Raw genomic sequence first — 72,089 nt, forward strand, 5'->3', positions numbered from 1 at the left:
CTTGTTTAGGTACTTAATGATGCTGAACTACTCTGATTGGGGGCTGCAGATGTATCAACACTTGTTCTGCTACCTTCAGATGCTCCAATTACCAATCTAACCATCCATCCATCCAGTATCTATACACCGCTTAGTCCTCATTTGGGTCATGAGGGGGCTGGAGTCTATGCCAGCTGACTTAGGGTGAAGGCAGGGGACACCTGGTCAGGTCTATCACAGGGCTACATATAGAGACCCCCTACGGGCAATTTAGAATCACCAATTAACCTCAGCATGATTTTGGACTGTGGGAGGAAGCTGGAGTACCCAGAGAAAACCCACGCATGAACAGGGAGAACATGCAAACTCCATGAAGAAGGATCCCAGGCCCAGGCCAGGATGCGAACCAATAGCTATGAGGTGACTGTGCTAGCAACTGAGCCACCGTGCGGCCCCAATTAAATCATGTTAACATACTGTTAACTATGCTGACATAATTTTAAAAGTGGCACCTTATTTAAAGTGCCACATCAATGCTGTCAATGTGCAACATATCCATTACATAATTTCACTAAAACAAACAACATAGAAAGCAAATAAAAATATTCATACATTCAGCCAGGTTCCTGCATTTGCTGCCCAGACTTACATTTAAAGTCTGATGTCACATGGCCATTGCAGCTTAACAGGACTTCAGACAGAGCTCATTCTTTATAAGTATCCTGGATGTTCAATGGTATTTTTTCATCCAAATTTTAGATACAGAATTGGAGCAACTTGAATATATATGATTTGAAAATTGATTCCTGAGTTTGTGAACATTGAAAAATGAGTTGAATTCAAAAGCAAAAACAATTCAGAAATGCTTTCAGCACATTGTGGCATTTTAAAAATGAAGTTAATAGGCAAAAAAAGATTAATATTCAACAAAAAAAATGCAGAGAAGATAAATTCATAATTATAATAAAGTCCTAATATTTGAAGTAAATAATATCTAAACTTAAAATAGAAAAAGGATCTTTTTACTTTAAAAATTTGTAATACTTATAAAATGCTATAGCAAAAATGGAAATGCATGTATAGATGTTTTTAAAAGTTACAGTATTTTTTTTAAATGTAAAAAAATAATTAAAGAAAATTGCAGCAATTCAGTAAGCTGCCAGAGTGTGGGAGAAATAGTAAATCTCCCACATTCTGGGAGGATCTGACAGTGACTTTGAAGAAGAGAGCGTTACTTGGAGCATTACTTATTTCTCGCAATGTAACCATTGCGAGAAATAAGTAATTAAAAAAGTAATACATGGGAAAATATAACATTTAATAAAACCAAATAATTTTATCAGAACAGAAAATCATATTGGACTGAGACGACATGATGAAAATCAAACATTTTGGAAGTAATGTTTTATAAAACGTTATTGCTTGAAAGTTGGAATATATTGTACAACAGTTAGAAATGGAATATTTTTAGACAACGTTCCATCCATCTTTTTTTTTCTCCCACTTACCTGCTGTCAGGTTGTGGAGGCAACAGGTTAAGCAGCTCATTCCAGATCTCCCTCTCTCTAAGCGATGCTTTCCAGCTCCTCCTGGGAGGTCCTCAGGCATTCCCAGGCCAGATGAGATATATGTAGTACCTCCAGGGAGATCTGCGTCTACCCTGGATTCTCCTAACAGGAGACACAATGTGCCAGAAAAACCTGAAAAGGAAGTCACCTAGGAGTCATCTGAATCAGAAGCTTGGACCAGCTTTACAGGCACGTTTCCATGCAAAGGAGCAGCAACTCTACTTCAAGCTCCCTCCAGGTGTTCAAGGTCTTCACTGTATCTCTGATTTTCTGGTACTCATTCCATAGTTTGTGTAAAATTGCAGCATTTCTTGTTGTAATATTGAATCTTTTGCCCAGATATTTGACCCCAACAGAGGCCCTCATACTTTCCAATATCACGCATTAAATCCTCTGTTTGTATATTTAACAATTCTGACCTGATGTAACCTCAGGTCAGAAAAACTAAAGTCAAATCTGTCTGAAGCAGTTTATCCATTAAAACCGTTGGTTAAAGTCAGGGAACAAAGGCATTCAGGGCAAAAAGACATCAAATACTCTCATACGTGGTTGCTCTGTCCATCCACACAAACACACACAAACTAAAACGCTCCATAAATCTCAGAGAGAGGGAGTTTAAAGGTGGTAATAAAAGAAGCAGACAAACAGGCGCTGTCTCAGGATGTTGTTTAAACATTTATACTTGTATTGATTTTTTTTATCAACTAATATGCTTTTAAGATTGACTGACCATCAATCACAGCTGGTAGAAGTGTATCATAGCACATAATAGTTTCATTAGAATAAGGCAAGTATTGTAATAGAAAAGCTCCTTAGTATGTATTTATAAAGGACAGTCTGGACCCCCAAGCCCTAACCTAAATTCCTCAAACAGGTTTGTCCTAAAGTAAGGGCTGCTTAAAATATTGTTGCAATGCAGACGTCCGTCCATCCATCCATCCATCCATCCATCCATCCATCCATCCATCCATCCACTTTCTATATATTGCTTTATCAGAGGTAAACATCATCATCAAAGCTGACCTCTACCTCCTGGGAGCTGTCACCAAGTCACTTACATTTGAAAATCTACTGCCAGGTGACATCTCACTGTCACACTGAACAAACAAATTTAGAATGTGAGCTTTTGCTTTTGGCTTTATTAAACAGCTGTAGCATCACACAGCAGTAGGGTCAGTACTGTCTCTTAACAGAGAGAGTCTGTACAAAGTTTATGTAGCAGCAGTAACTTCTTTATTTGTTTACAGCTTCTAATATGTCACTGGGATCTTAAGCAGATTTATTAAACAAACCTTTTTATGCCAAATGCTTCACAGATACATAGTTTCTAGATGTAAACCATTTGGAACAAAGCAGTCATGCCCAGGATGAAACCTGAATCATCACAGCCATTGGTTGATTTTATTTTCAGCAAAAGAAAATTGCTCCTGAGAGTCTTTTCTGGCATATCAAGTGAGTTGGTACAGAGTTTTCAGTTCTGCACTGATCTAATCATCTATCCATCATCATCTACACACCTGAATCCTCATTATGGTTGTAGGGTGCTGGAGTGTATCCCAGCTGACTTAGGGTAAAGGCAGGGGATACTCTGTACAGGTCACCAGTCTATCACAGGGCTACACGTAGAGACAAACAACCACATTTACATTCACAGCTACGGACAGTTTAGAATCACCAGTTAACCTCAGAATGATTGTGGACTGTTGGAGGAAGCCAGAGCACCTGGAGAAAACCCACGCATGTACAGGGAGAACATGGAAAGTCCATGCAGAAAGATCATGGGAAGGCCAGGACACGAACCAGGGATCTTCTAGCTGCAAGGCAAAAGTGTTAACCAAAAAGGCACTGTGTAGCCCCCTGATCGATTTACAGTAGTAAAAATAAATAAAGCTGAAGACAGTCACCCTAATAAAGAAAAAACACGTTACTGCAGATGTTTTGGCCGACTGGATGCAAGGATAAGCAACGATGCAAGGATAGGCCTATTTTATGTATTTTTGTAACCTTTTTTCAAAAGTTTTTACCATACCATAAACGAATTGCAAATAATGATATAAATTAAAGGAATAGAACTTTAAATATGGTCTGCAACTGCAATTTATTTGAGAATAGGCCTAAATGTTTTAATAATGTCCATTGGTAGTTCATTGTGCTTTTTATCCCTTCAAGGCCATCTGCTCCTTCTAACTTAACAAATTTTTCGACTACCATCATCATGATCTGTGAGCCTCAACCTCACTGGATTAATTGCAAAGATATGAATGTTACCACAACACCAGTTACACACACATTAACTACCTTGAGTTTCAGAAACAAGATTCGGCCTTTTTTGCCGCCATGTTTTCTCTTCACCATGTTAACTCGAACAACAGAAACATCCATTACCTACCTTCTCAACTTTCCCCCCATCCTCCCTCAATTGAGGGTTATGATGGCGAGCCGCCGCAGTCCTCACAGCTGGGGAAACAACGCATCACATCTCAGGAAGTCAGAGAGGAAGAAGCTGGCTAATGCTTTCCTGTTAAACACTAAAGCACACACACGCACACGCACACGCACACGCACACACACACACACACACACACACACACACACACACACACACACACACACACACACACACACACACATGCACTCAGCCAATCCAAACCATAATTACAGGGTGCAGATGTTCAGCAGTTAAAGTTTCACTGCAGCAGAATGTCAGAGATCCAAAAGGACCGGCACTGAGGCCAGTATGAAGATGCAGACAAAGAGCAGAAGCAAGATCAATACGAGGACCAGGACTAGAATAAAATCACTAAAAACAAGACCAGATGAACGCAAATCAAAAGACTGAAGAGGGAATCAAGATAAACACCAGGATCGAGACGAAGATGGGGACAAGGCTGGACCAAGAAAATGAATAAAATTAGGATAAGGCAAGAACCAGGACCAGAATAAAGACAACACCGAAGACAGGATTATGTCAGAGACATGTTCAGTAGTGTCTTTTTATTCTATACTGGTCCTGTGCTGGTTCAAAATTCGCAACATCACAAGAACAATATCAGATCAAAGGCCAAGAGCAGGGCCAATATCAAGATTAAGACCAGAATAAAGACAAAAATCATGATAACAAATAGATCCCTTGCACTGGTCTTGGCCCTGTTTCAGAACTAAACAAGAACTAACTGAGACAAAGACAAGACATGACCAAAACCTGCACTTATTAGTGTATATTGGCCTTTTTCTGATTCAGAAAAAAGTTTAGGACCAACATTAAAATCAAAATCACAACCAGAACCAGATCAAAGACTTGGACTGGGATGAGGTCAAGGACAATGTCAGAACCAAAACTAGGAACAGGACCAATATCAAAAACCACGACCAAACCTAGATTATCTGCACTGATCTTGATCCTGGTTCTAAAATATCTAAGAACTTAACCCAAATTAAATTCTGTCTATTCTTTTCTACATAGGTTAAAGAGTATTAGTTGTTCCAACACACAACACCTGTACAACAGAATAGACATTATGAAAAAAACGTGACTATTTTTGAATGATAATGGACAGATGTAGAGTTGGGTCATAGACCACGAATACCAAGTCAGTAACAAGTGTGTCCTCCATCTGCATGTCCTAGTGCCATATCTACGATGCAAAGAGTTTACCAGGTTTCCAATGCTTGTGGAAACTTGTCCCAGCTTCCCTGCAGGGCTTGGCAAAGTTGGTGGACATTTTTGGGAAAGATTCATATTGTCAGACATGTACCATGCAGTCTAAAAGGATTTCTAAGATGACAAATGATGGAGTTGTTGGCATTCAAGTCCCAGCATCCAGCATGCCAGCAGCCAATTCATGTCTCTCTCTGTCATCTGTGACATTGTGTCATGTTAAAAAAAAAAACAGACTTTAATAGTCCCTGATCAAAGAAGTGTCTGTCTACTTACTCACATTATGTGATCATGGTCCTTCAGAGCCACGCCTGACTAGAGTGTGGATTAATTCAGTGGTCAAAATGTGTTATCAGTTAAACAGGTCAAAACTTTTTTGTATACAACTGATTACGTCTAACCCTTGTCTAACTAGAACAACTGAAATTCGGTTTTTCACTTTTCCTCTTCAGTCAAGAAAGGAGACCATGGGCATGCTGCATTTACACTTTTGTTTAGTGTAATTAAGACAAAGACAAGAAATGACCAAAAATATAACCAGGACCTGTTACTGTACAGTGATTCACAATCAAGTCTAGGACCATGAGAAGGAGCAATAATCCAGACCAAAACCAAAGAAGAACCAAGACCGCTTTATGATTCTTTTGACAAATCTCGGTTTGGGACAAAAATCAAAACCAGAACCAACATCAGGAGCAGGACTGGCTCTGAGTTTACATATATTAAATCTGACTCTGTGTCTTTATGCCTGCATCATTTCTTCAGGTGGAACTATTCTTCAGGTCTGCTACATTATGTTATATCTTTAAAAACCTTGAATTTGAAATGAGTCTTTGTTTCTTTGGACTGTGTAACATTTCGAAGCACATTAAAGTTATCTTCTCTTCGTGTTTGCGGGTGATTTTCTGTTCTTCAGTTTCACAGTTGTTCTGCTGCTTGGTTTCCCCGTTTCCCTCAAGCTGTTGTCATGGTGACGCTCAGCTATGCAGAGCCTGAATACAGTCAGCAGCTCTGAGGAAAGAGGCCTTTGTTACCCACAACCCCCATCACCTCCCCCCCCACCCTCCTCTGTCCTCCCCCTCCACACTTTCTGTTCATCTCAGCTCCATTTCCAGCAAACTAGAAACTAACTGTGTACTGGTCACAGGTCCAACAGCAGAATGGGTCCATTATGGTCCCAGTATGGTCTAAGTTTATCCAGTAGGATCCCATTTTAAATCTGTTGTGGTTCCAGTAGAACCCCAGTCTACTCCCAGTAAAATGCATATTCTAATGTACTGCCAGTTTACACTTTCCTAGGTTCTCACTGAGAACGTACAGAAATTATACTGGCATCATATTGTGGAATGAAAGTGGAAATACTTCATTAAATATATTAATATACTATATCCAGTGAGATTAAACTTCTGATCTATTATGGGGTCAATACATTTCCAACACTTTTGCAATTATATTTAATATCCCAATATTCTGCCAAATTACATATTCTTAACATATTATTTACAAACTAGGAATTAGGAATCTTTGAAAATGACACTGGCACCCCTAACCCTACGTTTTAGTCTGAGTGAGGTGTGCTTGGTGTGTTTTGCTTTTGTCATCCCCCTCTTGCCCTTTGTCTCTCTCATACTTGGTCTTTATCAGTACACCTGCCTGTCGCCTTGCAACTCTCGTGCTTTGGAGACTCCCATTTGGGTCCTGATGCAGTCTGATGATCCATTCATTGAACAAACTTAAAGGAAAAACCCCTACCTGCAGCTCGAAGCGGCAAACTTCAGCTTATAATAGATATGAAATTGTAGAGCGAAGTTCATGAGAAAATAGGAAATGCGTGTTGTAATTTTTGCACACAAATTGTCTTTTGCTGTTTGCAAGATTAGTGGAATGCTATTAGTGCTAGAATATGGAAAAAGTCTTCCCCGTATCACTTGACACAACCTGCTTGTGTCTTCCTATTTGTTATTATGATGGTGCAGTTCAGAGTAGCACCATGTTTAGAGTGATGCCTGCCAGCCATACTGCAGTGCATATGTTCACCTAGTCTCCAGGATTACCTCCTTGCCTGCTTTGCCGGTCAACCCAGTCCAAAAGTCAGCTGACGCCCTCAGGGTCTCCTCTACATCTAGTGATATTCAACTGGAATTTATATGGTGCATATAGTAATACAAATATATTGATAATAAGTCTGTAATATAATGGGGTCCTTCTAGGAGCACTGGAAATATGCAGTGGAAGATACTGAGACTTGAGTAAGTGGAAAAGTTCCCGAAAAAGAATACAACCATATATGGACACCGGAATCGAAACAAGATTTTACTATAGACGCATTCTTATACATTTTTAATATGTATCAGTTCTACCACTCAAAAACACCTTAATTATACTCAGATATTGTGAATATATTGAGACCATACTGTTGTAACTGGACATACAATGGGAACATAATGGGACCGTATTTCTGCTGGTCGAGACAGATGCCTACCCTCACTAAACCTGGCTCTGTAGCAGGGTTTTTGTCTTTCCCAGTAAAGGCGAGGTTTTTGGTTCCTTCCCAGTGCCACAAATACAGTGAATTCCTGACAATACTGTGAGTGTATTGGGCCATAATGGCAACAACATGAAATAGAAAGAAAGTACATCTGTAATATATTGAAAACAAGAAAAGCACTCAGAGAACGCAGTACTCTGCCAGGGCTGTTCATTCCCCCATACAGTATTGTCAGAATTGCAGCATTTTTTTAAATTTAGAAATATAGCATCTGTATATTAGTTATTGATGATCAGAAATCATGGCAACATAAAATGTGACCATTTAATATAGGTGTACCCACAAACAAAATGACATTGCCCTGAGCACAGATATGTGTTGTGCATGTGTACGTTATGTACGGATACCGAATCGCATGACCTAAATATGTAGTGGGCGGTGGGAATTGGTGGTACTGAAACACCCCCACAATTTAATCAACTGTTCCTTGCATCATTTCATATGGATAAGTCCCAATAAGTGTGAAGCGGTGGATTTGTAGTAAGATCGCAATCATATGTTGCCCAGTCACTATGCCGTGTCGCTATCTCACAATAATACAGAAATGTTTAACAAATCTGTGGATCCGGACTAAAAGCCGCATCTGGCTGCATGCCAAAATCTAATGAGGTGGTCCTTGTGTCATTTCTGACCTTCTCTGAAGATTTCATCCAAATCCATTAGTCTGTTTTTGAGTAATGTTGCGCATAGATGGAATAACAGACAGACGGACAAACGTACACCAATCGTCACATAACTCCACTGCATTCCTTGGTGGGGTAACAATGTAAATATACAGTAGATGTGCGTAGTGGCAATATATACTACTACTATGTACTATTATGATCCTAGTATATCCCCATATTTCCAGTATGGTAAATGGTAAATGGTCTGCACTTTTATAACATTTTCCTACCGAAATGCTGCTCTGAGTGCTTTAAAATGTTTTTCATGCACCCATTCACACATACACTCACACACCAATTGCAACAGAGCTGCCATGCATGGTTCCTGCCTGCTATAGGGAGCAACTTCAGATTCAGTGTCTTGTCCAAAGACGCTTTGGCATGCTGAGGGGCGAGGAATCAAACTGCCAACCTTCTGCTTAGCGGACAATCTGCACTAGCACCTGAACCCATACAATTAGTGCATAAAACCACTTTCGTCTTATAATCTATATATATTCCCAGTAAATTTGCTATAACATATAACTTTAAGGATAGTGTCGGAAAAATTCAGTATATCCGCAGATATGATGAAACTACTCTTAGAGTATATTCATTTGATTATTGCCAGCTATTATAATTATATTTTCAGAGTATGATTTGCCACTCCTTTCATTTTGGTCAGAATAGTATCATTAAATATCCTATATATTCTCAGTATTTCTCATTATTTTTCAATGTATTACAGGATTAGTATGCTCTCAATATATCCCCAGTATATTTATAATAATATATTGGAAACTATATTGCCAGTTAATATATGCTCTGTATTCCTAGTATATTCAGGGAATATTTTCAGTGTTCCCCCTTTGATTCTGTCTTGATGGTGCCACGGTGTGAATCGAGTTCCAGTATACTCCCAGTATGGTTCCAATATGTCTCCACATGGTCCTATTATATTTCCACACCTTTTTCCACTTTATATTGTCCTTGTTAAGCCCCTGTGTATTTACAGTATTTTCAGTGTGATGTAATCTATATGCAGTATAGTTCCAGTAAAATTCCACTTTCATTCCACTGTTTAACTACAATTTACAGCACATTCACTGTAAACTCTAAGAGTTCATCTCAAAAAGTTCTCACCATATTAACATTCTGATTTCATTTCGTGATACCAGTATACCTTTAATTTTGTTTCACTGAAATATTTCCAGTATACTCCCTGGGAATATGTCTGTATATGTCTAATGTAATCAGCATGAATCTGTTTAATGCCAGTATAATTCCAGTATGATCACAGAATATTACTACTAGTTCTCCATAAAGTGATGTTATGTTGTCAGTAAATCCCTGGAATTTTTCCAGTGTTCCCAATTTGTCAAAAAGACATTAAAAATGGTAGGATTCTAGGTTTACCTCAGAGGAGACCTCAACCTCACTGTTAACCAACAGTTCGAGTCTGACCGATTGACCTGCAGGTCTAAAACAATGGACAGGAAGTGAGGTTACAGCACAGACATCCCACAGAACTGATCCCACAATGCACCTCTCTAAACCAGTGTCAGGGTGTTTCTTGTGAAAAAAGATATAAACATCATCAGACCCCCAAGAAGTGAGGTTTTATGTCCTAAGGTGATGTAATTTCCAGTCCTGAAGCATTGATTTACAGAAGTTTTTTTTTCTCGGGAGGTTTACTTTACAGGAATCACACGTGTCTGACCACGAAACCAACTCTACTGCAAAGTCCTCTCTATGGTCACACACAGTGATAATGTTATGTTGTCAGACACCTGTCAGTAATTTATATATCAAACAGGTGTCTTCTTTTTATGTTCTTTTGGTGTAGATGTGTCTGCAAGCATATATAAATGTTCTTTAGTACGAGGCAAGAGCTGCTATCCAGAAATCATATATGTAAATACAGGCCCAGTGTGTAGGATTTAGGGGGATGTATTGGTAAAAATGGAACATAGTAACTGAGAACTTGTTAGTTAAAGATAGGCCTTTTAAATATACATAGGGAACAAGTCCTCTTCCATGGAGTCGGCCATGTTTTTAGTGCAGAACAGACAAATCAAACTCAGGTTCTACAGTGAAGTGGCAACAACCACGCAAACCAGCCCCAACATGAAAACCACTGGGCAGAGAAGAGACGAGCATATCCCAATACAATGGCACTTATCAAAGGGCAGTATATATATATTAAGCAGTAAGTGAACAGTCAGCTCTGCAGAAGGAAGAATGGGCAGTGTAACGATATGAGAGATTTGAACAAGAACCGAATTGTGATGGCTGGATGACGAAGTCAGAGCATCTTCAGAACAACAGCTGTTGTCGGCTGTTCCTAGCATGCAGAGCTTAGTATGGACCAAACATGTTCCAGGAAACTAGAGCTGAGGAACCAGAAACAGGGCCATGGGTGCCCAAGAGTCAGTGATGTGTTTGGGCAGTAAAGGCTGGTTTGTATGATCTGACTGCACAGAAGAGTTACTGTAGCACAAATGTCAGAAAACCTTAATGCTGCTATGATAGAACGGTGACAGAACACAGAACGTGCTCTGTAGCTCCAGATTGGTTAGAGTGTTTAGAACCCTTTTCTAAAGTGCTCGTACAATATGATATGAGCTTCAGAACTGGACCATGGAGCAAAGGAGGAAAGTGGCTTAGTCTTACGAATCATGTTGATGACTGGGTGTGCTTGCTTTGGTTACCTGGTGAAGGGCAGTAAGATGCATTTTTGGGAAGAAGATGAGCTGGTGGAAGTACCAAGTGTGATGTACTGGTAAATGTTCTGCTGGGAAACATTGTGTCCTGCATTCATGCAGACATGACTTTGACATGTACCTTAGCATTGCTGCAGACCACATACACCCCCTCATGGCAGCAGTATTTCCTGGTGGCAGTGGCCTCTTCCAGCAAGGTAACACTCTGACTGCAAACATTGCTGCTAAAGTCCCTGGTCCCAGAGCTAGATGCTTCAGATCTGTGGTTTCTGTCCCACCAACTGGCCTAGTCTCCATCATGTCCACTTTGGGATGCTGCTGCTGACCTTCCTCCAGCCCACTGCTTCCAGCTCCCCATTTCCACCAGTCTACTCTGCATCGCCCTCACTATACTTGATATGCTCATCTACTTACTGTTTGAATTTTACTATCAGCTATATATATGGTATATTTAATGCCAGAGCCGTACATCATAACAGTAAACTATGAATCAATCTCAATGTTAGCTTGTACTGTGTACGTATCATTTATCTTATCATACATGTATCCAACTGTGTGTTATATGTTCCTTGTTCCCCAACTGCCTCTTCTCCCATCCCTCCCCCTCTCTACCCCTCTACCTCTACCTTTACCTTTCTACCCCTCTACCCCTCTACCTCTACCTTTCTACCCCTCTACCCCTCTACCTCTACCTCTTTGCCTCTCTACCCCTCTACTTCTCTACCTCTCTACCCCTCTACCTCTACCTTTACCTTTCTACCCCTCTACCCCTCTACCTCTACCTTTCTACCCCTCTACCCCTCTACCTCTACCTCTTTGCCTCTCTACTCCTCTACTTCTCTACCTCTCTACCCCTCTACCCCTCTACCTCTTCTGTCCCTCTCAACCCGCCAGCCAGCAGGCAGATGGGTCCCCCCCACATAAAGAGCCAGGTTCTGCTCGAGGTTTCTTCCCTGTTAAAAGGGAGTTTTTCTTGCCACTGTCACCTTAGGGCTGCTCTGGGGGTTCAGGCGTATGGGTTCTGTAAAGCGTCTTGAGACAATCTGACCTGTAACTGGCGCTATATGAATAAAATTGAATTGAATTGAACTGAAAGTCCATAAATACCACAGAACACCTTCAGAAGTCTGTGGGGTTCAGGACTCAACAGATCAGAGATGTTTTTGCAGCACAAGGGAAACCTACACAGTATTATTCAGGTGGTTTTAATGTTGTGGCTTAGAAAGGGAGGATTACTCAGCTAGTTCCATCACCCTGAAATGCCACTGAATCCCACATTTAATTACATCCTATAAGTAACTCAGTTTAGATAAATGCTACATGTAAATAAATATAGCTGAATCGTAACTACATAAAATCAGTTTATATTAGCTTAATTGTATGTAAGTAAATACATTTAGCTGAAATATAAAAAAATGTAGTAAAGTCCTTTATGCAACTAAGTTTAGTTAAATTTTATGTGTCAATAAATTAAGCTGAATTGAATATGTAAGCAAGAAAAACACTGAGAGAGTGCAATACTCCGCCTAGGCTCATTGTGTGATTTCCAACAGATAAAATCTTTAAACATTTGTGGTTCACAGCCATGGATTTGTAGTAGGATCACAATCATGTGATCGTCAGCAAGCAGCTGATGTAGCGTTCACTTGTAGTCAGTTACAGTGACACTATACCGCTATCTCGCAAGGATACAGAAATCTTTAACAAATCCATGGATCCAGACTATAAGCCGCATCACTGCCAAAATCTAATATCTTGTGTCATTTCTGACCTTCCCTGAAAATTTCATCCAAATCCGTCAATTCTTTTTTGAGTAATGTTGCTAACAGACTGACAAAGAGATGGACAAACCACTGCCGATCGTCACATTACTCCTCCACGTTCCTTGACAGAGTCATAAATAGCAGATGTGACTTTATTAAGTTGAGGTGTATATGCAAATCATTTTAATTGTATCCTATATGTCTCAGTTTAGTTAGTTTTTCCCATTTTGTTTAATCATATGTGTAAATATATGGGACAGAGCTATAAATAAATGCATTTTTAAAAAGGCATAATTTCCACCCCTATGCACCTCTTTCCAATCAGTCAGTTGCGGTCTGCCCTACTCCCCCGCCTCCACCTGCCCTGTTTTAACCTGACATCCACCCTCAGAACAGAGGAGCTGAGGCCCTCCCAATGCTGACATCAGATCTAATGAAGGTCAGAGGTCACACAGCCAGTATGGATGGAGGGGGTCAGATGGTTGTTAGCCACTCAGGGAACAAAAGGAATGCAATATTTATATAAATGTATAGTTAAAAAAGTAAAAATATATCACTTTTATTAACATCTTCACTTTGTGTTTTTTTGTGCAACTCTTTTTACTGAAAGTAATGTGCAATTTATGGTAAAGGATAGTTCACATATTATTTTAATTTATTTCCAGCATGTGGGAGTTGTAGAAGTATGTTACTTTACTGTTCTTATCGGTTTTAAATTGTGGGGTTGAATCCATGTGGCTTTAACACGATTACTTCATGGTTGTTCATATTTCTGTTGTCCTAATGAACTTTCAAGCAAACTGGACTTAAAGGTTGTCAAGCTTAGTCTTGGAAGGCTTTATTATACAATTGTGGATGTGTAATAGATAGACAATAGAATACAGTTTCTTCAATAAGCCTTTAAATTATTAAATATTCTCTGCTGAAAAAAAGGTATTATATTTTCCTTTAAACGTCTTACAAAGCTATAAATCTGGCTTATAAAAGAGTGCAGAGACATTAGAATCCATTAATAATGCAACTCTCTGGGAATTGGTGGGACAAATTAATAATATTTCTCTTGGTCAATGTTAATTTTTAAAGGCACTGTTACATTAGTAGATATTTTCAGGTAAAGTTGCAACAAAATACTGACAACCATAACTGACAGTATTTTACTATATTTTTACAAATGAACTTTTAGAATTTACCTAAACAGTTGTACAGTGTCCTAAACAGTGTATAAAATTGTAACTAGACTTTCAAATGATACATTGTATTTATAGAATATTGCCACCACAGTCAGTCAGAATTGTCATTGTAGTACCAGTAAATTACAGTTTTGTTCTTTTAAAACATAACTTGTAAATTGCAGACATGTACAAAAAATAATAATGTTTCTTTAATCTTCATTAGCCAGAATTGAGATCTACCAACTCTACTGTAACATTTAAGAATTCATATAACAACAACAACAACAAAAAAAAAAACAAAATGTAAATATATATACAAGTAAGGGACAAAGAATAAGGCAAGTTACATTTTTATGGATCCAAGACATTTATGCAAAGGCAGCAATCTATGACAATTTTTAACTATTAAATACATTTTAGAAACCGAGGAAAAATGTCACTGTATGTTTAAAAAATGTAAAATAAAAAACATGGGGCACAGATGTAACATTTAGTTATCAAAATCATGGCGAGTCTGTCTAAACAATATTTTGCAAACTGTTGTGTGAAAAGCTTTTGTTCAGTTTCCACCATCAGCTGTTTACAGCAGTGTCTCTCCTGGTCTTCACTCTGTGATTTCATTCTGCTGCTGTGGGATCTGGATTTGGATCATTCCAGAACTGGAGCATATTTTGGCATCAAAATGTTTGAAAAATAAACCTTCTCTTTCACAATTTTCTGCTCCATATTCATCAGTAGTAGGTAATAAATTATAAAAGACTTGATTGGCTCATCATTTTTATTCCATGTTACAGTAACAATGTTGTTAATCCATGCTAATGTTAGCTTTTTCACAGCAGTAGAAGCTAGATATTTAGCTAGCTGTTACTGCTGGCCAAGAGGACAAACTGACTGATGGGAAAAAAAGTAAAGAAAAAAGTAAAAAGAATTTGTCTTATCCTGGTAATATGACGTAGAGTGAGACATTCAATCAAGGCTGACAATGTTATGAAAATATGAAAAATAGAAGAGAGGACATAGCTTTGCTCTACCCATTCTTTAGGAAAACTGTTGGATGATGTTAATTCCAGCGTTTCATGTGATTCGCTGTTTTGTCTTCTTCTACCAGACAAAAAGGTTATGCTAACAGGGCTGTTGTGGGACACACATCCCATGCATGATAACTACTATTTAAAATAAGTCGATTAAAAAAAATTCCCAAAATTTATTTATTTATTTATTTGATAGGAACAGTGCACATTAATGAAAGTCTATTTAGACAGCAGTAGACGTAAATATGCTGGACTATAGCAACAATGCTAATTTACATCCACAGTCCCTAGGCTGGTAAAGAAAAAAAAGCATAACAGTAAAACGCAGGACAATAGGTCCCAGAAAAAGCACATTACAAAAAGTCGACAAAGAAGTTAAGGATCACTGGTCACAAGACTGGTTGACTTCCAGCCACTGTGAGTTTTGAAGGTTTACAACTACAAGAAAAAAATAAAACCAAAAAAGGAGATTTAAATTTCATTTTAACTGTTTTATTTGAGATTCAGTTTGGTCATCAAGGGGGTGGGACAAGAGGAAAATGTTATTTTAGGGGGAACTTCAGACTTATTTGGCATTTAAAAAAACATTTTCAGACATTCTTTTCTCCTAGTTTTTTTTCAGATTTGGTCTCAAGTACAGTTACACAACAACTGCATGTTTTAGTATTTTGTACATGGATTATTTGGTAAAATGTTCTCCAGTTGTGGAATGAGCCATTTACTGCTGTTAGTGACCTTCACATGTTCCTGGGAATCTACACAAAGGAAAAACATTTGCAATGACTGTACTTGTAAAACACTACATGTTGTGTTTCTGGGGTTTCTTTTTTGTAATTATCGCTCAGTTTGATTGATGAAGTGAAGAATAAAGGAGAAGAAGCTACAATGAGGGGAGCTGGAGGAGGGCAGCATCTTCATCCCACCATCCTCCTCCTCCTCAGTGTGTGTCGGTGTGTGTGTCGGCGTGTGTGTGTATGTGTGTCCTCTCTCCTTCACTCTGCTGTCGGACTGTCTTCATCTGGACTCTGACTCAAGGTAAAAAAAAAAAAAAACTAAACACTTTTATCTCGGTGAAAAGCGCTTTAATCGTGTTCAGATCGATGCTGGGCTTCAGGGCAAACTCAGTCCGTGTTTGAGGAACTAAAATGTCAAAGTAAAGAAGCGGAGCGTCGGGAATGGTTGAGCTGTGCTGAGGAGCAGAAAGCGGAGCTGAGGATTAAAACGCTCCACAGTCACTGTACACGGTTTAAAGTGTGTTGAATGGACGGCTTATTCCTCAGGATGAACTCTGTCTATGAAAAACCAGCCAGGAGGCATTAAACGCAGTTACTAAGGCTTTAAAACCCGCGGAGACATGTGTATATGTAAGAACAAAACCCTGGATCTCTGAATCTGAGATGTTTGACCGACCAGCAGCCTTTTCCAGAAGTTTATCAAACACCTTCCCGTCTAAATGCCACAGTTTCCACTGAGGACTTCCTCAACTAAGTCCTCTTTCTGGGCTGTAAAGCTTGTTTTCAGAATGTTTGATCACCAGTGAGACTAAAAGTAAGGAATGAGCTTCTCTATAGTTCAATTAGGGAATATTTTAGAAGAAAAAAAAATCACGTTTACGTGACAAGATCATGTTTTTTGTATGTTTGTCCGATGAATGAAACAAGACAATTTTATTTCCTTGGGTTACTGACTCTCAGCAGCTTGGTGACTTTATGGAGAGTATAAATGCCAAAACAAGGACTATAATGAAATAGGTGAAATGTGGACAAATGTTTACTTTCATTCACACTACCGTTCAAAAGTTTGGGGTCACCCAGGCAATTTCATGTTTTACATGAAAACTCACACTTTTATTCATGTGCTGACATAATTGCACAAGGGTTTTCTAATCATCAATTAGCCTTTCAACACCATTAGCTAACACAATGTAGCATTAGAACACAGGAGTGATGGTTGCTGGAAATGTTCCTCTGTACCTCTATGGAGATATTCCATTGAAAATCAGCTGTTTCCAGCTAGAATAGCCATTTACCACATTAACAATGTCTAGACTGGATTTCTGATTCATTTAATGTTATCTTCATTGAAAAAACTGCTTTTCTTTCAAAAATAAGGAGATTTCTAAGTGACCCCAAACTTTTGAACAGTAGTGTATGGTCCCTCTAAAATTGTTCATTTACCATCATAACTCAATCAAATATATGTTAAAGTTAGCCAAGATTTCATAAAGTTACATAATTAACTAATGTGTTGCATTTGTTTGATTTCTGTATTTAGTCATTTTCGGTCTCCCATACAGCACTGTTAACATAGACTGAGGCTTTCAGAGTTGCTTCAGATAACATTCTTCACCTCAAGCAAACTCCAACAGTAAAGTAAAAGTATAAAAGTTAGTCATTTGAAAGACTGGTTGTCCACTAACAAGGTGACTGTGATCCTGTTTACAGTTTTTTATGAGCAGCCTTTGAACCCGCAGCAGCTTTCTGACTCAAACTAAAACTATGAGGCATTATTAACTCCTGAAGAAACTGAAGGATATTTCAGATGTTTTTATTTTATTATATTATTATTTCTTATTTCTAAACCAAAAATGACCCAACTTAAATTCAAACTTATTTAAGTTGATTGACTGCCACTATGTGTTGATTTGGGATTAAAAAGTATACATTTCACAGATTTAAGGACGCTTGGCTTTAAAGAAACATGTTTGAGGTGTTTAAAGGTTGTTTTTTTGTGATGTTTGTCCTCTAACCAGCTGATTAGAAACAGATCAGGTTCATGAGCCTTCAGCAAGTAAAGCTTTAAATGGATTTTTCTAGGTTTAAAAACTCATATCTGTATGTAAGCGATGTCTGAATGGCTTTGGTTCATGTTTTGGTTGACTAACTGTATACATTTACAGCTTAAGCACTCTGAGTTTGCAGCACAGACTGATTTAAAGTTGTTGATGAGAGACCAGTGCAGTTTGACTCTTTACAGTTGAAGTGAAGCTTTAAATGATGTTTCTGTTCATCTTCACTCCCTCACAGTGATGATTAGAGGTTTTATTTTATGTCCTGAGTGGGTTTAAAGAATACTTCAGTAGTGTGAACTCGGAGTGTTTTGAAGTTTGTTTTTAAAGATGTGTGACGACTAACAAGCTGATCTCTGAGCAGTTATTAAAAATTTTACTGCATCTCTCTGCAGGAATATGTCCCTGTCCAGCAACAGGACTTTTTCTGCACCTCTTCAGGGTTACTACCTGACATGAAGGACTGAAGTCTGAGGACACAGCGCCCCCTGCCAGACTCCCTCTGCAGCTGCAGGCCATGGCTGAGCCCAGCTACTCTGACCTGATCGCCAAGCACTACAACTACACCGGCAAGTTTCGCAAGACACAGCAGGACTCTGGTCTGAAGGCAGACTCTGTGGTCTTCATCATCGTGTGCTGCTTCATTATCCTGGAGAACATCCTGGTCCTGACCACCATCTGGAGAACCAAGAAGTTTCACAAGCCCATGTATTACTTCATTGGGAACCTGGCACTGTCTGACCTGCTGGCCGGCGTTGTCTACACTGCCAACATCCTGCTGTCGGGCGCCAACACGTACAAGCTGACACCCACACAGTGGTTCTTCAGGGAAGGTAGCATGTTTGTGGCGCTGGCAGCGTCCGTCTTCAGCCTGCTGGCCATTGCCATTGAGCGCCACCTCACCATGCTGAAGATGAAGTTGCATAACAACGGCAACACCTGCCGCGTCTTCCTGCTCATCAGTACCGTGTGGATGATCGCGGCGGTGCTCGGTGGACTGCCGGTGATGGGCTGGAACTGCATCCAGAGCATGACACACTGCTCCACCGTGCTGCCACTCTACCACAAGACCTACATCCTGTTCTGCACCACTGTCTTCAGTATCATTCTTATGGCCATCGTAGTGCTCTATGCTCGGATCTACGCGCTGGTGCGCACTCGAAGCCGCAAACTTGTCTTCCGCAAAGTGTCCAATGGTCGTGGCAATGCTGGTGCCAATAGCAAGAGCTCAGAGAAGTCGATGGCCCTGCTGAAGACAGTCATCATTGTCCTGAGCTGCTTCATTGCTTGCTGGGCTCCACTCTTCATTCTCCTGCTTCTGGATGTGGCTTGTGAGACACTGAGCTGCCCCATCCTCTACAAGGCCGAGTGGTTCCTGGCACTCGCCGTCCTCAACTCTGCAATGAACCCCCTTATCTACACATTGACCAGCAACGAGATGCGGTGCGCATTCCTCAAGACGCTGCTTTGCTGCACTGCCTGCATCCGGCCAAGGGTGAAATTTACGGGTCCGATCATGGGGGCAGAGTTCAGCCGCAGCAAATCGGATAACTCCTCCCACCCCAACAAGGAGGAGACGGAGTACTCACCAAGGGAGACGACAGTGGTGTCCTCGGGGAACATCACCTCGTCATCCTAAACATCCAAACATCCGGTCGTAACTGGGCGGAGGAGAGGATGATGTACAGAGTCAGATGGAGAGTTTGTGTTTGTACAGAAACATGTGAACAGTGCCATGTGGAGTGTTCATGAACCTTCAGCGGATCAGAACTCACAGCACTTATGGAGAATTTCCAGCTGGTTAAAGTGGGATCAGTGAACCCTGAGATAGAGGAGGTCCTGCTCTGTATGTAGCTCACAACCTTCAGTCAGAACCATCACGTCACCCGCAGGAAGATCGACTGGTTTCACTGCTGGATCTCAGGTTTATCTCAGCTCACCTGCTTAAAGGTTCTGCTTCATTCAGAACCTGGCCGGGCAAGAAAGTGGCTTTGCAGATTTCATCCAAACATCCTCATGATCCAGAACACAGCCTTAAAAAAATGCACTTGATCAGACACTTAAAACATCCTGAGGGTTTATAGAAGCTGTAGTCATGAATTATTGATGTGTCTTATTTCATTGTGATGGTTGATATTACTGAATGGCAGTGATGAGCTTCATAGAAAGTGTTATTGATCCTCATAGAAGAATCTGACTTTATACTCACCCTCTAAGAACCACTAGAACCTGTAGCGCTTTAAACACACAGCTGTCAAATATTTAAGAAATACAGATTAATTCATGGAGATTTTTTCCCTCTTCTCTTTCCTTGAAACCTTTACATAAGGAAATCCCCATGTGAAATCAGAGCTCAGCTGCTTTTCACAAACACATACACAAACAACAAAACCCAAAATCTTAATAATCAGTTCTCAACAAATTTCACATCTTGACTAAGAACCCAATTTTTCAAATAAGACACTTAATAAAGGGTTTAAATGTTGCACCTGCGCTCTATATTAAGAATTTATAACTCATCTGATTTAATTTAATTCTAATGCTGTATGATTTCATTTGCATATGGAGCTACGTTTTCAATAGTAAAATAAAAATACATCTATAAAATTGCCATATGTTGTCATATGTTTGATATATTTGTTTGAAAAATAACCTACATGAGTAAATGCTTGTCAAAGCAGCATTCAGTCAGTTTTCTGTTGTTCCTCTAATGGTTTTCAGCTCTAAAACAAACTCTTACAAATTAAAAACACTCCATAAAGTATGTCTTATCACAGAATTATAATTGTGGCATTTTATGTGTCTGAGAAGCATCTGAACTCTGAATAATGAATATATTTGATGTGATATTTTTGTAAAAAGTTAACTGTGTAAAACTTGTAGAATCGATGGGTCAGAATGTATTTTGTACTTGGTGTCTGTATTATTGTTGTTAGTAGTGATGTCAGTGTACTCACATTAATTTGTTTGAAAGCAGGAAGGAAAAACATTATTCTGCTTGTCAGAGAAATCTGATGTTTTGTTCTGTTTAATTTGTTCAGTCATGTGTCAGATCTACGGAAGCCCCTTTCCTACCAAAAATAAATCACAAATAAAATCAGTACATGCAAAGCAAGTAAAAACAAGACAACAACTTACTAGATGTAGTTACTCTTCTGGAGATTTTGAACTTATCACGGGATCTTCATCAGCATTCAAGTGCAGGAATAAACTTTAAAGCTGAATGGATTAGTCATTAATCGAAATCGAAGTCCATCAAAGGCTTAGAAAAACACATTTTACGGGGTCCTTAAAAAGATCTTCAATGTCCAAAAGCCATTTAAGTGAAGTTAGGCCTTAAAAAAATCTTAAAATAATTTTGACAGCACTTAAAAAAAATTAGAAAATAATAGTTACATTAAATCTTTTTAAATATGTTTTGGAATAGATTTTTTTATTGATGACGCAGCAGCAAAAGTGCAAAACAAGAGCCAACATGGAACATAGTGTACCATTAAAGCAACGAAGTAAACTGTCAAATGAGGAAGTCCAGCTATAAAAGTGAGCTGAATGGGAAGTCAGAAATACATAAAGTCCCATAGAAGACCCAATATTGTTCGGTATTCACATCATGAACAGCACTAGAGTGCAGCCTCAACGCCACCATGTCTGCACTAACAGCATTAACCCCTCAACTCTGGTGAGCATCTTCCAGACAACATTTGGATCTACACCAATATTAAAAGCAGAGGTGCTCTGGACATTACACATGCTAGCCCTGAAATATATACACATTTTGCAGACAGAATGTTTTGTTTTTGGACATTACAGAAAGCAGAAGAGCCGAGTTGTTTTTTGTTGGGTTTTTTTTTGCCAGTATGGACGTGAAATAGCTCTTAAACTGCCTTCTCAATGGTCTTAGAATTGTCAAATTGAACTTATTAAAATTATGTTCAAACATCTACAATTTTCTTTCCTTGGGTTAACTCGATCTGCTTAAGTAGATCATGTGATCTGATCAAAATTAAAAATAAGCTATATGTGTAACAAACTTTTGGGTTTTATTTAGAAGTTTCACCTCAGAATCTCCTCAAGAAAATCTCAAGTTTTGTCTTTATCATCATCTTAGTTAATTGTTAATAGGAATGGGCTTCCATACCGATCAGACTCTGTTGACATGTTGACAACCCCCTTTCAATTTCCTCTAATCCTCTATCAGGAGCTGATCGATTAATCAATTAATTCCTTTTTGTTTGTTATCAAACTGTTTGTTACAGTCCAGCCTGAGCTCTGTCTGCACTGTTTAACTCCTGAATGTTAGGTTGTTTGTTTGTTTGTTAGGCTTAATAAAGACAGAAATAGAAACACAGTTTGTGTTTGAACAAATCACATCTGAAAAGTTGCAAAAAATTCTCATGCTCAACTCATACTACCAATAATGGAAATGACAAGTAAAAAAGTTTTCAAATTGAAGAATAACTAGAAAATGCTATATCTGTGAAGATTCTCAGTCATCCAGGTCATGGTAATCATAGAAGCTTCAGTAAAAGTCAACTGGACTTTTCTTGTAAGTTGTTGAAGATGTTTTACCTTCATCCAGGAGGCTCCTTCAGTTCTGATTGTTCCATCCACAACTATCTCTAAACAGAGGAGGGGGTTTATGACACCACTTATCAAACACCTACAACTCAGTAATAAGGTCTCTCCCCAGAAAGCTTCATCATCGTAAACATCTTGAGTCACTCCTGACTTGGCAGATTCACACTTTTTTTTGTGTAAACTGGCAGCTCCATCACCAGATTGCTGTCATTGTTGGTGGACCGCCTGGTTTCACAACATTCGCACCCGGAGACAGGTGAGTCCTGGTCATTAGTGGACCATCAGTCATGTGACTTGGAGTGACTATATATTCTGGTACTCCCTATTACTCAGAACTGAAGAAGCCTCTTGGATGAAGGTGAAACGTCTTCAAGAACCTACAAGAGAAGTCTAGCTGATTTTTACTGAAGCTCCTACAGTGAGAAAATGCTAGATTTTCCTTATTTAAAAGAAAATGTATGAGTATGTATGGAGCCCCCTATAGGGCAGAATCTTCTGAGGCCTAAGGGCGCCAAGTCCAAATAAGATTTTTTTTTAAAAAAAAAAATACAATTTTGAGAATATAAAAGCAAAGCTTGTGCTAAGATGCAAAAAAGTAAGATAAACATCTATATAAAAGCTGAAAAGTTTATATTAAAAGATAAAATTGTCATGGAATTTCAGTAAATAAAATAGAAATAAATGTGTATATAAAGCTGTAGATCTGGAAAACAAAAGGCTTTTTTAGCCAGTATTCCACTACATTTGGCTTATTTATTTATTGACTACATCAAACTACTTTTTAACAATTTATACACTTTTTTAGCACTTACTCTTATTTTACCAACTACTACTGTTTACTGCCATCGTCTTACTATGTGAAATGTCCTGAGACGATGTAGATTAAATAGAAAATTGAAACTGATACCGTTGGACAGCTATAGTTTACTTTTAGCTCACAAGTCTGACCATTTATGCATCGCTTATTGTACTTTAAAATATCTCATCCCTTTTAGCATTTCCACCTTCAACTTAATACATGTTTTAACCATTTCTCCAGGACTCTTGGTTGCATATTAATCTATTACTTTTAGAGAACAGTAAAGGCTTTCTCCGCTTATACTCTTAATAACAAAATGTTCGTGTCCACGCAATATGTGGACATTTTTTCTCTATTTGTAAAGTGTATTTTTGCGGACAGGTTGATCTAATCTTTCTGCATACCCCTGGGCTATTGTATTGTATCTATTGTAGAAGTGCCCCCTGTGGTTCCTGGTTCATAGGGAGCAGCCTGAGCACAATTTATTATATAACTGCTCAGACCTAATGTGCCGTCTGGGTCTCAGCTTGTGTTTCACCTTTGAGTGGCATCGTTAATGAGATTCACTGATGGTCCCAGCTGCTGGCCTCTGACCTCTGGGGGGGCGGTGTCTCTGTCTGTGAGCCTACAAGGAGACATAAATATAAATTAAACCTTTGCTTCTGATTGGAGGTCCAGTTCAAGGTCAGCCGATGACCTCAGACTGTGAACCAGATGATCTTAGATCTCTGACATCATTTCATCTGCTTGCTTTGTATGAGTTCACATTTCACGCATCAAACCAAACGTCATGCAAATGCAAACACTGGGAACTGATTAGACAATGATTTAAGGTTAAAAGGAGGTTTGACAAAAGATTATGGCCCAAATGCAGTACCATGATATTTGAAAAACATAGCATATAATAATAATAAAAATAATAATAATCACAAAGTGGTTGGCAAAGACACTTAAGAAAAGTGGTAAACTTTTAAACCAATTTTTTTATTATCATTATTTAATGGAACTTTTTGTCTTTATTACTATTGAACGTTTTCTAAAAATTTTATTTCAAGGTAAAACTGCTATCTGATATTTTCTTTACGTTTGCTTGTTTTGCGCCAAAGCACAGAGTACAAAGTTTAAAACAAAAGAGTATGTAATTCAAAAATAATGTTGCTTTTAAGAGAGAGTTCACCTGAACTATCAAAATACGACCGATCTGTGCTGAAGTTAATAGACTAACTGCAGATAAATTTGATTGTGGAACACGATGCTGCACTTACAAGTTTATTCACTGATGTAAACCCTCCTTAAGCCATAAATTTACCCAGAAGTATTTTTTAATGGTATGTTTCTTAACGGGCTGCACAGTGGTATAGTGGTTAGCACTTTCGCCTTGCAGCGAGAAGATCCCTGGTTCGCGTCCCGGCTTTCCCGGGATCTTTCTGCATGGAGTTTGCATGTTCTCCCTGTGCATGCGTGGGTTTTCTCCGGGTACTCCGGCTTCCTCCCACAGTCCAAAAATATGCTGAGGTTAATTGATTATTCTAAATTGCCCGTAGGTGTGAATGTGAGAGTGATTGTTTGTCTCTGTATGTAGCCCTGTGACAGACTGGCGACCTGTCTAGGGTGTCCCCTGCCTTCACCTGAGTCAGCTGGGATAGACTCCAGCCCCCCCAATGACCCTAGTGAGGATTAAGCGGTGTATAGATAATGGATGGATGGATGGATGTTTCTTAACATTTTTTTTGAAAACAACACAAACATACCAAAAATAACAACAAAAAACAGCTCATGTGTGACAAGACAGTTACAAACTATACATCAGACTGGAGTTTACAGGCAGGCTAGGCCAGTGCAGGAAATCCTAGTAATATAGGAGAAGACAGTGTAGGTCCAATGTATTATAAGTTTGGTTCCCAGACTTTATGGAAAGCGTCCTCTGTTGAGTGAACCATACAGGTAATATATTCATTGGGGATGCAGTCTATTACAAGATTGTGCCACGATTTCTTTGTTGGGGTGGCATCCTTGCTCCAAAAGAGCAGAATGTTCTTCCTTGCAGCAAAGGTCAGTAATTTGAACAGTCATTTATGCTTGCTACTAATAATATGCACATGAGAGACCAAGGAGTTAGAATCCAGTTTGTTTTTGAGAATAGGTGTAATATGAACGCGATGCACAATCCTAAACTGAATAGATTTGATTCAGTTGCAAACAGATATATCCATAGCATGTGCCCATAATTCCCACCAGGCTGCAGGAAGAAGTATTTAAACAGTGAGTTAGGAGATGTGTGTGAGGAAAAGAGCTACCCTCCACGTCCTGATCCTACACCACGTTGGCCTGTTCAGTCCAGGAATCATCCATCAAAGTCAGTGTCACAGCAGAAGTCTGAGGCCCCAAGGGTCTGTCGGAGCCCTGAAACCTGGACAATGAACAACACTCATGTACAAAGACAGGAGAGCGAAGGAGAGCATGAGGAGATAAAAGAGGACAGGAGGGAGGGTCGAGTAGTGTGAATGCGCTGCCTTCTTGTGGAAGATACAAGTCATGACAGCTTCATTACAAACAGTCAGACAGCAGCCCACTGGGACCACAGAGGCAGGCCACAGCGTCTGGACAGGCATGGTCAGACTGACAGGGTTACTCGCACTGGGGTGGCATCATGTGTACTTCATTTTGTATTCCTCTTTTGGAAACCTACGCTAATCATTTGCTTTGCAGGCAAGACTACCATGTAGAAGTGTGTAAATGAGTTCTCATATACTTCTATACTAAAAATCTGAAACAGTAGCTAAAGTTCAGGTTTTTTTAACAGTAGATAAAGCTCATAAATACAATTCAAATTACATAAAAATAAATACAAACAAGAATCTTTGGGCAAAAGTGTCCTTGTGGCTGTGCTTACTTATCCTTGATTTACCCCAAATAGGTGAGGCAAATGGCTGTCTTGCCTCAGCCTGGTTCTGCCAGAGCTTTCCCGTTTCTGTCAGATCAGTGGGGTGGCTGTAGCTCAAGTGGTTGTCACTGATATAAAGGTTGGTGGTTTCAATCGGGGCTGCACAGTGGCGTGGTGGTTAGCACTTTTGCCTTGTAGCTAGAAGATCCCCTGGAGCCTTGCCAGGATCTTTCTGTATGGAGTTTGCATGTTCTCCCTGTGCATGCGTGGGTTTTCTCCAGGTACTCCGGCTTCCTCCCACAATCCAAAAATATGCTGAGGTTAATTGATTGTTCTAAATTGTCCGTAGCTGTGAATGCGAGTGTGATTGTTTGTCTGTATATCTATCTGCGACAGACTGGCGACCTGTCCTGCCTTCGCCTCAAGTCAGCTGGGATAATGAGGACTGAGTGGTGTATAGATAATGGATGGATGGATGGTTTCACTCAATAAGGCACTGTGGTATCCCCACTTTTCTGAAGAACTCAGTGAGGTGTCTCAACACACTGCCTGGCTTGCATCGCATGTGGACTAAGTTGGCTGAGAAGCCTGATTCGTGCCAGAGACAGGCCCAGTGTCACTTCTGGTGACTGTGGACAGACGTGGTGGTAGTACTGCAGAGTTTTTCAGTTTGATGAATAATTGTGACAGACAGCTGAGGTATTCCAGTAGACTTACATTAGTGGTGCAGAGTTGTACCTCCTATGCTGTTTGGATTTCTTAGTGAGTAAACTCAATCTTACTGAACTCTCCCCCATGAAGATATTTTGCTGTATTTAAGGTAATATTGTTGTATTTTCCATCCAGGGTGTCCCCTGCCTTCACCCTCAGTCAGATGGGATAGACTCCAGCCTCACGCGACCCTAATGAGGATTAAACGTTGAATGGATGGTTTTTATCTCTGCTGTTCCAGTTTTTGCAGCCTTGGGGTGAACTTCTGGAGGTGGTGCACAAATAGCCAATCGGTCAGAGTGTGGGAGGAGCCGAGTAAACAAAAAATGAGCAAACAGCTTTGAGGTCAATCAGGATCTGATCAGTCACTCGGAAATCAGTCAAACTTTAAGATGAATCTGATTCTGCTCTTCGGTCTGTCTCACTGCTGTGAGTTCATGCTTTAAAATATCTCAATGTTCCTCCACACAGTGCTGGAACTGCATTCATGTTTCATCAGGAGGCAGATAATGTCATTTCAGCAGGACAACTGAGTTTTTGAGATGAAACAACTTTTCCAGTGCAGCATCAACATCATGTCCTGTGCTGACCTCCTGTTTGTCTCTGGTTGATTGACAGGCTGGATGGCTGCTGCCAGGTATACATGGACCGGTGAGTCCAGGCTTCACTTCTGGAGTTTGTTCAAATTAATTTATCTGACATGTTGGGGATCTTTTTTTGGATTTTAAATAATTTTTGTTATTTGCCAAAATAGACATTTTATTTTATTATAAAGCACTTTGTATCTTTGTTTTCAAAAGGCACTATATGAATAAATGTGTAATTATTGTTATAATAATGACTGTTATTATTCTGATTATTATTATTACATTTCCATGTAGAAACTCTTCGATGCTCTGTAAAAGTCTACTCTGCTGCCAAGTGTCAATCCACTGAAAATTATGCCAGTATATACATATATATATATATATATATATATATATATATATATATATATATATATATATATATATATATATATATATATATATATATATATATATATATATATATTCATCTAATCTAAAAAATTCATCTAATCTAATTACAGGCTTTGTTAATTAGTCGCAATTAGTCACAATTAGTCGGACCTCCAGGAGGCCGGTGGACGAAACAGAGATGTTTTTTTTTGGTTTGTTCCTGCAGGTGAAGTTAGATATTTAATACTTGCATGCGTACATCCAGTCATGTGTCGGTGCTGTCGAGGATATGTAGGATGGATGTTTTTGCGGGGGTTGTCATATCTTTATGCAGTAGATTTTCTTTTTCTGGAGGTAAAAGCCAAATTGTCCCAAGGCTTTAGGAAGTTTTATGGATGACCCCGCAATGTAGAAGGTTTGAGTTGCTTCCGGAGGCGCTTGAGGACAGCAGGAGGGAGATGAGAGTTCACTGCAGCCCGTGGACCTCTGTCAGTCATCCGGCATGAGGAAGGAATAGTGCTGAGAGGGATAACAGCTGAAAACACACTCTCCCTGCAGAGAGTCATGACCCCATGTCCTACCACACACACACACACACACACACACACACACACACACACACACACACACACACACATATGTATTTTGTACACATAAAATAATTTTGGTAAAATTCCTTGAGTGAAATTACACTTTAAAAAAAGCATGTGCATCTGTGAGGTATTGCACAGTGTGACTGTTCAGATGATAGTTTTCATGAGTCCATTTAATGCTGCTATGGCTCTGGGATGAAAACTTATTCAGTGAATGAGAGGTTGTAGCTTTTATTTGCCAGTAGTGCCTGCCTGAGGGCAGCAGTTCTAAAAGTTAGTGAGCAGGATGGGACGAGTCCCAGATGATGTTTGTTGCCTGTGAAGCAGTGTTCACATTGTCAAAATAGACTATGAAGAATGTAAGTTTAGATCAGACAACTAAAACACTTGATTGACTGTCAGAGAAGATTGAGCTTTTTGAAAATGTTCCAGATTTTACAGGAACCTAAACTTAAATCTACTGTGTATCTTTGTGAAGAGTTGCAAGGCTGCTTCGGTCTGTGATGCTAAAAACCAGCAGAATAAGCTCGCTGTGTTGTCTGTCCACAAGGAGAAGACTGTGTGTGTTTTGCATGTTATCTCTGTGCAGATAAGCCCTGGATCATTGTGGGTGAGCATGAAATCAAGGAGGGAGAGACACTGAAGGTCAGCTGCACGCTTCCAATCGACTACACTGGAGGAAACTGTCGCCTTTTCAGAGGAAACTCTGCCATCCCCTTCAGGCTAAAGACAGCTTTGGATTTTGTCTGCGTCTTTCACCTGTCATCAAAAGTGCTGCTAGGAAATCATCCGGTGGGTAGCAAGATCTCCCTCAGGTGTGACTACCAGATCCAGGAATTCACCTCAAGGTCCAGTGACAACGCAGCGGTGATCGTCTGGGGTGAGAGGAGCAGTTTACAGACTTTAAAGGAGAATGGTGAAGTCAGTTGATACCAAGTTCCAGGATAGGATAGATCCAGGATGTGAATGTGATTAGTTTAGCATAAAGACGTATCGGGGCAAAGTGATTGCCCAATTTTGTACAAAGAGAAAGGTTGGACCTTCGAGACAACTATAGCTTTCCTCACATTAAAACTAACAGAAAAGTCACATTTACATCATGTTCTAACCTTTCTGTTTGATCTTTTGGGCTTTGACTGGAGCTCTCTGAATGAAACCATTTTCCTTGTGTCCTCTTCTGCAGTGGTTTAATGGCATTCAGTAGAATGAGCTTCACCAAGCAGTTGAGGCTACAATTCACATTTTCTTTTGGTGATTTCCTCGAAACCTCGAATAAATCTGTGCACATCTGGATAGAAACTCGAAGAATGTTATGAAAGGTTCAAACTACATTAAGAGCTGTGAGGAGCTCTTCCTAATCCAGCAGTTACAGCTCAAGCTTTCCACTGATGCTTGTAGAATTTTTTAGACAATCATATAATCAATGACCACAGGATCATTCTGGTTGCTGATAAATGAAATTACTGTAAACCTGAATATTTAAATTTGTTCGTACTGCTCTGAATAAGGGGCTGCAGTGGCTTGGTGGTTAGCACTGTTGCCTCACAGCTAGAAGATATGTGGTTCATGTCACGGGCTAGAATCTTTCTGCATGGAATTTGCATGTTCTCCCTGTGCATGCGTGGGTTTTCACCGGGACCCTAAGTTGGCTGCGATATATTATAGCCCCCCTGCAACCCTAATGAGGATTAAGCAGTGTAGAGATAATGGATGGATGCTCTAAATAACTGAATTAACAAAAATATGTTCTCTCTCCTTGCTGTCAGGCATATTATCAAAAAGGCCCAAACGCAGAAGAAAAAAAATTTAATCAGTCTGTCATGCTGCTAATCTTTCAGTTATACCAAATATTTCCCATAATAATGTGTTTATGAAGAAGTAACAGTCCTGACTGGATGCAACAGCACTATATTTCATTATTTCACAGAAGATGTCACAAGTGAACAGTGTGTTAAATTTGGCTTTAAAGAATCTTTTGGCAAACAATTGGATATAACAGCTTCAGGGAAGCATTGTTTCTCCATCACTACTGTGCAGTGAGTGAAACTGGAAGCTGCCTCACGATACCCCGACAGAGAATTTTTTTGTCTTCTGTCACCTCATTTGACATTTTCCACTCTGTGTTTGTGACACTGACCAGCAGAAGCACAGAGACTGTAAACATAGCCCATATTGTTGTCTTGCTGTGTCCGTGGATGTATTAAACAGAATTGATTTACAAAATGATGCTTCATTAATGCGCATTAAAGATACTCAGTTGTTATTACTGTTGTACCTCTTTATTGCAACTGAGAAACTTAAATAGATCTGTAGAACTACTGAAGTGAAGGCACAAACCTAAGCTTAGTTTACACATGTTGCCAACCCACAACAAGCGACCGGACTACTCTTGTACTGACCCTGTGTGTTGTGGTCCTTCTGTAGGCAGCTGTCCCAGTCCCAGTCTGTCAGTCAGCCACCACTTTGTCTCACCTGACGACAGCATTGAGGTCACCTGTTTACCTCCTCTTGGTTACGCCCCCAGCTGTAGCTTCTACAGAGGCCAGTACACAATTGCAGAGGGGTCCTGCAGCAGGAACATGACAGGTCAGGAGCTGGCCATTTGGGAGGAACCAACCTTCCTGCTTCCTGTCAACCTGACCTGCACTTACGAGCCAAACCTGGACCACTACATCCGCTCAGACAACAGCAACCAGCATCTGCTGCTCGTAGTCGGTGAGGAAGCAGATGCATCACAGCTAGTGGAATTGATGACTGCATACAGGATAAAATATTCCCACCCCTCACCTTTCTGGATGGGATTTTAAACCTTTTGGATGTTGTAGTCTATGATATACAGAAACATTCAGCAGGATAAATCTAACCACAAAGCATATAAACATGAAAAAAGTTCACAAGGAAACCAGAGACATAAAACCCTGCAGAAATTCCCTGAGAATTTAAATGTATACAAGAGTGAAGCAGAGTAAATCTTTACTATCCCACAGAGCAGTTTGGTATGCAAGCAGTAGCTGACAGTCTTCACACATCCTCACATCCTGACACATGATTTATAAGTATGAAACAATAAAAGAATAACACCACAGCAGTAAAATGGAATGATTCCACATAGATACAGAGGCTGATGTAATGGTAAAGTTGTTTAAAACACCAATAGCTGATCACATGCCCATAACTACACACGAATGTATGCACATGAAGACACATGTTGAGTGGATGTTTTGACTCCCATTCACACACACAGTAATCCTATGAGAATTATCTATGCATCCATGAATACATTACAAACAGGAGTTGCCAATAACTAATTCAGCTGCTTTAAACGGCACCAACCTACACATCTGGAAACAAATATTGGCTTCGATTCTGTACCTTCTGCACTTGGTCTTGACCTAGGGATGCACAGACTTGGACCTAAATAGTCCTGACTACAACCCTATCATCAAGTAGATTAGTAAGATTTTAATAATATTTCAAATAAGTGGAAAAAATCATTCCTTTCCCTTTCCGTTTTTAATGTGTTTGACCTTACAGCAGCAACATTTATGTGGAGAACAAAAAACCTGATACAACATATGGTGGCTATGGCATAGCTGGTACCAAAATCACAACAAAAAAGAATTCTTAACAGAAACACACTTACTTTTCAACAAACTGTGAAGTTGTCATTAGTTGCAGTAGTGTCTTTTTATAGCTCAGTAAATAGACTTATTGTCTCTGGAGGGCCATTTTAGGATAAGGGCTGTTTATATCAAACTTTAACAAGACTGTCTTGTTATTTTGTGCTACTCCCTCAATTGATGCATTTGTTGCATTTCACGTGACTGAGACAGATCAGATCACTAAGTAGTGCTGCGGCACTTATCTGTGGTCTCTAAAGCAACAAACTCGACAGGGAGAACACTAATTTGTTGTTGATACAAATTCAATATATCTTCCACAAATTAACTATAATGTCAATTAATAGTCTGCTGACTACAATATCATCATCTTTGGCTTTTTAGATGTTAGGATTTTTATTCACAGATTTTTAAGATTCCTGCTGTCATTGTTGGAGAATATTTTATTGGAACAGTTCAACCTCTGCTACTGCAACTTGTCTCTATCACAGATCCTTATCATTTTAGATATATTGTTATTTGCAATGTAATGTTGTGAACAGGTAGTATTTATCAGGCTGAAACAAGTGATTTATGCCAGATCTGTCCCTTTCAGAGTCAGGTGATTGATGATTCAAGTCAGGGCCTCATTGCTGACTGACTTGACCTATGAATGTTGCTTCAATAGCGTTTATTTTCATATTCACTGTATTTCATTAATACCTAATATTGGAGTGTTTGATGTTTTCAGATGTGAACAGAGTCACCACATCAGTCAACTGTAAAGTCTCAGTAAGTGATGATCAACTGGAGGTGTTCAAAGACAGTAGCTGGACGTCTGCTGGGGCAAATGGATCCAGTGTCACCATCCAGGTGACAAACAGCAGTCTGATGCTCAGTGACACCTGTGACTACTTAAAGAGTCTGAACTGACGGAAGTGAACACATATAGAATCAGATATACTGACGTAAATACATACAGATTCATACACCCTGATTTAAACACATGCAGAGTCAGACTTGAAATAAAGGAGAGACATCTGAGTTCAAGAGAAAGAAAAATGAGTTTATTTTAGCTTATTTTTTCTATACAGTGTGTCTACAATGGTAGCAGAGGCTAAGGTTGTGGCTGAATGCATTTTTACTGTCTCTTGTGTACACAACCTCTCTGGTTGTAAATGAAAGTCAATGGAGGGTGGGGAGGATATGGTCTTGGTCTGAGATATTGGCCCTCTAGTGACATCCAGTGGTTTTAACTGTTGTACATCGCATAGCTACTGAATTAAACAATACATTTCAAATCAATTCAACCGACAATGATTTATTGCCAGACTTCAATTAATGAGTTGTTCTAACTTGAGGAACTTTACCGAAGTGAAATCACAGGTTTAATAAATGAACTGCTGACCCACACATTAAAAAACAAACACAATTTTTTTTTTAAAAAACAAGACATGGAATGGATGTAAAATATCTTTTTTCAGATTACTGAACAAGGAGGTGTGCCAATAATTGTTCTATGAACTGGTAGCGGGTCAATCTGTCCCTGTGTTTGTGACAGTCCATTTAATATATTAAATTCCAATGTACATTATATGAAAGTTTGTTAAGTCTTTATTCAATGTTAAATGAATACACACACACACACACACACACACACACACACACACACACACACACACACACACACACACACACACACACTCAAAGGTTTGGACACACTTTCTCATTTAATGGTTTTTCTTTATTTCCATGACTGTTTACATTGTAGATTCTCACTGAAGGCATCAAAACTATGAATGAACACATATGGAATTATGTACTAAACAACAAAGCATGTTTTATATTTTTGATTCTTCAAAACAGCCACCCATTGCTTTGATTACTGCTTTGCACACTCTTGTCATTCGCTCAATGAATGAACCTGAAATGGTTTTCAACAGTCTTGAAGGAGCTCCCAGAGATCTAGTATTTTATTTTTTCAGTGGTTTGTTTCATTTTTTGGTTATGTTATTTTTCCAGTTGTTTATTTTTTTCCTGGTTATTTATTTTATATTTCCAATTATTTGTTTTCCTTGCTGGTTGTTTGTTTCATATTCTAATTGTTTATTTTGGCAGTTGTTTATTTTATTTTCCAATTGTTTATGTCATTTCTTCAATTGATTATTTTATTTTCCGGTTGTTTTATTTTTTCCAGTTTATTTTGTTTTGGTGATTGTTTATTTTATTTTTCCAGTTGTTTATTTTATTTTTCCAGTTGTTTATTTTATTTTCTGGTTGTTTGTTTTCCCCAGGTGTTTATTTTCCGGTTGTTTATTTTATTTTCCGGTTGTTTATTTTATTTTTCCAGTTGTTATAAGAAAATGTTCCACCCAACAAGCTTAATGTCGTCTCCTCTTCCTTCACTGTTCACCAAACTTTCTTGTGCGCTGTCATTACTCAATACATCCTGTGTATCTTCTTCGCGGCTGGAAAAGACCCTGATGTGTTTCTATTAACGTCTCCGTGCTTTTATATTGATAGTCTGGCATCCTACAAAGTATTATGGTAACTTCCTCTGACTACCTACGTTTTTTTTCCTTCTTAAAATCTGGCAAACCCCTCCTGTCCAAAGATCCATGTCAAGATGCCAGGGGATGGCAGACATTATCTGAAATGCAAAAAAAAAAAAAAAAAAAAAAGCATTTTGAATCCAGGATATTTCACAAACCCTGGTAATTTCCTTCTTCGTCTGTTTTTTTTTTTTTTTTTTTTTTAGCATACTTTAACGAGCCTTGGAAGCTCCCTGTCACTACCGGGAGTTTTTTTTTTTGTTTGTTTGTTTTTGGTCATGAAAAGAAAAGAACTAAGAAAAAATAATAATAATGGTCAAGGTTAAAGTAGAGCCTCTTACTAAGCTTCGTTACTAGGTATAGGCTCTTATTTTGAGGGTGAACCCAAACAAACAGATGGTTTGTACATCAATACATGATCGTTCAGAGTCTGATCTTGTTGGAAAAACTTTTTTTAAAGATAAGTTTGTGCCCTCTATATTTTTAATACTGGTGCATATAGGTGGAAAATATCATTTAGAAACAAATAATCTGACGGTATAAATCATACATTTAACATCATATCAACGTCTGTCACGCACATGCGCGTGCGTGCGTCATCTTAACGCCATGGAAACAACGATGACGCGCAGCCGAACTCCTATAAAAGACCTGCTGACCTGAAAACTGAACTGTGGAGATTTGAAACGCTGGAAAGCATCTGAAGAATGGACCTTGCTGAAGAACAAACTCAGTGGATTAGTGACAGAAGAAGAAGAAAACCGATCCGTAGTGATGGCTGATCGAGGCTTTGTTGAAGCTTCGACACTTCATTCAAAACATGGTTCATTACTCGAGGCCTCAATGACACACAGTGCTCGAGTAGGACATCTAGTGGTCAATAATATGAAGTGCAATCAAGACGTGGTCGTTGGTTCATGGATTGTTTTGGATTTGATTCGCCATGCACACATTCCTGTTTGACTACACTAGATGATTGTATGGGTTGTAGTGGACACAAAAATAATATTACTAGTAATAATAATGACAATAACTATTGAAGAGCACGTTTCTTATTTCCCATGTTTGTCTGTATCCCTATATACTCTTTGCTTATATTCTGTCTTATGAAACATTTAAACGGTGCTGCTACATTCATGAGATGCTCTACAAATACAGACGGATGTCATTTTCACATGGGGCTGGTGCAAATAAAGATTTTATGGATTATTATGGATTTTGGCAAAGTATGTCTTGGGGTTTATTGGTAAAGAGGTCAGTAAAGAGAGTGTTCTTATGTAACTGGTTATGAGGTTTTATTGAGAAATAATTTATCAACAGTTTTGGGACCACTGTTCCCTCTAAGCTGCGCGCGATACTTTTTTTTTTTTTTTTTTGCGCATTTATCATCTTTTTTTTTTTTTTTTGCCATTTTCGAGTTTTTTTTAACTTGAGTCTCGACTCGATCGTTTTTCTCAGGAGGTTGGACTTTAGCCTTTGTGCTGGAGGGTTGAACCCTCAGTTCCAAGACTTTCAAAGCCTCCACACCTCCCGAGTCCTCAGGACCTGAGCTTTCACACAGTCTGAGGGCTGAAATTTTCTAAGTCCCACAGTAGTTCTCTGTTAGATTGAACTTCCAGACAGTCCAAGGACTGATATCTTCTAAGTTCCTGAGTACTTCTCTGTTAGTTTGAACCTTCACACAGTCTGACGACTGAAATCTTAAAAGTTCTTGAGTAGTTCTCTGTTAGTTTGAACCTTCACACAGTCTGTTAATGTTTCGATTAAATCTTTGTTTTTCTTTTTAAATGTTTTACCACCTTTTAATGTTTAATTTTCTTTTTAAATCCTTAATTGTATTTTCAGTGTAATTCCTATTTGAACTTTTATTGTCTTTAAGATATAATTTTCTTATTAAACATTTAATTTTATAATTAAATGTTTTGTCTTTTTTGGCCTTTTATTGGATAGGTGTAGTGAGAGACAGACAGGAAACGGGGGAGAAGAGTCGGGAAAAGACTTACAGCAAAATGCCACTAGCGAGACTCGAACCCGGGACGCTGCATCAGGAACCAGCCTCTGTACATGGGTCACCTGCTTAACCCGTTGAGCTATATGGGTATCTATGTTTTGTCTTTTAAAGGGTTTGATAATCTGATTAAATGTTTTGCATTTTTAAAAATGTTTAACATTCTTCTTGTTTAATTGTATTTTTTAAATGTTTAATGATGGAACATGCTTTATCTGTAATTTCTAATATTTGTATTTTAAAAATTTTGTTTAATTTCATAATGACATGTATTGTATCGTGTTGAATGATCTCATTCAATATTTTGTCTGTTTAATATAATTTAATGTAATTTAATGTTTAACTCTATTAAACAGACAAAATATTGAATGAGATCATTCAACACGATACAATACATGTCATTATGAAATTAAACAAAATTTTTAAAATACAAATATTAGAAATTACAGATAAAGCATGTTCCATCATTAAACATTTAAAAAATACAATTAAACAAGAAGAATGTTAAACATTTTTAAAAATGCAAAACATTTAATCAGATTATTAAACCCTTAAAAAGACAAAACATTTAATTAAAAAATTAAATGTTTAATTAGAAAATTACATCATAAAGACAATAAAACTTCAAATAGGAATTAAACAGAAAATACAATGAAGCATTTAAAAAGAAAACTAAACATTAAAAGGTGGTATATGTACATATAATTTAATTGTATTTAATGTTTAACTCTATTAAACAGACAAAATATTGAATTAGATAATTCAACACATACAATACATGTCATTATGAAATTAAACAAAATTTTTAAAATACAAATATTAGAAATTACAGATAAAGTATTTTCCATCATTAAACATTTAAAAAATACAATTAAACAAGAAGAATGTTAAACATTTTTAAAAATGCAAAACATTTAATCAGATTATTAAACCCTTAAAAAGACAAAACATTTAATTAAAAAATTAAATGTTTAATTAGAAAATTACATCATAAAGACAATAAAACTTCAAATAGGAATTAAACAGAAAATACAATAAAGCATTTAAAAAGAAAACTAAACATTAAAAGGTGGTATATGTACATATAATTTAATTGTATTTAATGTTTAACTCTATTAAACAGACAAAATATTGAATTAGATAATTCAACAACATACAATACATGTCATTATGAAATTAAACAAAATTTTTAAAATACAAATATTAAAAATTACAGATAAAATATTTTCCATAATTAAACATTTAAAAAATAAAATTAAACAAGAATGTTAAACATTTAAAAAAATGCAAAACATTTAATTAGATTATTAAACCTTTAAAAAGACAAAACATTTAATTAAAATATTAAATGTTTAATTAGAAAATTACATCTTAAATTTCTTAAATCTTTTTAACAATAAAACTTTTTAAAAGTTTTATTGTATTATTTTTTTGTTTGATTTAATTACTTTTTGTTATGTAGTTTATTTCTTCAATCTTCTTTTTCTGTCAAGATTTTAACCCCAACCTTAAAAATGAAATAAACCCTTAAATCACAATGAAAATACTTCTGTTGTCACAATCATGAGTTAGTCAGTTATTCAGTTTATCAATTCAACTTTATTTGTTTAGCACCTTTTACACAGATGACAAAACTAAACAAGCAAAGAGAAAAAACTATGCTAAAACTATGATTAAAACTCAAAAACATTAAAAAAAAAAAAAAAAAAACATTTAACATGGTAATAAAATATGTTGTGTCCAGGGGATGGAGGGAGTTTATTGAAGTCTTCTTGGGCTCACATGGGAAATCATTTAAAATATAAACTTGATATTCAGTCTAAGGAAACTGCAGAGCGACAGAAGAACCAACAATATCTCCTGTTTTCTCCTTTAATGAGTCGACTCTTCTTGTGCTTTCAGACCAAAGAACTACAGACTCTTCACAACCTGCTCAAACTCTTGGTACAGGACCTCACCACACGGGTCAAGAAGGTTTCCGTCTCATTTCTACTCTGAAGCTCACCTTCTCCTGCTCAAACTGCTGACAAATGTTTCTGCTGCTCTAAAGTCTGGTCTCCAGAACTTCCTAAAAACTCTCAAAGTCTCTTCTGCTGCAGGTTGCTTTGTAGAACTGTTGCAGAAAACCTCACTAAACCACATGGAGGGGCCTCAAGATAGTCGTCCAAATGAAACCGTACAAAAACCAAACTAGCACAACCCAAATGCTAAAGTCTCCTGCAGCCTACCAGAGAACCTCTGAGAACAGAGAATCAGGACAGGAACTCTTACCTTCTGGACAACCAACATTGGTTCACTAACAAGAATACAGAATGTGTCTGACCAAAAACCTCTGAAAACTCACTACAGCCAAGATAAAGACACAACTGCACCAAATCTACTAATCACTGCACACATTAGCACCATGTGCTAACTGTGGCTAAAGAACCACATTTACCAAGACAACTATCCAGTACAAAGCCCTAAAACACACCAAGAAACATATTAAAGCCTATTTTACTGCTGGAAGCTGCAAGCCAACGCCTAAAAAACAAACTAAAGCAACTGAGCCAAACCCGGTTCTGTGGTGAAGAGAATCAGAGGAAATGTTTGTCTGCAGCTAAATAAAGCAGGAAGACACTGAGCTGCTCAGGTGTTCCTGATAACACCAAGCAGCCACCTGGACAGCCAATAGGAACACAGCTTACTGGAAGTCCAGAGGGCGGGGTTAGTGAAGGAAATTTAGTTTAAAGTTGAAGCAGAAAGTTAACAAAGAAAGTTGAAAACCACCTTCTGATCCCTGAAATCTCTGAGTTTTCACACAAAGAAAACCTGAACATGTCAAACTGGTTCCATAGTAGAACCATCATTGTAAAAACGTCATAGTATGGTGTGTTGCTCAAAAAACATTAGGACCCGGCTGTCAGGGGACAAACATGTAAGAAACATGAGAACAGAGAGAACCCAACCAGTAGGTCACAGTTTATCATCCCCCAGTCATCTCCTGAAGTCCATATGGTGAGAGACATCAGTATCTGGTTGTTAATTTACCAGAGGATGCTTATAATCATGCTGATGTGGTCTGTACTCTACAGTATTTTAGTGACTCAATAAATGCCTAAGTTGTTTTTTTTAAATGCTTTTCAGTTTTTAATAAACATTTAATAGCCTATATGTAATCAATAAATGGCCTTTGTCTATCTTAAGAAAAATTCACTCAGAACTCTGATATGTTAACAGTACTAAATAAATCAATAAATACATGCATACACACAAAAATAAGTTAATACATTAACTGTGTTAAGATAAGATTTAGATTTTTTTTTAAAAAGCTGTTTATGTTTTTGCAGAATCCAGTATTGCTCACTGGTTGGTCATTACATTTTATTAGTTTGATTTCACTGTTTAAAATGATGCCACCTCTTTTCAGATAGAACCTGTGATAATAAAACAATACAAAATTTTTAGTTCCGTGTTAATAAAGCACTTAAAGCTTTAAGTATGGCTAAATGCTTTTTTCAGAATTAAATATATCACTCCTTAGGTGGTAGTGGCCCCAAGTTCAGTAAAGTTGGAAAGATATTCACAGATTCAGACTTCCAGCATCAATAACTCATTAGATATAGGTTGTCTAAACATAAACGGTGCCTCTTTCCCATTGTTGCAAGGCAGACAATGTGCTACAAGCCCAGTTTTATCAAAAGTAGCTGTCTTTCAAGCTACAGGAATAACATTGGTGTCTATGGAGTGAACAGGGTCCGTCTGCAATTTGCAAAACCACTGCAACAGTAAAGAGAGACAAATATTCAATAACTTCACTCTTATACATTGTAGTGTCACTAAAATCACTGCAGCCTTCAACTGGCTCCTGTTGACAAAGTGTTTTAACAGAAATGTAAATGCTGTAATTTGATTCTTTTAATGAACCATGTAACTTGAATGGATGTGATGCTGGTGTGACCACAGTGCACACGTCTGATGTTGCTCACAGTGGTCCAAGGGACGCTCAGGGAGTTTGTGTGTTTGCTCTGACTCATGAAAAATTACAGGGAACATTGTTTGGGACTCAAGCAGTTCCTTCTTTTACTCACTATCTCCCCAGCCTTAGAAAAAAAAAAACCTGTTCACACGGCACAGATGAGGCTGAGGTACACAGCAAATGTTTGGCTCCATTGTACAAGTTTGGGTAAACGGTTTTGTGGGTTGCCCAGTAAGCCAGTGGGTCTGCTGTTCTTTCTACAATTGCATTCGCTGTGGCGCTTTGCATTTGCCAGGCTCTACTTGCGTCTTCGTCTAATAGGCTCCACAGTTGAACTGAAAAATATTGAAGATCATCATCATCATCACCAGAAATGTCAGTCATTGCCTATTCAGAAGAGAAAAAGAATACCTGTGGAAGGTGCTGCTGGTGGTGGAGGACGAGGCTGTGGTGGTGCTTGTGACGTAGATGACTGCTGCTTGGTATTCTTTATGTTAATTGTTGTGCATTCTGTTATTAAACGTTCTTTCACACTGGCTGCCACTCTGATTGGTGAATCCAAAAGTTTTGAACTGCAGAGCCACAAGTGTAGCAACAGTCAGTGAACTGTTCTTTTCTTTGGTTTGTAGTCTGTCAGCTAAGCACCTGACAAGGTTCTGTGCCAGGTGTTGTGGCATGGGGGTGGTGAGTTGGGGATATATATATATGTATATATACATATATATATATATATATATATATATATACATATATATATATATATATATATATATATATATATATATATATATATATATATATATATATATATATATATATATATATATATATATATATATGATCTATCTATCTATCTATCTATCTATCTATCTAGTCTCTACGAAATACGAAATCTGACATACTACTAACTCTCAAAGCAAAAACAACAGCAAAAAAAACAATCTATTCTGCGAAAAACAATTCAAATGAACAACACTAAATAGGGATCTCCTATCCCGGAACACTCGATCCCGCTGAGTGATTCACATAACAAACCGAACCAATCAGGTGATTCGAAGCAGCTGAGTGCTTCAAACGTCACTGAAGTGATTCAAACGTCACGAGTCACGTGACCAAACCACGCCTCGGCACAGTGGCTCGATACGTTTGCTTCATGAGCTACAGCGCATGTGTCGAAGCCTCGGATATCAGAGGACCATCACTACCGACCCGCTGGACAAACGGATCAGACAGAAGAGCAGCTGCTGTTTGGAGGCCTGACAGACCTGGAGAGTCAGTACACAGGTAAGAAAATAAAACTGGTGTTTCTGCTGAGCATGACTCCTAAACTGACCTTCAGAAACACTTTGGACGCGATTTCAGGAGAAAATTTAGAATAAATTGTTGAATTTCAAGTTTGTGAATAACGGAATGTTTGACGACCTGTTTGAAAAACAGTTTTGGTGATACAGACGCTTTCTTGGTGTAAATTCCGTGTTTATGAATTTATTTTATATGAAAAGTTGAGGGAAATGTATGGAATGTGCTTTTAATGCTGTAGTCATTTGGGAAAACTGATATTTTGGTTTGAGGACATGGATTTTTCTAGAATTTGGTGTTGAAACTTTTGGAAACAAAATGGCGTCGAGGCCATTTTTCAAAAAATGCTCCAAGTGTTTATTTGTGGAATCCATGGAAGGTCAGCAGAAGTGTTCGGAGAGGCTTTACGACATCACGACGTCCAGGCTCAGAGATCGTAGCTGAGTTTAGCTGCTTGTTGAAAATGTTGTTGGACATCGGGTCTTTTTCAGTTCAGTGCTGATCCTGTCTGTGAACAGATGTTAAGATGTTGTTTAAAACACACAGTCAGGTTTGTGTTGTTCTGAACTCAGAGCTGAACTGAACCAGTGTCGGTCTGATGCTCCACCTGTTATTTCATCTCTCCGAGTCAAACCGAGCTGTTCTGCTGCAACCGTGTGAGTAACTGCGTGTTTCCTGCCTCCTGTACAATGTTTGATTTCCAGTTTCTAAGCTGGAGAATAAGAGACTGTCACAGTAGCTCACACTTTTGTGTGCTTATTTCGGATGAGGCCTGTTGCTGACTGCTCATAATGTCAACAAGGTTCAACGTTATTCTGAGTGGTTTTGTTCACTGCAGCTGATTGACTGTATCAGTGTTTCATAGCTGATGGCGAATGTGGCCTCATAAGCTGACCCTCTCTTCAAACTCTTGGATTCCAAGTTGATTTGTTAAACAATAATGTTCAGATTTCCTAGAATTTAATTGTGGATTTTTCAGAAACATCATTATATCTACAGATAACCTATTTACTGCCTAAAGCTGACTGTGGATGACATTCTTTCTTTTGACTATTAAATACCTGCAGCTTTATTCAGCATCAGAAACTGTAAGTGCTTCTTCAAACTGATAGTGATGATTGTATTTACACACTTTAACACTGGGCCTGATGGTAAATAATGTTCTTGTTCTGGATGAATCCTGAACTCCATCAGAGATTCCAGGACAGTTTTTATTCAGATAAAACGTCATTACACTCTAAACGACTTTTCAGTGTTTTCAATGTCTGACTGCAGCTTTGCTCAGCATCAGAAACGATAAGTGCTTCTTCAAACTGAAAATGCTTGCATTGAATGGTCTGAAAACCCATGTTTTTCCTGAGACCTTTTCTGGTGGGTTCTTTATTTAACTTTCTGTCCCTGTAGCTGCTCACAGCCATCCAGACTGAAGAATGTTGACAAAATACAAATATGAAATCACATGGCATCATTTTGGTGAATCAAAACACAGACCTTAAATTCATCAGCTTTGGCTTTGAGTCCTCCAAGCTGCTGAAGCAGAGCTATCATGTAAATATTAGATAAGGGTGGGTTTGAAACATTATGTTGGAACTTGATTTATGTTTTGGTGATCTTTTACTATTTAATGCTATGCAACCAACAATTATTAAAATGTGAAACTGTCCAGGAAGTCATTGTGTTTGACTTTTGTTTTCCACCCTCAGGTCTCCTGATGTGATTGTGGACCTTCCCACCTCTGAGACGACAGATAGGTGGCCTTTGAATGCTGTTCTGTACACATGTTTTATAAAATGCACTACTTTTTCTCCTTACTCTTTGCCTGCTCTTCTCTTTTATTGTCCTTTTTTCATCATGTTTTCCGCCTTCTTCCTCTTCTACTACTCTTCTTCTTGTCTGTTTTCTAGTCCTTCTTCCTCCCTCTCCTCCTTTTTCTCCCCCTCTCGTCATCTCATCCCTTTCTTTTCATTGTTTTGTCCTCCTCTTTTCCCCCTTCCTTCTGCTTCTACTGCCTCCAGGTTTTTTCTCCATTTTCTTCTCCTCTTCTGTCTTTTTCTCCCTTTCCTTTGCCTCCATTCTGCTTTTTTCTTCATATTCTCTTCCTTTCTCTTAACTACTTTTTCTTCTTCACCTTGTTCTCTCCCTCGTTCCACTCATTATTCTTTCGATTCCTTCTTTACCTCCATCTTCATTTCCTTCTCCTTCTGTCATCTTCATCATCTCTTCATCCCTCTACTTCTTGTTTTCCTTTATCCTTTTCTCCACCTCCTTCACTTCCTCCTTCTTTCCTCCTTTCGTTTCCTTTTTCTCCTCTTCCTATTTTCCCTCATCTTCTTAGCCTTTCCTCTTCTTCTGTCTTCTTGTCCTTCTTTCTCCTCCTGTCATTTTCCTCTTCTTTCATCTCCTCTTCCCTCCACCCTTGTTCTTCTTCTTCCTTCTCTATTACTCCTCCTTCCATCTTTCTCCTCTTCCTTCTGTCTTTGTCTCGTTCTTTCTCCTCCGCTGTTTTATTTGTTTCTTTGTCATTCTTTTCATTTTTTCTCATTCTTTTATTCTCCTCTCTTCATTGTCTCCTTACACAACTTCCTTTACTCCTTGTTCTTGCATTTTCTTCCTGTCCATCTTCAGTCTCCTTCATTCTTTTGTTCTTCTTCTCCTTCTTTATGTCACTCTTGTCTTTTCCTCATCCTTCTTTTTCCTCTACTCTTTTTTTCTTCGCCTTTTACTTCCTCTTCTACTTATTCTTTTTCATTTCTTCTTCTATTACTCCCTGTTCCCCCTCTTTCTACTCTTCCTCACTCTATTTTTTGTCTCCTCCTTCTCTTGTCTTCCTTCTCCTGTCTTGTCATTTTCTTATCCCATCTTCCTATTTTTTTTACTCCTTCCTCCTCTCCTTTTTTCTTCTTCTCTTCCCCTTTCTTCTTGAGTTGTCCTCCTCCTTTGTCTCCTAGTACTGCTTCCTTTCCAACTCTTCCCCTCTTTCCTTGTTGTTCTTTCTCCTTCTCTTCCTCATTCTTTCCTTTTGTCTTCTGTTTTTTTTCTCCTCCTTTTGGCTTCTTCTTTATTCTCCTTCTGTTTTTCCCTTTTTTCTCCTCCTACTCCTCTGTCTTCTATTTATTTCTCCTTCTGTCATCTTTTCCTGTTTCTGTCTTTTCATTTTTCCTCCCTGTGCTCCCTCATTCTTTTCTTCTTCTCCTTCTTTTGTTTCCTCCCTTTTCTGTCTTCTTTCTCCTTCTTTGTCTTGTTCTTCTTCATGTCCTTCTTTCTACCTCCTCTGTCTTTTTATCCTTTCTCCTCCTCCTTTCTCTTCTTCTCCTTTCTCATTTTCCTTCTTTGTCTGCTCTGCTCTTCCTCATTCCTCTCTCCTTCTCCTTCTGTCTACTTTTAATTAATCTTGTCTTCCTTGAGTTTTCTTTCTCCTTCTTTTTTCTTTTTCTATTCATGTTTTTCTTAGTCCTCTTGTCTTTGTCCTTCTACATTTTATTTCCTCTGGCCCTTTCTCACTCCCTCCTGCTTATCCATCTCTTCCTCACTTTACTCCTTCTGATTCTTCCTCCTCATTCTCTTCTCCTTTTCTACCTTCTTTTTTCTCCTCCCCATTCTGTCTTCTCCTTCTTCCTCCTTTTCTCCTCCTGTCCTCTCATTCTTTCTTCTCCTTTTCATTCTTGTTAATGGTCTTCCTGTCTTCTTCTCCTCCCTGTTTTTTCTCCTTCCTCCTCTCTGTTCTCCCTTTTTCTTCTTCTCCTCCCCTTTTTCTTTGTTCTCCTTCTTTCTCTCCCACTATGTTTTCATCTCTTCATCCCTTTTACTCGTTGCTTTTTCCTTATTCTTCTCTTCTTCCTCTTGTTTTAGATATCTTGTGCTTCCTCCTTCCCACTCTACTCTCCCTCATTCTTATCTCCCCTTCTCTTCATCTCCTCATTCTTTTCTTCTCCTTCTGCCTTTGTCTCATTCATTCTTCTCTGCTCTTCCTCATTCCTCTCTTCTCCTTTTCCTTCTGTCTACGTCTTATTCGTCACTTCCTCGTTCTTTTCTTCTTCTACTCCTTATTTTTCTCCTTCTTCTTCTCTTGTCCTTTTTGCTTCTCATTCACCACTTTTTCCTTCATGTTCTCCTCCCCCTCCTAATGCATCTACTACTTTTCCATCTCCTCCTCTTCTCTTCTTCTCCTTTGTCCTTCTTCTGTCTTCTTCTTCCTCCTCCTTTTCTGTCTTCCTTTTCCTCCTTTTCATTGTTTTATTGTCCTGTCTTCTACTCCTCCTATTTCCTTCCTCTTCTCTGTTCTTCTTTCTTCTCCTCTTCCTCCTTCTTCTACTCCTGTTTTCTACTTTCCTTTTCTACTAATTCTACTTCATCTCTTCCTCCCTTTACTCATTGTTCCTCTCCTTCCTTCTTCTCCTTCTCTCCCTCATTCTTTTAGTCTTGTCTTCTTCTACTCCTCTCATTCTTTTCTTGTGTCTTGTCATTCTTATCCCATCCTTCTATTTTTTCTCCCTCCTTCTCTTCTTCTGTTTTCTTCCTTTCTATCCCTTTTTTCTTCATCCTCTACTGCTGCTAGTTTTCAAACTCTTAATCCCTTTACTCCTTGTTCATCCTCCTTCTCCTTCACTTTCTGTCCTCTCTGTTCTTCTGCTCCTCCTTCTGACTTCTACTTCTTTCTCCTGTCTTCTCCTTCTGCCTACTAGTTTTTTCCTCCTTCTGCTCCTTGTTCTGTTCTCTCCCTCATTCTTTTATTCTTCTTCTGCTTCTTCTTTCTTCCCCCTTTCATTCTTTCTCATAGTTCTCCTCTATTCTACTACTCTTATATTTTTCTCCTTCCTTCTCTGTTCTCTTCTCCTCCCCCTTTATGTTCTACTCCTTTCTCTCCTACATTTCCATCTCTTTTCCCTCTGCTCCTTGTATTTCTTCCTCCTCTTCCTCATTCTTTTCTTCTCCTCCTTCTTTTCTTCATTTTTTCTTTTCCTCTTCCTTCTATCTTCCTCTTCTACTCCATCTCCCAGTTTTTCTTTCCTCTTTCTGTCTTGTACTTTCTCCTCCTCCTTTGTATTTATTCTCCTTTGTCCTCCTTCTCTGTGGCCTTTTTCCTCGTCTTTTTCATCTCTTGCTTCTCTTCCTCCTTCTTCTTATTCTTCTCATCTCCCCTTCTCTTCTTCTCCTCATTCCTGCTCCTCCTTGTCTTTTGTCTTCTTTCTCCTCTTCTTGCTTTCTCCTCTGCTTTTCCTCATTCTTTTCTTCTTCTGTCTTGTCATTTTTATCATCCTCCTTCTGTCTTCTTCTTCTACTCCTCCCCTCCTACTTTTCTTTTCCTTTTCTTTCTCCCTCCTTTTGCCTTCATGTCCATCTCTTCTTCGTTCTACTCATTCTTCTTCCTTTTCTATTCCTATTCTGTCTTTTTCTTTTCCTTCTTTTTCTCGTATTTTTTCTATCTTTGTGTCCTTACACTGCTCCCTCTTCTCATCTCTTTTTCCCTTTTCTCCTTCCATCTTAATTTTCTCCTCTTCCTTCTCCATTTTTGTTCTCCTCCTTCCTCTTCTATAACTCATTTTTCTTCATCTGTTCCTCCCTTGACTCCTTGCTTCTCTTCATCTTCTCCTGCTCTCCCTCATTCTCTCCTTATGCTTTTCATCTTGCCTTTCTCTTCTCATACTCCTTGTATTCATTCTTTCTTCTCCTCCTTTTGTTTTTTCTCTTACAGTCTCACCTTCTTGTTTTCTACCTCATTCTTTTCTATACCCTCCTCCTTTCTCCTCCCTTGTCATCTTCTCTTCTTAATCGTCTTTGTCTCCTTACAGTACTCCCTTTTCTCATCCCTTCTTCCCTTTACTCCTTTTTCTTCCGTATTGTTTTTCATTCTTTTCTTCTCCTCCCTGTCATTCTTGTCTTCCCCTCTTGCTTATTGCTTTTCTTCTCTTCCGTCTTTTTCTACTTCTCCTTTTTTCTTTGTTTGCCCCTTCCTCTTCTACTACTCATTCTTCTTCATCTGTCCTTCTCCTTTCTCCTCCTCCTTTTTGTCTACTTCTTTCTCCTTCGTTGTCTTGTCCTTTCTCCATATCCTTCCTTCTACCCTTTCTGTCTCCTTTCTCCTTCTCTGTTGCCTTCTTCCTCTTCTTTTCATCCCTTCCTCCCTGTGCTCCTTGCTCATCTGGCTTCTCTTTCTGCTCTTCCTCATCCTTCTCCTTTCCTTCAGTCTTGCCATTCTTTTCTCATCCTTTTTCTACTCGTCCCCTCCTATTTTCCTCCTTCCTCTCCTCTTTGTTCTTCTTTATTTCTCCTCTGTGCCTTTTTTCTTTTCCTCTCCTACTATTTCTATTATTTTTCCATTTCTTCCTCCTTTTACTCCTTGTTCCTCTTCTTATTACTCCTCCTCCTCTTCTCCTTTTTCCTCTTCCTCATTCTTGTCTTGTCCTTTTCTACGTCATTCTTTTCTCCTCTTCCTTTTTCATCTCCTTCTACTTTGTCCTCCTCTTTTTGCTGTTTCCTTCTCTTCCTCCTTTTGTTTTTGTCTCCTTTCTTCTCCTTCTGTTGTCTTCTTCATCTCTGCCTCTCTCTACTCCTTGCTCTTCTTCCTCCTTTTTCTAATTGTCTTTCTTGTAAGAAAAAGGAAAAGATTCTTCTCCTGTCTTCTCCTTCATTCTCCTTTGTCACCTCCTTCCTCTTTCCTTCTCCTCCTCCTCATCTGATTGCTTCTCCTTTGTCCTTTTGTCTTCTCTTCCTTCTGTCTCCTCTTTTTTCTTCATTTGATTCTCCTCCTCCTGCATCTTCTCCTTTCTCCTCCTCTATCTCAAACTCCATGTTTTTTTTTCTCCTCCTCTTTGTCTCATTTCTCCTCACCCTCCTATTTTCTTCTCCCTCCTCTTCCCTTTTCACCTGTTACTTCATCTTTTCCTTGTTCTTCTTCCTCTCTCCATCATGCTTTTCTACTCCATCTCTGTCTTTCTGTCCTTTATCTTCTTTTTCCGTCTTCTTTCTCCTCCTCCTTGTCTGTGTTGTTCTCCTTTCTCCTCCTATCTTCATTTCATTCTTTCTCTTCCTTCTGTATTTGTCTCCTTCTGTCGTTGTCTCCACTTTGCCGTTCTTCTCTTCTTCCTTTTTCTCATCTCCTTTTCTTCTCATTTACTGCTCCCTTTTCTCATCCCTTCCTCCCTTTCCTCTTTCTTCATCGAATGCATCTTCTCCTTCTTTTTTCTTAGTTTTTCCTTCTTCTACTCTTCCTGCTTCTCTTGTCCTTCTGTCTTCTGTTCCTGCTTTCTTGTCCTCCTTTCTCTTGCTACTACTACTTTTTCCTCGTGTTCTCCTCCTTCTTCTACGACTCATTCTTCTCCATTCCTTCCTCTCTCTGCTCCTTGTTCCTCTTCCTCCTTTTTCTCCTTCTACTCTTCCTCATTCTGTCCCTCATTCATTTCCTCTCTTCCCTCTTTTTCTCATTCTTTTTTTTCTCCTCCTGGTCCCTCTCTGTCTTCTTCTTCTTCTCTTTCTTTCTCCTCTTCCTTCTTTATCTTCTCTTCCTCATTCTCCTCCTGTCTCCTCCTTCTACTGCAATTCCAATTTTCTCCTCTCTCTTCTCTTCTTCTCTCCTTTGTTCCTTTCCTGTTCCTGTTTTCTTCATGTATTCCTCCTTCTCCTACTTTTCCTCCCTTTTACTTGTTCTTCTTCCTTCTCCTCTTCCTTTTCTTCCTCCTTCTTTCCTTCTCCTCTTCTCCTTTATTCTTCAGCCATTTAGTTTTTTCCTCTTTATTCTCCTCTTCTCCTCCTTCTAGTCTTCTCCTTCTTCTGTCTTCTCCCTTCTCTTCCTGTCTTTATCGCTTTCTTTCTTCCTTCACCTCTGTCTGACATCTCCTTCTTTCTTCTCCTTTGACTCTGCTTCCTCTTCCTTCTTCTCTGTCACTTTCTTGTTCTTTTTCATCTCTTTCTTCCTCTTCTTGTTTTTCTTCATTCTTTTCTTTTCCTCTTTTCTTCATTGGTTTGAAGTTGCTTCTTTCCTCTTCTATTCTTCCTTCTATATTTATTTGCCTTTTCCCACAGTCGTTGCTTCTCCTCCTGTCTTCATCTTTCTCCTCTTCCTGTCTTTTTCTCCATTCTTCTCCTCTATTCTCTGTCATGTTCTATTTTCTCATTCTCTATCTTCTGCTTCTTTCTTCTTCTCATCTTTCTCTTCTTTTTATTTGCCTTCTTCCTATCCTCATTCTTTTCTACACTTCCTCTTCCTGTTGTTTCATTCTTTCTCCTCTACCTTCTCCGTCATCTTCCTTCTGTTTTTCATTTCTTTCTTCTTCTGGTCCTTATTCTTTCCTTCTCTTCTTTGTTCTTCTCCATTGCCTCCTTTTTCCTTCATGTTCTCTTCTTCCTTCTACTACATTTCTGTCTCTTCCTCCCTTTCCTCCTTCTTGTCCTCATTCGTTCCTCTTTCTGTTCTTTCTGTCTTCTCTTTTCTTCTTCTCTGCCTTTTTTCTCTACTTCATTTTCTTCTCATCCTCATCCTTCTCCTTTTTCCCTCCTCCACTCTTTGTTTGTCCTCCCTCATTCGTTTCTCCTCCTCTATCACCTTCTTCATCTTCTTTTTGATCTCTTCTTCCTTCTGCTCCTTGTTTCTTCCTCCTATTCCTCATTCTTTTTGCCATTTCTGTCTTTTTCCTCTCCTTCCTTCTGTTGTCTCCTTTGTCCTCCTTCACTGTCTTCTTCACCTCTCCTTTTTCTTCTCCTCCTCCTTTCTTCATTGTCTCCTCCTTCTACTGCTCCCAGTTTTCATCTCATCCTCCCTTTACTACTTGTTCCTCATCCTTCTATGCTTCCTCAGTCTCTTCCTCTTTTTCTTCTGTCTTCTTGTCTTTCTTTCACCTTGTCTGACTTGGTTTTCTTCATTCTTCTTCTCTTCTGTTTTTCTCAGCACCTTGTGTTTCTTCCTCCCTCATTCCTTTCTCCTCTCCTTTATACTCTCATTCTTTCTCCTCCTTTTCATTTTTCTTCTTTTATCCTGCTCCTTCCATCATCACTCCTCCCTCTTTTTCATCATTTGCTTCTCTTTATTGTTCTTCCCTTCTTCTCCTCTTTTCTGTTCTTCTTCTTGTCCTATTACTTTTCCATCTCTTCCTCCCTTTACTGTCTTTAATCCTCATTCTTCTCTTCTCTCTTGGTCATTCTTTACTTCTCCTCCTTCTCATCAAATAAATATCGAGTACGGTAAGTATGGACTTACAGACTTGACAGTGACATCTTTGAAGTACGAACTCCTGAGGATGAATCGTGACCATTCTGCAATCTGAACATCAATGTGCTTGATGATGTTGCATCTCAGTGGTGGACTTGCCTGTATTTTCACCTTCATTTTTTACTGTATTATACAGATATTTGCAATAAAAGAACATGCACAACAACAAAATATCCATCTTTATTTTCATTTGAATGGTACGGTTGAGTCTTAATTTAAAAATATGCCCATAAAACCACCTGGAAGCTGAGGAGGAAGCAGCACAGCTATGAAGGCAGATCTGGGCAGGAAGAGTCAGGATGTAGAGGAGAAGAACAGAAGGAGCCCTGTTAGCTTGTCTCTTTAAAAACATGCATCTATCATATAATGTATAATTTCTGGCCCGCCAGTGCTGTCAAACAGAATATGCATATCTCTGATGCAAAATGCAATTTTCTGTGTTGCTGAATGTCAGCAGCAAGACTCTGTTGACCCCCTCTGAATATGTAACTTTGCTGCCATCCTTTCCAGACGATTTCTGAAACGGAAACTGCAGATTTAAAAAAATAAATAAAGAAATAAAGAAAAGACCCTGTCAGTCAAAACATTCTAGGGCACATGACAACTTATCCAGGAGTGACTGCATTAAGAACGTGAAGTAACTGGAAAGTGTCTTTGCTTCACAGCAGCACTTTTTCTATCTCAGTGGGGAAACTGATCAGATCCTATATGGCTGGCAGATTTGGTGTTTTTAGTTGACTAAATAAAGCATCTGAATGCCCTGAACATGAGACTTCAAGGATAAGAGCCAGTTGTATGCACACATCAAAACCTTTGGAACCAAGCTGCCACTCTTCCACAAACACTTGTCACAAACTGAGCCTGACACTGTACATTTCTCAGCTCTACAGGAGGTAATGAACAGTTTTCCACAGGACAATATTAATACAAAAACAATGAGTTTACCAACTCTCAGCTATTGAAAATGAGATGCTGCTTTTTTCTTCTCCCATCTCCGTGGACCCTGATGATGCTCCTCATCAGCTGCAACTGGCTTTATTTTATTTTTGTGGTTGTTTATTTTATTTTTCTGATTGTTTATTTTATTTCTTCAGTTGTATGTTTTATTTTCTGGCTGTTAATTTTATTTTTCCAGTTGTTTATCTTATTTTTCTGATTGTTTATTTTTCTGGTTGTTTATTTCATTTTTCCGATTGTTTATTTTATTTTCCCGGTTGTTTATTTTATTTTCCGGTTGTTTATTTTATTTTTCCGGTTATTTATTTTGTTTTTCCGGTTGTTTATATTATTTTTGTTGTTCATTTTATTTTCCTTTTGTTTCTTTAATTTGTTTATTTTGCAGTTGTTTACTTTATGTACCGGGCTTTCTTTCATTTTGGCAGATATTCATTTGATTTTTCCAGTTCATGTTTTGTTTTCTCAGTTGTTTGTTGAGAGAACGTTTCAGTAGTGTATGTGAGAGCGTTTCAGTAGTGTGTATGAGAGCGTTTCAGTTGTGTGTGTGAGAGAGCGTTTCAGTAGTAAGTGTGTGAGGTTTTTACTATAATGTGCGAATATGTTTAGTTTCATATGTGTGTGTGAATGGTAATCCTGAATAATGTCCCTGATGGCCCCTCATAATCAAGTGCCTTCATTAATTATTATCTTCTGATGTTGCGTTGTGATGTAATGTTGCCTTATTAACCTCAACATTTTTTTTTTAATTATAAGCAAACAGCTCAACTGCTGCACAGATTAACAGTTCCTACAGTGGTATCACCATCAGAGCTGGCCATATATTCTCCTTTTCAGCAAATATTGTTTCTTCCAGATATTATATTGATCATATTAAATGAATTATTGTAGAGGGTGTTCAGTTTTAGAATGTGGCATTACTGCAAGCTGATCTATTGAGTTAGGACTGCCAGTCTAAGAATGAAAACACAATTAATTACATATAGACTGCAAGTACTGTTCCCTCTAAGCGCAATTGCGCACTGCTGACACGGTCTCCGCGCACAGAAAATCTGCGCGCACAAAAAAAAAAAAAAAAATCCAACCTAAATTGTCAATAAAATAAAGACGTAACAATTCATTCTGTGCTATTTTTCAATGTGAGTCAGTGAGTGACCGGTGACTGGCTGCTGCAGCCAATGATGCGATTCACATACGTATTTACCATAGACTGTATATAATGGTATTTACGCAGCTAATCAATGTCAGGCGTCCTTATGTGCATAGATATGAATGAGTAGATAGGACACGCCTCTTTGAGCTGCGTGCTACGGCGAGGCTAAGCTAGTGGGGGCAAAGTTTCAGTGCATTCCGTTGATGTCGATGGCGTGAAAACGGAAACAACAAGTATGCCGGCTCACTGTGCTGCATACAGTTACACACTGCGTCGTACGATTGAGACAAGGAAACTTGGAATGACTTTTCATAGGTAAGAATAGTTTTTGACTCTTTTTTCATTATGAAATCTTGTTGAGAGCTTCCAGTCTATGAGAGCTAACTAGTTAGCCACTAGCAAAACGCTAAGGCGAGCTAGCAGCTTGACAACCAAATACCAGACGATTAATAGTAGCTGTAGTATAGTTGTACAAGCAGTAGTAGTAATACTAAAAGTACAAGCAGCAGTAGTAGTATAAGCAGCTGTTAGAGTCGTAGAAGTAGTATCAGCATTTGTAATAGTATTACAAGTTGTAGTAGCAGTGCCAGTATCAGCAGCAGTAAATGTAAGACCACTACTACTAGTAGTAGTCACATTGCTATTACTACCACCAATACTACCAATAGTAGTTATAAAGCCTAACTCATGTATATCCAGATTACCATCTATGTTCTTCCTCCAAACCCATTTTATGATTGGGATTACAGGCAGTTCTTTAGGACTGCTCTCAAATAATTGAAATGTTACTAAACAATGTTATACTTATCAAATTAAATAGCTCTAGTCTCCAGTATATTGGCGAATTCGGTTCTTTGTACTTAATTTATTAGCATGATTTCTTTTTAATATGTTGTGTGCAGACTTAATTACTTCTCTGTCTACTTTTCTTACTCCATGTGGGTTTCCCAGAGACTATGGGTTGAGGAGGAATTGGAAGTTTGTCGCCTTAGACCTGGTGTCATTCCATCAGTGTTTAACTTCCCGGCTCATTTTTGAAGAGTACGTGCCAGAAAGACCACGACCAAGCAGCCTTGAGATCTTACGCAGCGTGTCCCTCAGGTGGGTGTCGACGGTGTTCACGGTCAGGTCTGTGGTAATCCCGTCAAAAAAAAAAACTGAAAAAAATCTAGATTATAAATCAACATGTAACCAAAGCACTCTGTGTACAACGCCATAGTATAGGATGTAGTTCAGAAAATGTCAAAGTATAGTATGCTTTACTCAAGAATAACATAGTATGGCCTGTAGTTCATAGTACAGCATGTTGGCAAGAAAAAAAACAGAACATAGGTTATTATGTGGTTCAAAAAGCACAAAATGATAGGATGTTGCCTAAAATTGTCATGTATGATATGTGGTTCAAAAAATGTCATAGTGCAGTATATTGTCAAAATAGTATGTAATTCAAGAAAACATCAGAGTATGATATGTCATCTAAAAAATGCCATAGAATAATAATTTCATTGCACAAGTAAAAGTATAGTAACTTTTAAAACTGTTCGAATTCTTATATGTTGCTAAAAAAACAAAAAAACTAAAACAAAAAAACGTCACAGTAATATGTCAATTAAAAAGGCCTATAGTATAGTGTGTCGCCCAACAAACATCATAGTATAGCATGTCGCTCTAAAAACGTCACAGTATAGCCTTTAGTCCACAGCTGTCAGTAGGTGAGGAGCAACACAAAAACAGTCTAAACGCTGGTTTCCAGAGGGTTAGATGAGTATTTATTTCAAAGAGGAAGTTTACAACAACACAACATGTGAGGGGGTTAAAAACAAATGGGTGTTAGTAAAATAAAAATAAATCAACAGAACTAAAAGTGAACTTCATGTTGACATTGATGGGCATTCCAACCAGGAACAAAGTAAAAGATAATCAATACGAAAAAAAAACTCTTCCTGTTCACCTCTTCAAGCCCAAAAACACACTGCAGTAGCACCCTAAACTAAAACTACCAATGGGTTCCCTGTTTTCCTTTCTGAACAATTCAAAGGTCCCTCTCTATCTCCCCACACATCCACCAACCACTGGAACACATCTCCAAAGTTCTGCCAGGCCAGCTCAGCTTCCCCTCAGAAGAAGTGCTGCCACCTGCCAGATGAAGGAGCCTTTTGAGAGGCAGCTGGCATCGTGATTGAACTGTACTTTGGTCTGTTCCAATCCAGCTTCAGCTCCAGAGACAGCAGGCGGGACGAGTCAACGGAGGCCGGGTGGACGAAGGCATGAAGCTGAGTACAATCCAGAAAACAACAGAGGAGGAGTGCAGCGGCCAGAACAACCAGAGTAGCATCGTATGTCTCTTAGAAAACATACATAGTATAGCCTTTGGTATGAAAAAACGCCATCATTTACATCGTATATTGTACAAATAACAAGTCAAAGGAAAGAGACATACATTATAGAATTGTAATTGTGGGCTGACTGATTTACTGATTATCAGTATTTTATTTTTTACTGATTTACGGTAATAAATACATTTAAAAATAGTGCTACTTTGGCTCTGAACCTTAATCTACCTGGTCGCTCTGTCTTCTGGAGTGATTTGATTGGTTATACGTAATGAATAAAACTCCTTTAACTTAACATCTGTAAACAAAACAAAAACGTATCAACAAAGTTTTCTGTTAGAGTTTGTGTTCTTCTAAGTTTAACTCAAGATTTTAAATACTTTCATTTACTGCAAGTGGATATCTACTCCAAATATCTCACTAATAATCGTTATCAGCCTTAAAAAACCCACAAAACACCCCTCTATATTCGACGACACTTAGTACAGTCTGGTTCCCCCTTCTATAAATCTGCTTGGAATCGTCCACTTCCTGTTTGTCAAAGTGGCCTTCTACCTGGACAGGTTTTGTTGGAGCTCATGCAACAAACATTTTGGGTAACTGCACTTTAATATGGATGGATGACACTGAATTAGAGTCTGTTTTAATGAGACTGAGTTAAGATGTGTAGCTGTCATTAAATAGGAAATTATTTCTCAGAATTCACAGAGGAGAGTCTGAAATGTTTGCTAGGTTAGTGTCCCACATGTTCTTTGGCTCAGCTAAAGCTAACTCTCTCCAATTTCTGGATCTCTTGAGTTGCTTGTTGTTAAATTATCTTTCTAGAGGTGCTGAAGCTCAAAGTCTGAGATTTTTGTTCAAAATAAGCTCATTCTGAAGTCTTATCTGAACTGTCCTCGTTTGTTTTAACTTTCCCTAAACTTAAGAGTTAATGACAGAGCAGCACATCCAGACTCAGTCTCATTTATGTAGAGATTAAACTTCATTGTCATTCATTGATTTTAAAGTGCAGTTTTTCAAATGTTTGTTGCACATGCTCCCGACCAAACCAGTCCAGGTGGAAGACAATGTGAAGAGAAAGCTCCAGAGGATGAATATCACACATTTACATTGGAAATAAATGTCCTTTAATTAGACATTGTCATGCAAAAGTTGGATTTCCCTTTAATGATGTTCAAATCTTTGTTGAGTGCTTTGTTGATGTTGGTTTCTAAATGTTTTTTGACACTCGGCCCCAAAGATTATAACCTTCTACAGCTCACAAGCTGCAACAATTCACACATTATCAACTACCTTTCTGACTAAACTAAGATAAAAAGTGAAAAACTGCCTGATTCCTGCATCATGAATGTAAATCTTTTTGGTTTTTATGACCGTAAACTGAATATATTTGGGCTTGACATTTTATAAACCAAAACAAGAAATGAATTACTGGAGAAAATGACAGATTAATGGACAGAGAAAATGTGTTTTCCAACATATATGGCTGAATTACTCCAACATTACAAGATACATACAATTTTAATTCAATTTTATTTATATAATGCCAATTACATGTCAAATTGTCTCAAGATGCTTTATATTTTTTTGTCATATTTAAAATATGACAAAGTAAGAAATTTAAACCTCTTGACTAATCCAATTTATTATTTAGTTTTTAAGAGACTAATTGACAATTCAAACTTTCTCCACTAAAACTAATAAACATGAGGTCAAATAGAAGGAACAGTTTTAAATACTGCAGTCCCACGACGACAAGAATAAAGTTTCTCAACAAAAACTAAATCTGCTGGTGGATTCCATGAAAGTCCTAATAAATGATAATAAAGTGTAATACTAAAGGTTTCTGGTGCTAAAAATGTCAAAGTAAAGATATCAAGTTGAACATCTGGATGGAGGTAAAGTTGACCTTCTTTCATTTCTCTGGAGTGACTCCATGGATTTTATGGATGGTGGTTAAAGACCTGCTCTTCTAGTGGTCTTCCTTCTAGTTGCTGTAAAAAGTCAGTCCATCCTGGCCGACTTCAACACCTCTTCATGACAACTTGTTCTGCCTCCGACCTCGTGGAAACTCACGAAACTCGGGAAAACCCGTTGAGACTCGAAGAACTCATTGAAACTCGAAGAACTCGTTGGGCGGGGGAAGGTGTGGTGGGTGCTGGGGGGAGGTGGGGGAGTAGAGGGGGGAGGCCGCCACCCACCTCCCCGCCTACTCTCCACCCTGACTCCACCCAGACTCCACCTTGGCTCCACCCATGTGGTCACTTGGAATCTACGATGCCAAAGGGACGACGAAATTATTTCTTTTTATCTGATCTGTAGCTCAGTGAGTTAAGGATTTGCCTATGGAGCTGCAGGTCGCTGGTTCAAGACCAGACACTTCTTAAATTTTATCAAAATCCTGACAAAGACAAACAAAGAAAAAGGCCAGCGGTGGGTCTTGAACCTGCGACCTTCCAGTTGGTAGTCCATCTCCTTATCCCCTGAGCTACTCGCTCAGATACTAAGTCTTCTTTTTTTTGCGCATTTATCATCTATTTTTGGACGTTTTCGAGCGTTTTTTTAAACTCGAGTCTCGTCTCGACCGTTTTTCTCAGGAGGTTGGACTTCAGCCTTTGTACTGGAGGGTGGAACCCTCAGTTCCAAGACTTTCAAAGCCTCCACACCTCCAGAGTCCTCAGGACCTGAGCTTTCAGACAGTCTAAGGGTTGAAATTTTCTAAGTCCCACAGTAGTTCTCTGTTAGATTTACCTTTGAGACAGTCCAAGGACTGATATGTTCTAAGTTCCTGAGTAGTTCTCTGTTTGTTTGAACCTTCAGACAGTCTGAGGGCTGAAATCTTAAAAGTTTCTCAGTACTTCTCTGTTAGTTTGAACCTTTAGACAGTCTGAGGACTGAAATCGTAAAAGTTTCTCAGTACTTCTCTGTTAGTTTGAACCTTCAGACAGTCTGAGGACTGAAATTTTAAAAGTTTCTCAGTACTTCTCTGTTAATTTGAAGTTTCTGGTTAACAGAAGCCTTAAAACTTGTGACCATGAGTCTTGATTTCACATTTAGACCATCCGAGTTCTTCTCAGACCTTCACCTGTGGGTTTTTTAGAAATCTTGAACAAACTTTGATTCTCTTCACTGAACAGTAAAGTTTGTGGAGATCAGAAGGTAACATTAGTTTGATAAATGCCTTCAACTACTAGCAGACTTTATCTGGAAAGCAGTTTTCTGAAATGAGTTCTTAGTAAATCTATCCACAATCAAACCAAGAACATAGAAAGAGGAAATGTTTGAAGAAACAACTTGATGTTTTCATTTCAGACTAGAAAACACTTTAAGGCCTTTATCTGTTTTTGCTCTTTTCATCATTTTATTGTTTCTTCTGTTTAATTTGATCTTCTGAAGTTTAACTGGTGCCCTTTCAAAGGTTTTATCTTTAGTTTGAGTCTTCTTAAATGTTTAGTTTTGCTCTTTTCTCACCTTTTATTCTGTTCTAATGTCTGATCTGATTTCGAAATGTTTTGTCTTTTTAATGTTTGTTGTTTTTTCAAATGTTTTATCGGCTTGTTTGAAAAATTTCCTTTTCTTTCCCAATGTTTAATTTTTTGATTAAATCTTTAAGGTTTTTCTTTTTAAATGTTTTACCACCTTTTAATGTTTTATTTTCTTTTTTAATGCTTCATTTTATTTTCTGTTTAATTTCTATTTAAAGTTTTATTGTCTTTAAGATTTAATTTTCTAATTAAACATTTAATTTTTTGACTTTTAAAGGTTTAAGAAACTAATTAAATATTTTGTATTTTTCTAAATGTGTAATATTCTTGTTTAATTGTATTTTTTAAATGTTTAATTATCTAAAATATTTCATCTTTAATGTTTAATATTTTTGTTTAAAAATTTTGTTTAATTTCATAATTACATGCTTTGTATCTTCCGTTTAATTATCTAATTAAATATTTTGTCTAATATAATTTAATTGTATTTAATGTTTAATTTTCTTTTTAAAAGTTTTATTATATTTAATGTTTTTTTCCTTTGATTTAATTGCTTTTTTACTGTAGTTTATTTCTTTAATCTTTTTTTTCTGTCAAGATTTTAACCCCAACCTTAAAAATGAAACAAACCCTTAAATCACAATGAAAATACTTCTGTTGTCACAATCATGAGTTAGTCAATTATTGAGTTTATCAATTCAGCTTTATTTGTTTAGCACCTTTCACACAGATTACAAAACTAAACAAGCAAAGAGAAAAAAAACTATGCTAAAACTGTGATTAAAACTCAGAAACAAACAAAAAAAAAGATTTAACATGGTAATAAAATATGTTGTGTCCAGGGGATGGAGGGAGTTTATTGAAGTCTTCTTGGGCTCCCATGGGAAATCATTTGAAATATAAACTTGATATTCAGTCTAAGGAAACTACAGAGTGACAGAAGAACCAACAATATCCCCCGTTTTCTCCTTTAATGAGTCGACTCTTCTTGTGCTTTCAGACCAAAGAACTCCAGACTCTTCACAACCTGCTCAAACTCTTGGTACAAGACCTCACCACACGGGTCAAGAAGGTTTCTGTCTCATTTCTACTCTGAAGCTCACCTTCTCCTGCTCACACTGCTGACAAATGTTTCTGCTGCTCTAAAGTCTGGTCTCCAGAACTTCCTAAAAACTCTCAAAGTCTCTTCTGCTGCAGGTTGCTTTGTAGAACTGTTGCAGAAAACCTCATTAAACCACATGGAGGGGTCTCAAGATAGTCGTCCAAATGAAACCATACAAAAACCAAACTAGCACAACCCAAATGCTAAAGTCTCCTGCAGCCTACCAGAGAACCTCTGAGAACGGAGAATCAGGACAGGAACTCTTACCTTCTGGACAACCAACGTTGCTTCACAAACAAGAATTCAGAATGTGTCTGACCAAAAACCTCTGAAGACTCACTACAGCCAAGATAAAGACACAACTCAGCTGCACCAAATCTACTAATCACTGCACACATTAACACCATGTGCTAACTGTGGCTAAAGAACCACATTTACCAAGACAACTATCCAGTACAAAGCCCTAAAGCACACCAAGAAACACATTAAAGACGATTTAACTGCTGGAAGCTGCAAGCCAACGCCTAAAGAACAAACTAAAGCAACTGGAGCCAAACCCGGTTCAGTGGTGAAGAGAAGCAGAGGAAATGTTTGTCTGCAGCTAAATAAAGCAGGAAGACACTGAGCTGCTCAGGTGTTCCTGATAACACCAAGCAGCCACCTGGACAGCCAATAGGAACACAGCTTACTGGAAGTCCAGAGGGCTGGGTTAGTGAAGGAAATTTAGTTTAAAGTTGAAGCAGAAAGTTAACAAAGAAAGTTGAAAACCACCTTCTGATACCTGAAATCTCTGAGTTTTCACACAAAGAACACCTGAACATGTCAAACTGGCTTCATAGTAGAACCATCATTGTAAAAACGTCATAGTATGGTGTGTTGCTCAAAAAACATTAGGACCCGGCTGTCAGGGGACAAACATGTAAGAAACATGAGAACAGAGAGAACCCAACCAGTAGGTCACAGTTTATCATCCCCCAGTCATCTCCTGAAGTCCATATGGTGAGAGACATCAGTATCTGGTTGTTAATTTACCAGAGGATGCTTATAATCATGCTGATGTGGTCTGTACTCTACAGTATTTTAGTGACTCAATAAATGCCTAAGTTGTTTTTTTTTAAATGCTTTTTAGTTTTTAATAAACATTTAAGAGCCTATATGTAATCAATAAATGGCCTTTGTCTATCTTAAGAAAAATTCACTCAGAACTCTGATATGTTAACAGTACTAAATAAATCAATAAATACATGCATACACACAAAAATAAGTTAATACATTAACTGTGTTAAGATAAGATTTAGATTTTTAAAAAAGTTGTTTATGTTTTTGCAGAATCCAGTATTGCTCACTGGTTGGTCATTACATTTTATTAGTTTGATTTCACTGTTTAAAATGATGCCACCTCTTTTCAGACAGAACCTGTGATAATAAAACAATACAAAATTTTTAGTTCCATGTTAATAAAGCACTTAAAGCTTTAAGTATGGCTAAATGCTTTTTTCAGAATTAAATATATCACTCCTTAGGTGGTAGTGGCCCCAAGTTCAGTAAAGTTGGAAAGATATTCACAGATTCGGACTTCCAGCATCAATAACTCATTAGATATAGGTTGTCAAAACATAAACGGTGCCTCTTTCCCATTGTTGCAAGGCAGACAATGTGCTACAAGCCCAGTTTTATCAAAAGTAGCTGTCTTTCAAGCTACAGGAATAACATTGGTGTCTATGGAGTGAACAGGGTCCTGTCTGCAATTTGCAAAACCGCTGCAACAGTAAAGAGAGACAAATATTCAATAACTTCACTCTTATACATTGTAGTGTCACTAAAATCACTGCAGCCTTCAACTGGCTCCTGTTGTCAAAGTGTTTTAACAGAAATGTAAATGCTGTAATTTGATTCTTTTAATGAACCATGTAACTTGAATGGATGTGATGCTGGTGTGACCACAGTGCACACGTCTGATGTTGCTCACAGTGGTCCAAGGGACGCTCAGGGAGTTTGTGTGTTTGCTCAGACTCAGGAAAAATTACAGGGAACATTGACTGCAAGTTAGTGGAGATAGTTTAGTTGGATCAACGCAAACATCTATTTTTATGTATATCATATCAAAATGGTATACCATTGCAGTGTATTTAGGTACAGGCCTTTATAACTGCAGTGTTTTTCTTGCTGTTTTTCATTCAAAAACCACTAAAAGGTACAGAAAACACACTAATAAAATAAAAACTAAAATGCTTTGACTTCTTCTACCTGGATTCTGACTATTTCGCCAGATTAAATTTGAGACGTTTGACTCTGAATCACCACCATGGAATGGAATTTAGGTCATGGTGAAAAATGAAAAATTGAAATTCAGAAAATTCAGGCATAACATGTCTTTACAAAAGAGAGTTGTTGTTACTCCACTACAGTGTCTACAGTTTAAACTAGAGCTACTTTCTGCTGAAGAGGCAGTCACTGTCTGCAGTCAGCAGTTTGGCCTGTGAACGACTCTGACTCCTAGCAAATCCCAATTTAACCCTATTTTTATTGCAGCTCCAGCAGCTTTATTTCACAACATAAATCCTCTCAGGGCCTTACAGTATCATATCATAAAGAGAAACCCACTGAAAAACTCCCATTGAGCAAGTGCTTAGTGACGGAGGCAAGAAAACAATTATTACTACTGCAGTTTTAGCTGCTCACAGATCTTCCTGTATCCTTTTGCATATTTGTGATTCAGATTTTTAACTTTCTCTGCCAGTTCTCCTCCATGTGGAGCCATGTTGAAGACATGCAGATAAGACACAGCCCATAGAACAAAACACATTCTGATGTTCTCAACTCATTTTATGATCATGGTCATACAGTTAGGCTGACTGGAAATCACAGGTCTGCTCGGTTGTCTTGCAGGGATCGCAAGGTTTCTAACATGTCCATCAGGTGAGTTTCTACTTTGGTCATATAATTCTGAATCATTTAGCATGTAAAAGATGCACAGAGGTGCACTCACTTATCTTGTAGTGTATGACAGATCAGGTTTAAAGTGGTGTCTATTGTCCACAATAATCTACAGTACTGGATGTAATTAATAAAGTTAATGAAATGTGGCACACTGGCTGAGATATCCCAACTTTAATGTTCATCTATTAAAATAAATGGCTTTTCATCACTCTCTTCACTATGAAAACTCACCTATTTACTTGATGAGATCTTTAAATGAAAACTACACACTCACAGGTACATGAAAGAGCTTTATTAACTGGAAACTTGCACAGGATTCATAATGCAGAGTAATAACACCGGACAGTTAGCATAGGTACAGAGAGAAAACACAACTTCAGTTTGTCAGTTTGCCTAATACACAATGGCTATAGGCCAACAGGATGACCTTTGCATAGAAGGTCCCTACCCAGTGCAACAGCAGCGTAGGGAGAAAGAGAGAGGTTGGTGTCTATGGGGACATTTAAAGGGAGCTCAGTACACAATATTAATTTCTATATAAAGTTACAGTATCTCCAATCTGAAGTCTGTTACTGTTCTTGTAGTACGTTCTTTCATCCATAAAAACGGGATCTATGCCTGTCTGATAAATAAAAGAAGTTATATACAATGAGAAATTAGACAGGGGATGAAGTAGCTACGGGGTGGGGGTGGGTGGGGGAGACATGAAGCCATGCAGTGGGACAAATTAAAGCTGCTTTTGGCAGATCCAGGACCAGTTGAGCCACATCTTGTCGATTAGAGCGATGATGGGAACTGATCCTGGTCATGTGGTTCAGTTGTGAGGCATGACGTCTGAGCCGGCAGGTAAAAAGAGTGCTCTGCTAGTTTTCTGTGATAGCCCTTATTTGTCGTATGCGTGTGTTAAACACACCTGAGCCCCAGTACAGGTGACATCCAGGGAGTGTTCCTCATCTCCACCCTCGCTCGCCATTCTCATGCCTCTGAAGGTAGTATAGACACATTTAGAGCCCTTAGAAGAAGTATTAAAAAACCTTCTCAGTGTGGTTTGAATGAGGATTCGTTTGACAGTTTGTGCTCTCCTTCATAGAACAGGAAGGTCTGTGACAGGAGCCTCCAACACCTGGAGGCAGAGTTTGTGTGAAGATCCCCCCCAAAAAAAAGACTTAGTCTTGATTAGAAGGACCAAACTTCAGTCTTTAAATCACTTGAAACCCATTTCATGAGTAGTGGTGTGAACCAAACATTCCCTCTCCAGTTTTTAGTAGTTTTCCCTTAAAGGGCAACTATTCCAGTTGTAGAGAAAGCAGTCAGTTTTCTTGAACTTCTTTAAACACATGAATAACTATACTCTAAAATGCACAATAACAAAGGCACATACAGGATATTTCCTTTTTGCTACGTGTGCCCACTGCTCCCTTTTTCCATCCAGATAGCGTTTTTTTTTTTGTTTAACCTTCCTACGTTTGTGTAACCTGAGTTTTTGTCTCCCTTTTAATCCTGTTTTTCTTACTAAAGCCTGAAACACAGTTAAGAGCAAATTTAAGGAGTTCTCAATTTCATTCCAGTTTTTTATTGAGTTTTGTTGTTTTCCTTCCACTATCTCTTAGGCGTGAGCTCAAACACTGCTGAAGAGACAGAATTGTCCTAACTAGGTGTGTTCTGTGCATTATGGGTTTTTTTTCTACTTGAACGCAATCTTATTTTGTTTCAAAATGTATAGAATATGCTGAAAATGCCAACATGACATAGACTTTTTGTTGTAGTTGCATTTAGCTAGCAGGATGTTTATGATAGTTGCATAAAACTCTATCAGAGCCACTCATCATGATTACTACATCAACTAATGATCGTTTTAATTGTCACTTAATGTACGGATTACTTTCCAAAAATAATGACTAATTGTTTGGTATATGAACGGTCAGAAAATAGTAGAAAATACAATGAATTATTGTTTTTCTGACCAACAGTCAAAAATGTTTAATTTAAAATGTCACAACACAAAGAAAAGCAGCAAATCACCAGAAACCCCCAGATGAAACCAGTCATTTCAGCTCTAATCATCATAGTGAAATTCACAAATCTATCTTTTAACCTCTCCGGCCTGTACTGTTCTCATGGAAACATCAGGAGTAGCCCTTCTCCAATTTGCTCATGATGTGTTTCAGCCTTCAGCCCATGATTGTTTTTATAGCTTAGTTTTGCTTCTGTTTGTCGCTGTTTCATTCTGCCGTCAGCACAGAACGGTGCTGTAATATCTCACATCTTACTGTGAGGGAACGTGTTGTTTTTTTCCAGTTACAAACGGATTGCATGTCGCTGCTGGAGAGCCTGTGGCTTCTGTCAGGCTGTCACTGCTCAGCATGTCAGGCAGCGTTTATGGTGAGTTTAGGCTCTCTGGCAGAATTAGCTGCGCTTTGCTGCCACCTGCTGCCTCAGCTTCTCCCTCCTCTTCTTCTCCATCAGCCTGGAAAAGTGGAAAAAGATGTCATGTTGCGTGTGAGATACAATTACTTTGAGGATTATTTCTCAAGTGTTGAATTCAAGATTAAAGATACAGCTGCAAAAGACAGGACGGGTACATTTTCTTTCAGTGTCTCAGTTTTGAATTGTTGGTCTTATATAGCTGTCAGCAGGGCTTATAGCTTAACCCTGTGAACCCCTAAACCCGCTGGAGAGTTTGAAAGGCAAGTTATCTTTTCAAAAAACTAGCAAAATGACACTATTAATCAGAGGCAAAAACTATAAAAACAGAAGAATGGTCAGATTTTCAACAATCCTGGAACTAATCCATGATGACATAGAACTGTCGGGAAAACGATTCAAATCTAAGATTGAAATCATGAAATTTCTCCAATATCAGGTTTTTCCACACGCGTCATGGAAACATGGAAACACGTGAAAAATGTACAGTGTGAAGCCATTTTTTTCCAGTGTTTGCAACACCTATGGACACTTGGAAAAATGTTGTGCATGTTGATTCTTTAATTTCATTTATTTTTTCCAGTTTTTGGAAAAGAAATAATTAACCCCTTGATGCCTGTATTTACAATTAAATACAAAACATTTTTTGTGTTTTTGCTTTCCAGCTGATGCTAAAATAAGTGGAGATTGCTAATTTATCTATTACACATAGAACAGATATATAATAATAATAACAGATATATAATAATTAGGTCCCACTCTGATCGGTCCGAAGAGAAACCAGTGCTTGCAAAAGGTTCCAAGGTACGTATTGAATATGCACAAACCGGCATTGGGGGAATGGATACACTGTCTCTGCTGCAGTCTGAATGAAAGTGGTATGTTGCGAATTCGCAACAACAGGCGTAAAGGGGTTAAAGAAATTCAACTTATGCCTTTTCTTCTTTATGATTTATGGCATTAGAAGTGTGTCATACTGCACAGAAAACATTTCTAAGTTCTCTCTCCTTCTATTCATGGTTGTAGAACTTCTAGAATGAGCCCACAAGGAGTAAATAAGTGACAAGAGCAAAAAAAAAACACCCAGAAACTAAGAGTTAAATACTGTTGGCCTTTTGCATTTACAAACATAGTCAACATTGTTTCCTACTATTTCTTCAACACCAACCAAAGATACCTCACAGTTAAATGGATGTCTGCACACATCAGTCACTAGATATTTCTGTTCTCTTCCCATGTGCTGTGTTCTCACCTGCGGTTGCGAGCCTCCACCAGCTCGCTCAGCTGATCCTGAGCCGCTCGTAGCTCCTCCAGACTCTGCTGGTAGCTCATGTCTGCTGAGCCTGACCTCTCCAGGAGAGAAACCTGGTTGGATAGCTCGCTGGTTCGATCCCGCAGCCGCTGGATGGATGTGTACAGGTTCTCGTCGTCTTCCTCCTGTAGCAGCAGCGTGGATGGAGAGAACAGCAGTTACACAAGGCATGTGTGGACTACAGCTTAGAGATGGGTTCTATTTTGTACTGACTGTCTAAATGAATGATTCCATGCTGAATGTTGAAAAAGAGAAAAAGATCAACGTCTTCGCTTCACTTCAGAAAACAGTTTAATGATTTAACAGGAGGAATGACAATAATAATAACAATAAAGATGTCAAATTAACTGAGACATTTATTTTAATGAATGTATGTGGATGCTTTGTTGAAACAACAAATTGCACTACTTACTTTAGGTTATAAAGTATTATAAATGATAGCTGGCTACATTATCCACCTTGAGTCACAACAGTCTTGTCAACTGTGATGTGAACAGCCAGTATAGAACAGTAACTGTTCAAGTTTGACATAAGACGCAGATTTATCAGCTTTTATATCAAGGATAAAAAAAACAAAACTTTGCATTCGGAAATTGTTACATTTCAAGAGCAAACCAACTGCAAACAAGGGATATGAGTATGGATGTAAAATGTGTGCGTTGGGCTCTAGGTGTTAAAGTGGACCTCTGCCTGGTACTGGTGCTGAATGTCAAAGAAATGTCATTGATAATACTGTTTTGGGTTTTTTCAATATACAGAATATTTGACACTCCTGCCAGTGACATAGGTCTTTTATTAATATTTTGTCAACTGTTATGCAGATCTGGCTACTGGTTTCTATCATAAAACCCAATCAACACAAACCAGATACATACTGGACTCATTTAAAATCATTTTAAAACATCAGTTGTGATATCCATCTCTGGTATTTATTGCCTTACTTTTTGGAATTTTTCTAAAAAAATACACGACCGTTCAAAAGTTTGGGGTCACTTAGAAAATGTCCTTATTTAAAAAAAAAAAAAAAAAAATGAGTTTTTTTCAATGAAGGTAACATTAAATGAATCACAAATCCAGTCTAGACATTGTTAATGTGGTAAAGGATTATTCTAGATGTAAACAGCTGATTTTTAATGGAATATCTCCATAGAGGTACAGAGGAACATTTCCAGCAACCATCACTCCTGTGTTCTAATGCTACATTGTGTTAGCTAATGGTGTTGAAAGGCTCATTGATGATTAGAAAACCCTTGTGTAATTATGTTAGCACATGAATAAAAGTGTGAGTTTTCATGGAAAACATGAAATTGTCTGGGTGACCCCAAACTTTTGAACGGCAGTGTATATGTTCATGTTGTGGTATAGATTGGTATGTAAAAAACAAATACTTTGTTGTTGTTTTTGTTGCTTTCAACTATATCTTTGAGACCTGCCATGGCTCGGCATCAGCAATGATCTCCCAGTTCAGTTGGATTTAAATTTAAGAATCAACCATCATTCACAGATTTACTGCTTCAGTTACAGATACATACTAACTTCTAATAATTTTCTGCTAAGGTGCACATTTTAGCCTGAACAATAAACCATGATCCCCTCTATAGTTTGTAGGCCAATGTAAGAAGCTGAAAGTCTGCTCATTAATTCATCTGCACTGCTGGTAAGAGAGACTGATATCAGCAGACAGAAATTATTCAGCACTGAGAAAAAAAGCACTAATGTAAAGACTGATCTGAGGAGCATCTATACTGAGTAAATACTGCGATCTATCACCAAAAGTTATGTTTTTAATCCACCCTCTAGCAGTATGGAGGAAAAAGTGTTGTGTACCTTTGCATTGACGATCTCTATGTGAACCAGAAGTGATGCCAAATCCAGCTCCTCGCTGTAGCTGTTCTTAAGAGGTACACTCCTGTAGCCTGGCAACACACAACAATGAACAGATTCAACACAGAACAAAAACAAAACACTTTGAAATCAGACTTCTTGAGTAATGGGTGGAATGCAGTTATCAAGCTCCATCTCATCCTTGTGTTTGGTGGTAGTTGAAACACTCACCTGTTCGCAGCAGACGCACAGGGTAGGTCGCCTGCGCCAGGAAGTTTGGATCACTGAACATGTCCTCCTCGTACACCATGAAGCGCAGGAAGGAGAAGGTGGGGTTGTGGATGTCGAACACAAACTGCCTCTGCACCCACACAGGATTCAGACCGTTATCAGCTGGGAGGGTCGAGAGGAACATGCAGTTAACATGCAGCAGGAGAACACGAAGCCCTGACGTTTGACACCATCTCTGCCGCTCAGCAGGCGTCTTACCCACGACGTCCGTTTTGCACTTGCAGCTGTCGTAGTCGGCTCCACAGATTTCCACCTCCACAAAGGGGCAGACGATGCTGCGGCCGTTTTTAGGCAGATGACGAGCTCCCAGCACCTGATGCAGGAGACAGAGCAGGAAGATTTGACAAAGTGGAGGAAGATGGTATGGACGGATACCGGACTACTGTAGTAATACTGAGCTGTAATACAGATAAGCTCCTGAGAGTCAGACAAATAACTACATGTGACATGTTGTTTTTGCTCTTTCTGTAATCAAACTCCTTCCTGAATGACAGTCATGTCGTAGTTAATCTGACCTGTAACTGGATGGTGATTGGCTCCACATGCAGCGTATCCTTGTCGAAAGGGTCAAAGGCATCGTCCCTCATGATGTCAGGCTGGGGAACGTAGCCGCTGCCACCTCCGAGCATGAACAAGGCCTGGTTTAGCTGCATGGGTTTATCTACAAGTAGACACACATTATTTGTATAAGCATAGGTATTCACAGCTAACACAGTCAGCGATGGGAGTCTAACCAACACAGTGAGCTGTGTCCTTTACAGGACCCAAAGAGAAATATCACGTGATGACGGCTGACTGAAGGACGTGTTTTGTCGGGCTCCCGCTCCCACATTATTATTAGTCGCAGCGAGACAAACTCCTTGTCCTGCCGTGACAGACTTTTGACAGATTTTTATTTTTGTACAAAGCTACACCTTCTGATGAAAAGACTTTGAGCGTAAACCACCTTGTAAAGAACTTTCAGACTTCGCCGGTCAGAGGCTAACCGCAGCTAACTGCTAACGGACAGTGCTATCAGCAGCGGCTAACTAGCTGCGGTGGCTCAACACGTCGGTGTGTTACAGTGTTACAGTGTTTGGATGCAAACAGCAGCAGATAAGGGCTTTATAGCACCACAGTAACAATCCTAGTTCACTGTTTAGTTTTCGGAAGCCAGGGACATGGCGGACACAGCCAGGGACTCTTCACCGGACACCACTTCCTTGTCTGCCCCCCCCCACACCTCTGAACTAGATGCAGCCAACACAACCATCATCCGCCTGAAGGCTGACATCCGTCGTCTAACTGAGGAGCTAAAAATCAAATCAGATATACTCACCTCCTACATGAACGTCGCCTGCAAGCAGTCCCGCTACCTCGCTTCAGTCCAGTCCTCCCTCCATGACACCCTCCCGTGGGTCCCCGTCAGCCCCCGGCCCTCGTCCTGTTCAACCCCGAACCGACATCCATCCTGGTCCGAGGTCGTCATTCGTGGCAAAAGCAGCCGCAACGACCACACCGTCTCCCCGGCCCGACCAAATCTCATCAGCTTTGCGGCTCTGTCCCTACCGGCCAAGCCCCGGCCCGCCAACCCGGCGGCGAGGCTGATCGGCGGCGACGCCTCCTCTTCCTCCAACCTGCCAGCTGCCGGAGCCTCTGCGGCTCCCATCCGAACAGACGACGGACCGCCAAAGGCTCTGGACCCCCCGACGTCCAACGCTGCGGATCGGCCGGCCTCCTCATCGGGGGCGGCTACTTCCCGGTCGCCGCTGGACGCCGGCGCAAAGACCACCTCCGCGCAAACGTGCGGTGGCCCCCGGGCTCAGCCTGGCTCCACCGGCAGGGTCTCCCCTCCGCGGGCGACCGGCAGCACTCGGTCCTCCTCCGGAGAGCAACAAACCCAGCGGTCCCAAACCCGGATATCCTCCGCAACCTCCCGACGACGTCTGCTGCGGGACGCGGTTCGCCGCCACTCCGCCGGGTCCGTCGGCAAAGACTTGGACCATCATGGCAGCTGTCTACAACCCGAGTTTGTAGACTCCTCATCGCCGCGTTTCCATCGCTCCACCATCACCTCCACCCTTACCGACACCGAGCCACAGGGACAGCTGGCACCCGCAGCGGCTCCTCTGCACACCAGCCCCGACGCAACCTCAGCCGGAAGCCCTCCACGCCACCTCTCCCGTAAGTTCACAACCTCCCGTCCACCACTTGCCCCACTCTTCGCCCCCTCTACGCTCATCATTGGCGACAGTATCATGAGAGGCATCAGGTTCTTTAACGCTATCACACTGTCATTCCCCGGTGCTACAGCTGCAGACATCGCTGTTAAAATTCCTTCCGTTCTCCGCTCACTCCCCTCCTCTGTACACCGCATTATCCTTCACGTCGGCTGCAACGACACAGCGCGCCCCCAGTCTGAGCAGACAAAACGTGATTTTCAAAATCTGACGGACTTACTGAAAGACTGCGGAAAGTCTATTTTTATTAGCGGGCCCCTACCAACGGTAAACAACAACTCTGAGCGCTTCAGCAGACTGCTCAGCCTGAACACCTGGATTAGCTCGTTCTGCCGTGCCAGCAGAATTAACTTTATTGACAATTTTAACTGTTTCTGGAACAGGCCAGAATATTTTAACAGTGATGGCATCCATCCAAACAGGTCCGGCAGATCACTTTTAATCTCAAATATCCAATACACCGTCCACACTTCAGACTGACTAGTGCCAGTGTTTACATCCATCTCTTCTTCACGCTCCACTGAACCGCCTCCCAGCTACAGCGCCCCCCTCTGTCCCCACCTGGAACTCCCCCCATCTTCCCCTCCAGCACACCCACTGCCTCCCCCCTCTGGCTCCCCTTGCCCGTCACCCCCCGCAGTACCAGAATTCAACAAGCTGCCAAATCCCCACCATCATCAGCTTCAGACAACCTCGGCAGCCCTCCCTCAGAAACTGCCATTTTGCTAACCTTCGCCCACTTCCACGGACCTCACAGCCTTGTCCCCAGAAGCCCTCCCCTAATCACACATCCACACTTCACCTGAACTTTGCCCTCTTCAACACCCGCTCCGTCACCAGCAAAGGCCCCACTCTACAATTATTCATCCTGGACAATAAACTGGACTTCCTCTGTCTAACCGAAACATGGCACAAACCACTGGACTTCTACCCACTCAACCAAGCCACCCCCTCCGGATACACGTACCTCAACTCACCCCGCCCAGAAGGTCGAGGAGGCGGCATCGCAGTCATCCACAAACAGGTCTTCACAACC

At 39.1% G+C, this 72,089-nt stretch overlaps 3 protein-coding genes across 4 annotated transcripts in view; 2 read left to right on the forward strand and 1 right to left on the reverse strand.

The window, feature by feature from the left end:
- The first annotated feature begins 15,971 nt into the window (after nt 1–15,971).
- s1pr1 (sphingosine-1-phosphate receptor 1) lies at nt 15,972–22,222 on the forward strand. 2 transcript variants are annotated; one of them, XM_023293008.3, is made up of 2 exons: nt 15,972–16,121; nt 18,270–22,222. In XM_023293008.3, the coding sequence occupies exon 2, from the start codon at nt 18,392–18,394 to the stop codon at nt 19,511–19,513; it is 1,122 nt and encodes a 373-aa protein (XP_023148776.1). In that variant the 5' UTR covers nt 15,972–16,121; nt 18,270–18,391; the 3' UTR covers nt 19,514–22,222. The 2 variants fall into 2 exon arrangements, with proteins under 2 accessions (XP_023148776.1, XP_023148777.1); XM_023293009.3 differs by lacking the exon at nt 15,972–16,121 and adding an exon at nt 16,163–16,634.
- A 1,703-nt stretch (nt 22,223–23,925) lies between these two features.
- LOC111583769 (uncharacterized) lies at nt 23,926–33,302 on the forward strand. The gene is made up of 5 exons (XM_023292998.3): nt 23,926–27,275; nt 27,465–27,497; nt 28,988–29,278; nt 30,823–31,113; nt 32,749–33,302. The coding sequence occupies exons 1-5, from the start codon at nt 27,239–27,241 to the stop codon at nt 32,928–32,930; spliced, it is 834 nt and encodes a 277-aa protein (XP_023148766.2). The 5' UTR covers nt 23,926–27,238; the 3' UTR covers nt 32,931–33,302.
- Nucleotides 33,303–63,260: 29,958 nt separating this feature from the next.
- The window catches only part of LOC111582127 (1-phosphatidylinositol 4,5-bisphosphate phosphodiesterase gamma-1-like), a 58,528-nt gene continuing 49,699 nt past the window's right edge, over nt 63,261–72,089 (reverse strand). The window contains exons 27-32 of the mRNA XM_023290649.3: nt 69,350–69,495; nt 69,033–69,147; nt 68,775–68,936; nt 68,547–68,635; nt 66,660–66,844; nt 63,261–65,450 (exon numbers count right to left, since the gene is read on the reverse strand). Of these exons, the coding sequence (XP_023146417.2) occupies nt 65,390–65,450; nt 66,660–66,844; nt 68,547–68,635; nt 68,775–68,936; nt 69,033–69,147; nt 69,350–69,495 (758 nt within the window). The 3' untranslated portion in view covers nt 63,261–65,389. The remainder of the gene's footprint in view (nt 65,451–66,659; nt 66,845–68,546; nt 68,636–68,774; nt 68,937–69,032; nt 69,148–69,349; nt 69,496–72,089) is intronic.

This window comes from Amphiprion ocellaris, chromosome 2, assembly GCF_022539595.1.
Source record: "Amphiprion ocellaris isolate individual 3 ecotype Okinawa chromosome 2, ASM2253959v1, whole genome shotgun sequence".
Taxonomy (NCBI): Eukaryota; Metazoa; Chordata; class Actinopteri; family Pomacentridae; genus Amphiprion; species Amphiprion ocellaris.

Coding starts and splice junctions, on each gene's coding strand:
- s1pr1 (XM_023293008.3), top strand. CDS start 18,392: ATGGCTGAGCCCAGCTACTCTGACCTGATCGCCAAGCACTACAACTAC.
- LOC111583769 (XM_023292998.3), top strand. CDS start 27,239: ATGAATCTGATTCTGCTCTTCGGTCTGTCTCACTGCT. Junction 29,279..30,822: donor CGCAGCGGTGATCGTCTGGG/GTGAGAGGAGCA, acceptor GTCCTTCTGTAG/GCAGCTGTCCCAGTCCCAGT. Junction 31,114..32,748: donor GCATCTGCTGCTCGTAGTCG/GTGAGGAAGCAG, acceptor TGATGTTTTCAG/ATGTGAACAGAGTCACCACA.